Raw genomic sequence first — 61,705 nt, 5'->3', positions numbered from 1 at the left:
ACTATATTTAGTGTTTGCTGATATTTTTGTGGTTGTGTAATATAATTTGAAGTGTATGAAACCTAAAATAAACATTAAAAGACACCGAGCTAAGTCAGTCTTTCATTCACTCAGTCTTTGGCTCAGCGCCAGTCAGCGCGCTAAAACAGATTTTAAATTTTGAATTCGGCAGTTGATCACTGAGCGTTCTAATCGCACCGGTATGATCGTACGCACCAGGGACCAGCACAGAATGATCATACGGGTTTGATCGTACGTGTCAAAGGGTTAATTGTGGTCAGCAGGGCCATTTTGTATGTAACTGTAACTTCCCACCCATAAGGTGTAGAAATGGTGGCAAATCAGCCCATCAGATTCAATTTTGTAGATAAAACAAAGTAAAAAGAAACAAAGATTTACACTCTGTCTAAGAAAATAAGAAATAATAATGTTAATGATTTTAACATCTTAAGTATTTTTGAAGGAAAGATCTATGAAAATTAATTAAAATTTTGAGGTAAAGTTAAAGACAATGACCGAAAAACATGTGAGGCGAGAAAATATATAAATAGTGACATAGAGGTTTAAATGACAGATTTATGAAAAAGGTGGTTCCTGTTCCTCTAACTCTTGAAAAATTCTAATAATGTTAATTTGTCTGAATGTTGGTAAAAACACTGTTTGTAAGATAAATTGGTGTTAATATGTTAAAAACCTAGATGCTGGTGTTTTGGTTTCAAAAAGATAAGCTGGTGCAGAGCTGTAATAAAACAATTCGCTTATCTGAATCTGGCCCCCACCATTTCTGGTGCTATGGCCGAACTTGCAAGAGTAACAGAGACTTAATCTGAGAAATTTGTAGTTTCTAAATTAATTGTATGGAAAAAAGACAAATATAAACTTATGATTAATGGAAAATGTGATCTCTGTCTAAGGACAGAGTTTAAAGGAAATGTTTGATGTCTTATTTGAAAACAATTTTAATTTCTAGCCAGATCTTATGCTGAGCTAGTGTGAGTAGTTTAAAGTTTATGAAAACACAGTGAACCATCCTGAATAACTCAGAGTCTCTCTCTCATTCAAAACCAGCTCAATGCTGTTATCTGAGCCTGTGTCATAGGTAATAAGATATTTCTAGTAAAAGCACAGTGCATCAGTTGAAAATCATAGAGACAGTGATTTGTTAGAAAGAGTGAAAGAGTGCCATTAGGAGGGCAATAATAAAGGTATCAAGTGTTTTCAAATACAGAATTTTATTGAACTGAAATTTTTAAATAAATTATTCCATGACCAGTGACATCTTTGTCTAATCTTAGCCGCCACCATGCACAGGACCAATGGATCAGGTCAAAGTCAGCATGCAGGACATTAAATTGAGTGGACAGTAGTTATGGCTAAATTCACTGAGTATAATCTACGCACTATGTTGCGGTTTGGAAGATGTAATTGATATCAGTGATTAAGTAGTGTTATGATTAACCTGTCTCCATGTTTTACCTATAGTAAGCAGACTAAATGGCTCTGGTGACTCTTGAATGCACTTTCCCCAAGGCTCCAGAAAAACATCTGATCCATTTTAAGGGTCAAAGATCTCAAGCGATGACCAATGTGAATGAGGGTGATTCGCCGAAGACGGGTAAGATCCTCTTTTGGCCAGCAGGGGGACGACCTAAGACATGGGGGTCACCGGCATTGGGCACTTCCAAGAAGGGAGGTGTTTTTATGTGAGGTGTGTATGAGAGTTGAACCGATGTCTGTGAGGCCAGCAGCATCAATAAGGGGGGAACGCTGTGTTTGTAGGGGCCGAGAGTCCAGACAAGACACAGCACGGCCTGCCCTAATAATGGCTCCTCCATACCGCTCACTCAAGTACCGCATTGTTTGTGAATGCCAGGGAAGACCCTGAGTGAAAGTTATGATGGTAAAGGTCATTCAAGAGCCAGCTGAGACCATGAGGTGATTGTCATTAACTTTTGTGGAGACCAGAACAAAAATGCATTAACTGAATCAGTAAAACTGTGATATTGAACTAATATTTCCATATCATGAGTTTAATCCTGCAGGTCATTAGATATGGCAGAGGAGAATTTGGAGGCATGGTGGTGTCTAAAGATAAGGACAGCTGTTGATGTTTAAAGAGGAGGTCTGGAAAACAAAAGGTATTTAACTAAAGTAACTTGAAGAAAAGAATTCATAGCATAACTTATTTTGAGATGATTATATAGCTCTAATTGGAAAGTTAAACATTTAAATTTCTGATACAAATTTATTCTTTAAGGATAAACTTTGTGAAGGTTAAAGGTTAATGAATTTAATATAAGAGACTATCCGTGTAAGAGAGAAAGAGAGACTGCTTGAGAAGGAGGAATGGTGCTCTGTCTGTTATCGTCGTGCTAAAGCTGAAACAAAACAAAAGCAATGATATCAGAACCAAAACAACCCAGCTGACTTCTCTAAAAATGAAGGAGAACGAACAGACATGATTTGAAATTGGTTAAGAAACCATGTAAGAACTGAGATTAAATAATTTTTAGTTAAACACTAAAAACAAATTTTGAGAATGAGCAATTCATATGTGCGTACGTTTGTTGATGACTGCACTTTATGTTTTGTATGTGTTGGTTTGTGTAACTGTTCTGTCCTGATGGTGTGTATGGGGTCATTAACCTCTGGAATGAGTGTTTATCATTACAGATGGGTTAAGCCAAATACAACCTTTAAAGAAACTGCTAATTCTGAAGGAATCTGGAAAAGTTGATCCAGAACATGGGACGAGCTTTAAGTGGACTGGTATCCAGCTCTGTCCGTTACTGGTAATTATGACTAATTTTGTCATTTATGATGTTGATTTGAATTAATCTCTGGATTAGTTGAAGTGGAATTATAAAGTTAAAGAATGCCGTTTCTTAATGGGTTAAACACCCATCTCCAAATTTAACTGAGGGTTTAAATTGAAATAATGTCAATTGATTAGAAATGGTAAACATAAATGTTAGAAACTTGACAGCAGAGACAAAGTGACAAATTGGCTGAAGTCACTATCTAAATTATCCAGAGATTCCCTCATATTTTTGAAGGCAGAAGGGCAACCAAAAAGATAGCTTCAAAAAGAAAAGTTGTATTTTTATTGTTTATCCCTTAAATGGATGCAGGACATTAGATGTCTAATTAATGTTAAACGAGCAAGTGACTTTAAGTTTTTCTGTGTGACTGGGATTGAAAGATGAATAAAATAATATGTCGGTTTCTGCAGAGCAGTAGACATAAGACTGAAACAATAATGATCACATGGTGCATCAGCAGCCTGACTTTTTTTTGGTAAAGAATAATGCGACAAGTTAAAACAAGAGAGAAATAGCCCTAAAGATTAATGTTGTGAAAATAAAACTTCTGACATAATTTATGAACACTTTACATCAAATTAAGTTAATATTGAACAATGAATGATTTTTAAAATACAGATTGTTTTAAAACAGTTTTAAATAAATTGATGATGACAGTACAAATTTGAATACTTTATAAAGTAATATGGGAGATTATGGTAATTTGTAAGTTCTTGGTAAAATTATAACAACTTTGGAGTAAGTGGCAAAGGAAGGCTAGTGAGGATTTGATGAGAAGTATCACTGCCAGATGACTTAAATCAACAGGGTTAAGATTTTGGTCATTTGGAGCTTACGCCTAAAGAGTTTTAATGGACAAGACATTGAAAGAAAAATGTTACTTTAAAGGAAACCCTAATGAATGAATTTTGAATGGTTTACTAAATAACATGGGTTTGGAAATTTATTTTGAAAAATAATTTGTATTGAGTATGATTAAGCACAATGTCACGAGATAAAGATGTGAACAAGCTGAATGAATGTAATACAAATGGATGAATATGTCACTTTGATGAAGTTTTCAACATTAACAATTTTATGGTTATGTTCATTTAAGTTAAAAATGATGTGGGCTGTCATGAGTGAAAACTGGATTTGATGGAAAAAGCAAGTGTAACAAAAAGGTTTGAGTATGTGGAAATCTATGTGGAAAAGAAAATGGAGTTATGAAAATGGTTTTAACAAGAAGGTTCTTGAGTAAAATCAGGGAAAAGCGATTGAAATGAATGTTATGAACATGTTTGAGAAAGAAATGAATAGGATGTGAAATTAAGATGGTATGTATGTAGACTGTAAACTGAAGGATGTTTTATGCAGAGACTGAATGTAATTGGATTGATTATGATGCCTATTTATTTTGTTTATTTTTATTTCAGACCACTATTGTTTAGAAGATGAAAAAGTTTTGTGTTTTGAAAGAAATGTATTTAAAATCCCTATTTTTAGATGAGATGTCTTGGTATTTATAATGGGGTGGTATTTAACATGGGGTGCTAATGTAGTATGTCCACTTGAGGATGAATATGTGCTTATTGTAATCAATCAAGCCATTGATAAAACCAAATTAGATAAGATTAATAATGGTTGAAGTTAAATCCCTGAGGGGAAAAGAGATTTTCTGTTTTTCAAAGATTATAAACTAAAAAGGGGAGGGCATTGAACATTATGAAGCGGCCTAAATTGGTAGACCAACTTTAGGGGGTCATTGGGACCCTAAAATTGGCCTTTAGGAGGGAGTGAAGGGGGGATTCTGAAATCCACTGCCGCTTCAATATACCTGTATATATTTATATCCTATTTAACTTCAAAATCAAAACTTTAATCAATATTTATCCTATATTATTATAATGATTCTATCCAGTTATGATTTTGTTTTGTTTCTTGTTTTCTAAAGTGTGTATTTGGTCTCTGAGGAGTGACTGAGGGTCTGGCCTAGAGTTGTGTGATATGTCACTAAACACTGGCAACAAGGTCTATGTTTGGATTTTGGAGGTATCACACACCCCTGACATGTCAGGAGTGCAGTAACAGCGTTTGCTCACTTAGCCCGGCTTCCAGATATGAAATATGGATTTGTCTTTCATTTAATTATGTTTTATTTCTTTTATATTTCCTTTTACTGAAACACTAAAGACTCAAGATGAATATTGGCTGTACTATTGTGTGTTCCTCTCACTAAATGAAAGCACATGTTATCAGTATGTTTTGGTAAGAACTAGTTAGAACTGCAGCTTAATCAGCTCCAACCTTGGAGAGACTGTGTATCTGTGTATGTGCGCAATATTCTATGTTACAGATCAGAATGGTGTTCAATGGGCACCCTAAGAGATGGGTGGACTTGTTGTTCTGGGCAAGCTGGCGCCTGCTCCAGATCTGGAAGGTCACTACGGGCCTGATTCTGGGGTGAAAGCATCAACAAGTGACACGTCAGTGTAAACGTGCATCAGATTAACTGACTCGAGTGGAAATTTACCATGACTGTGCATTGTCTCTGAGCCAATCAGAACCATCCACATCGCAGTAATGACGTGGATAAGACCTTGAAAACGGTATAACTGTTGGGACAATTGTATGTACGATAGGGCGAGGCAACGAGACGGTGAGAGAGGGAGCGCGGCCTACGAACTCCTTGTGAGACTTGAAGCTGGCTTCTGCTTTTGAAACTGCAAACTATTCTTAAGTAAATTTTTCTTTTATTTAATTGGAATCCTGACTCTGATTCCAGAGTCAGGAATCAGACAGGACATAAGCATTTCTTCACTACTGGTCCTGGGTCATAAGCTGTTAACCCCTAACAATATATATATATATATATATATATATATATATATATATATATATATATATATATATATATATATATAATATGAAAAATAATAATAAATAAAATTGGCCAAATGTAGTTTCTGTTAAATTGCATCAATTCACAGAAATTCAATTCGGCCAACTGAAAAATTTAGATGCGATCAGTCACTAGAAAATTATATATATTATTATTATTATTTTTTTATTTATTTATTTTTTTTTACTAATTTTTCAGTGTGCCGAATAATATTTATATATGTATATCAAGCATAATGTCTTAAATAGCCTGCTCCGAAACCTGTAATTTTTCTTGTCTCGTAAGGATTTTATACCCCACGCGCACCGCGTCATTCATTCAGTCACTCATTCAGTCAGTCAGTCAGTCACAGTGGGGTTTTACGAACCCCTCCTCCAGAGACGTCACACGAGCGGAGGTAGATGAATGTCTCTTCCAGCCAGTGGATTACTGAAGCTCCTTCACCACAGTACCTGCATGAGGTGTAGACCTCTGTGTGCAGGAGTCAGGAGCGCATCATAGACCTGCATTTAGGGGTTGCGAGTCAAGCTTCAGTTGTTCAGTGCGCATTGCGAGACGCCTGATTGAGGAGCTATCCACTGCAGAATCATACTCAAAGATTGTTCTTCATATTTATATATATATCTACTGGCTATATGCGAACTCACTACTCATGGAAGATCATCTTCAGAACTCCGAGAGGAATATTAAAGTTTGCGAACTGCTGAAATGCATTTTGAAACCAAGAACCTCTCAGTGTCAGAGGATCTGAGGGACACGCGGACATGACTCTTGAAGGCTGTTCTGTTGCTCATTTAATGCCTTTCTGACGTTTTAAATGGATTGGTTTTATATGAGTGATGGTCATAGAGAAAAAGAAAGAGACACACGTGAACTAAAGAGGGCTGAGTGCAGTTCAAAGTGAAATATCAAAAGTGGTGCATAATTGGAAAACATTGTAAAAACTCTTTATTGTTATTTCTACGAAGTCATGCTGATTCGAAGCCAAGCTTTACGGTGGGCAGTTTTCTTGACATTTTGTCTTCTGTTGGTGAAGGGGTTCCCTGCTAAAAGACGCAGAGCAAATCACATCAAGAGCAAGAGTGGTACATCTACAGAGGTATGGTTTCAATGATTGAGCAGAGTTGATCCATGTTTAAATGAATTTCTTTATCTGATATCATAATAACTTAAAAATCTTACGAATTAATTTTTTAAAAATCACGTGTGTGTGTGTATATATATATATATATATATATATATATATATATATATATATATATATATATATATATATATATATATATATATATATATATATATATATATATATATATATATATATATATAGGATTTTTTTGACAAATTATATTAAAATCAGTCCATTTGCTTCTTGTTCTTGTTTGATCCCTTTACCAATTACTGTACATTTTAAAATAAGCTATTCTGAAGTTACAGAAGATCAAATTAACCTGCATGACATTAGAATCTGTTTCTTTCAACATGTTATGGTTTTAGATCTAAAACTAGATCTCCAGTCACATAAATAAACCTAGTTTCACAAATAAGGTTTAAGCCTATCCCAGACTAATATGCAGATTTGAGCTATATCTTAACTGAAAGTTACTTGCACTGACATATTTTAAAATAAGTCAGTGCCAGTTTTCTTGCAAGATACACACCAGTTCTTAAATGCATGTTTATAAAAGCTGTCCTATTTAATTAATCCATAATCCTGGCTTAATCTAAACCCTGTCTGTGAAACCAGGCCTTAAAGGAGTAGCTCACTTTAAAATGAAAATGACCCCATTTACTCACCCTCAAGCCATCATAGTTGTATATGACTTTCTTCTTTCAGGTGAAATATTATATTAATTTATTATGAGTTAATAAATCTACTGATGCTTCAAAGTTTTATCATGTTTAAATATGGATATTTTTCTTACAAAACTCGATCGATCAACTTCCGAAGGCCTTTATTAATACCCTGAACCATGTGGAGTTTATGATGAATGGATGCACTTTTTTGATTTTGAAAAAACTCAATGGACTCCCTGCCATTATAAAGCTTGGAAGCGTCAGAATATTTATCAGTTTGTGTTTGTCAGAATAAAGTTATATACCACTGCTTGAGGTGGGTGAGTAAATCATGGGGCAATTTTCATTTTAAAATGAACTAATGTTCCAGTTTCTATGGCCATCTTGGTCATGTCCTGAAAATGTATTTATGAATTGCAATATTAGTGGGCCAAAAAATTTGCTGTGACAATCTATTATGCTTCAAAACTCAGGTGTTTTTATTGCATATATCATACCCTATCCTATTCTATATATCTTAAGAAAGAACCAGAAAAAAGGTTTATTAGAGGTCATACCACACTTAAAAAATACAGTTTCCATAGTTAAAGTGTGCTTAAAGCCTGGAATGGCGGGGTGGTTAATTTTAAATGTGGTTAAATGATAAACCACAGTTCATGGGTTGTTTTGGTTATTTCATTTATTAATTTCTCCTTCAACAAAAAAAGTGAGGTCACACTGAATCCTGGGTTATGCTGTGACTTTTTTTCATGGATCAGCTTTATGGAGTGTTAACGCAGAGAGGAAATGCAAACCCACCCCAGGCTGCTTTTTAATAGCTATTTCCCCTCTGAAAAGAATTTTGAGCGCAAGTCCACAATCCTAGATGTTAAACTAAGGCCCCTCTTACATGTGCATGTGAATCGATCAATGTAGCAGATACTTGACTCACTACGCACAACCTGAGTGGGGGGTTAAAAACACATCTTTCTCAAGAGTGCGAAGATCTGACAGAAAGCAGAACAGTATGCAGCGATACTCGGGTGTTACAAGACTGTCTTTGTGCACTGTCTGAAAACACCACGTCTCCCCCACCTTTTAAGCCAACTGGGAAAGATGTTTTTATTAAAGTAGCCATGGGGTTCAGGCAGACATGGGAGGGCTATTGTTTCCCCTGCGCAACAGGAAGTCTTTGCTTTACACAAAAACGGACACTTACTAATCAAAACAGCCAGCTGGAATCCAATACGCCACGCTCTTAGAAATTGCATAGAGTCGGGTAGGAGTTCAGCGTCCTTGGTGCTATAATTGATAAGCCCAATAATCACAGGGCTGTTCCACTCCTCGACCCAAGCAGACACCAATTCCACAAATGGCGCCAAATTCTTGAGCCCTGCTCTGAAGTTCATGTTGCTGTTTCTTAGCATTGTGCTGGATGACTCGAGCGCAGAAACCTCTCAAATGTCCAGTGCTCTAATTGAGGTTAAGCTGAAACTGTAAACCATAATCTGTTTGAAAGTATATAGCGAATGCCCTGGTAGACACTGTGAAAGCTATATTCAGAATTTAATGAAGAAACACCAGATAATATTTCACAAAAGCCACAAGAACACACACACACCAGCTTGAATGTAGAAATAGATTTAATAACGTGCCTGCATGTTGCTGAGAACAACTATTTTTTAGATCTTGGCCCTACAAAACATGTTGTGCAGTACCGAGATCTGATTATAAACATCTGAAGCTCGTAAAAGAGCAGATATGTATCCAATACACTTTTCTGTTCTTTATTTTTAATTTAGAACATAGAGTTGATATTAATGTGTTCAGTACCGCTGGTACATTTGGCAGCAGCTGTTAATCGAGTGTCAACAGCAATTCTCCACGGAATGTGATTTCGGAGGAATACATGACATTAATGAACAGTTTTTGACACGAGGCATCTGAGAGAAGCCAGACATGGATCTGTGTGGGATATATCCATCTAGGCATTATATCCTTGAGTTTCACTTGCTGCACACAAAGGTGGTGTCTATGGAATCCCACTTCCATAGAAAAAACTATCCAGGTAAATTAGATAAAAAATAAAAATAATTGTGAGATTTAAAGTAATAACTACAATAAACAAAACCACAATCGTGCAAATAAATTGAAATTGTAAGACATGCAGCCTAAACTGTGAGAAATTAACTCACAAATTTGAGATATTAAGTCCCAATTATGAGAAAGTTGCAATTCTAAGAAATTCATTTGCAATTATGAACTATAAAGTCAGGGTTATGATAAGTAAATATGAAATTTTGAGAAATAAATTGGCAGTTTGAGGGGTCGTTTACACAACACCATTTTCAAATTATGTTTTATTAACAAGGTTCGGGAGGAAGCACTTTCAGATAATTGACACAAGTGGAGAGAACTCAGCTAATCAGCAATAAGAGGTATATATATATATATATATATATATATATATATATATATATATATATATATATATATATATATATATATATATATATATATATATATATAAACACACACACACACAGGTAAGTTCATTAACAGTTTGTTAGCATCCCTTCACATTTTTAGTCCTAATCACACTTACATACATGAGGGTACTCTGGGTTTGGGCCAAATTCAGAGCTCGAAGCCCTTCCCCCGGACAGCACGCCAAATACGCATTTAAATCTACTCTTCATAAATGATCTTTAAGTGTGAACTCGTGAACTAAAAAGGAAAACTTTTTTAAGAGTTTTGAGGGGGATGAAAACGCAACAACAAATGTGCGTAAACAACAAAAACGTGAATTTGTGAAATACGAGGAGTCATGCGCATGCTTATTACGTGTTCATTTTTATAGGTGTGGGTTTTCTCTTTACAAAGGCTGTTCACACTGTCAGTTTTTGGGATTGACAACCACATTTACTTACAGGTGTGAGTCTCGAAATGTCCCGTTAACTTACAGTAGTGCATACTGTCTGTATGAATGTGCAACAGGAGTCAAGCCTGTATTCTCTTTCCAGTAACCATAGCCACAGTGACCAAAGTAATATCAAAGAGTGCGACGTCCACACAACAAAAAAGTCTTATCAATTTTGACACAAGAGACCAATTGAGCCGAGAGTTTATCCGTCAAAGCTTTATTAACCAACAGAGAATATTCACTGTAAACAAGCACTGGCTGGACCCTTTAACAGTTGCACTCACGTTATGTCTTTTGTAGTGTTTTGCGCATGACGCGGCATTGAAACACAAAACTGTCAGGAGCCGCTTTGGTGGAGAGCAGTGACTGTCACTGGATCTAAACTTTTAACACACAGCTCATATCTCAGTCACTGTGAGTTACCGAAAGCAAAACCACGCACGAAACCTCTCTTGCACTGTACACTGTAAAAAAATTTTTTGCGATTTTGTTATTTCAACAAAATTTTTTCAGTAGAGATAACTAGATTGTCCAGACAACAAGGCATTTTAAGTTTTCTTGTCCTCAACTAGACTGAAAGTTAAGTGAACAAGTATAATTGTTGTTTTAACTCAAAAACATATGTTGAAATAACTAAACAAGATTTTCTGTTGAATGAACAAGTATAATTGTTGTTTTAACTTAAAAACATAAGTTGAACTGTTCTGGATTTTACTCCAATTATACTTTAGTCTATTTATTTAACTATAGTAAACTATACTTAATCTACTATGTGCAGCTGATTTATATACAACTCTCTAATTATATAGATATGAGCAAATTTATTTAACTTACCGTATTTAATACGTACCATTCCACACCATATAAACCAAGTCTTAATTCAAGGAGTCAATGAGTAGAGTTTTTGTATTAACACGGCTAGGGAAAACAGCGCCATCTGGCGGAGAGGATAATTATGTACATCCAGGAAATGCACGTGCTGTATGCGCGCGCCCCCGTATCCCCTCCCCCACCGACTGACAGACCACCAGACGCCATTTCCCTTCAATCGCAATGCTGAGCAAATGAGTAGTGTTTACACCAGCATAGTGTTTTATCTCATTAACATTATGAAGTTTATAACATTATATTGTGGTAGGATGGTATGTGTGTGTGTGTGTGTGTGTGTGTGTGTGTGTGTGTGTGTGTGTGTGTGTGTGTGTGTGTGTGTGTGTGTGTGTGTGTGTGTGTGTGTGTGTGTGTGTCCGTGCGCACCTAAACTTAGAGATATCTTCTTTGACTCGCGGTGCAGAGCGGAGGATAGAAACAGGCGACTGAGGCGAGAGAACTTTTTTACAGGGAAATATTATAAAGTAAGTGTTTTATCTCATTTACCATTTGTTTTTCATAATTTATTGATTTATACCAATATGTAACTTATATGCTGTGCGCGTTTAAACGAGCCAAAATTTTTCTCTCAGGGGATATGACTCACCGTGCAGTGCAGACATGGAGTTTACTTTTAACCAAGATAACACAAAGTAAGTTACGTGTTTAACCTCAGCTATAAAGTGTATTTATGACATTATATTGTTTTATAATTATATTTGTGTGTGTGTGTGTGTGTGTGTGTGTGTGTGTGTGTGTGTGTGTGTGTGTGTGTGTGTGTGTGTTGTGCTCCCAGAGCCGTTGAAATACAGAGTTCCTAACGTTACACGCTTTTACCTCGCGGGGTTCATGGAGCTCTCAACAACTCGCGCCGTCTATTTGTTCGAATGGTGGACAGCCGTTTCACTATATTTGCTGCAATTTCTGGTAAATATTAACTTTATGAATTTAAATAATATCAAATTGTGAAATGTGAAGTATTCAGCCCTAATTAAATCACATTGAGTCATTGTACAGTGTAAACATTGCAACATGTTGTCAATAAGCCTATAAAATGTTTTTTTTTTTTTTAAATGTTTTTATCTATTGCTCCTTGACAAGAAACTGAACTGGTTTACGGATCGGATGAAACTACATCTCGCTTCACTGCATGGTCTCTCTCAGATCGCCATCAGATACAGATAAGTTTCATGAAACTCCTTGAAAATTATTAAATGTGAGTTTGAATCGATACAGGTAAAATAAATAACTATTAAAGGGTAAGTTCACCCAAAAAGGAAAATTACCTCATGATTTACTCACCCTCAAGCCATACTAGGTGTATTCCAGACGAATACAATCGGAGTTATATTTAAAAAAAATCTAAAGCATTATAAATGGCAGTGAATGGCAGTCTAAATTTTTAAGCCCAGAAAAAAGTGCATCCATCCATTGTAAAAGTAATCCACATGGCTCCAGGGGGGTTAATAAAGACATTCTGATGTGAATCGATGGGTTTGTAATGTAAAAAGTTATAATGTAAAATATGTAGCTTCTGGCGCGACGGCCTTCCGTATTAAAGTTATGGAAAAAGTGTAACTGGCACGGCGATGTCGTCGGCTGTAGAGGGGAAGAAAAACGCAACTGGCGCAGCGACGGCATCGGACATGGTGCAAAAAAAAAACGTAATTGCCGCGACGATGACGTCGGACGTGGCGTAAACCTTTTGAACTTCGAGAGGCATTACTTATTTCGTAAATTGAGGGCGGTCCGCCAGAAGCCTTAATTAACCCCCCGGAGCCTTCTGGATTATTTTTTATAATGGATACAGGGCTTGACATTAAGCATGTTCATGTGCTTGTCCGGAAAAAAGTTTGATATTTTGTGTGTGTGTGTGTGTTTTAAATATAATTTATTCTGAAGCAATATGCTGACCAGTATTCAATCAGCTTTGACATATTTAAATCTGCATATTTGTGAATTTTTTAATTATTATTTTTTACTTTATATAAAGGGCATTTCCCCTCTAATCTTATTAAATATAGGCTATGCTTCAGGTTTCATTTTATATTGTAAAATTTGATCTATACATTAATTTAAAATAAGACACTATAAGGGCTGTTACCAATCACATTAAATAATTTACACTGAAAAATTTAATTTGCATTAAATAATGTTTTGAAATTTGTATTTTTGGATAGACCAATAATGTTTAAACATCAAACCAAACCTCCAGTAGGTGGTAGCAGGTGGCCGTTTTAATGAGTGAGTCATTGAGTCGTTCATTCAAACGATTCATTCAAACGCTGAATCGTTCAGTAACACACATGTTGCTGTGACTTGTTGCGGTTCTGCTGTGAATGATTTTCACTGCTGAAATAGAACAAAACATTAAATATTGCTTCTTAAATGTAAGTGACTTTAAGGGAATGTTAATTTAAGTGAATGTTAATTAATTGTTTTGCTATGAACTGTCATATGAAGTCAGTGTCATTTTCAGTCGTGGTGGTATTCAGGAAAACGGGTCAAGTGTTGTAATGTCTTCTCTAGAGGCTGCACGAGTGTCAACAGCGCGACCTTGTTATCGTCAGTTCATTATATATTATTATCCACTATCAATCGCCACTTACACTAAATTAATGCAATCATTCTTGCATTTTGGTGATTCGCTAGCTATTTTTTGTTTTAATCAGGTCCATCGGGCAAGTAAAATTCTCTTTCACTTGTCCCTTCGAAAAATCCACAAGCGTTAATGTCTAGCCCTGGGATAGATGCACTTTTTTTCTGGGCTTCAAAATTTGGGCAGCCATTCACTGCCATTTATAATTTTTGGATTAGCCAGAACTTTTTTTAATATAACTGATTCAGGGCTCGACATTAACGCTTGTCAGGGACAAGTGAAAGAGAATTTTACTTGCCCGATGGACAAGGGCCTGATTAAAACAAAAAATAAACTAACGTTAGCGAATCACCAAAATGCAAGAATGATTGTGCATTAATTTAGTGTAAGTGGCGATCGATAGTGGATAATAATATATGATGAAATGACGATAACAAGTTTGCGCTGTTGACACTCGTGCAGCCTCTCGAGGAGAAATTACAACACTAGAGCCATTTAAGCTGTTTCCTGAATACAATCACGACAGAAAGTGACTCTGATTTCATATGACGGTTCCATAAACATTACATTAACATTCACTTAGTCACTTACATTTTAGATGCAATATTGAGTGTGTTTGTTCTATTTCAGCAGCGAAAATCGTTCACAGCAGAACCGTAACGCGTCTCACAGCAACTGAACAGTGTTTGAATGAATCGTTTGAATGAACGAATCAATGGCTCACTCATTAAGACGGCCACCTGCTGCCACCTACTGGAGGTTTAGTTTCATGTTTAAACATACTTTCTAACATTTGTATTTGTCTATTCAAAACTACAAATCTCAAAACATTATTTAATGTAGTTGTGATTTTTCAGTGTAAATTATTTTATTTGATTGGTAACAGCCCTTATCTTGTCTTATTTTAATTTAATGTATTGATCAAATTTAACAATATAGAATGAAACCTGAAGCAGAGCCTTTATTTAATAAGATTAGGGGGAAAATTCCCTTTATAAAAGGTAAAAATATCCTACATTTCAAATGATTCAATATTTTTTTTTTAAATCACAAATATGCATATTTAAATATGTCAAAGCTGATTGAACACTGGGGAGAATATTGCTTCAGAATAAATTATATTTACAACGCACACACGCACGGAAAAACAAAAAAATATCGAACTTTTTTCCGGACAAGCACATTTTTTATTTGGCCAAGTGAATGAACGATATGAAACAAGAATGTAATACACCTAGGATGGCTTGAGGGTGAGTAAATCATGGGCTAATTCTCACTTTTGGGTGAACTAACCCTTTAATATGACAGTGGTTTTAAATGTTGTTTTTGTTGCTTTTTTGCATTTGAATATTGCACTTTACTAGTAGATACAGCATGAAATAAACATGTATGAACATCAGAGAATATGTTTAAAGATACAGTACAATGTATGAAATCTGTATTGTCTCATGTAATCGCAGTGTTTCAACTGCGCAAACGTTAATAAACGTCAATAAATAGCTTTTAAGCAATGTCATTGTCAATATTCTGTCAGCTAGGAAAAGTATATTTACTATATTGCATAGTTATCGTATTGCTGTTCTTTAGTATTAAATGTATGTTTGAATAAATATTTTATGACAGCACCACTTAAAATTTGTATCTGTGTCTCATTTTTTTCCAGCCAGATGATGATGAGAGAGACATTGTTCATGGGGTTAATGTAGGGCATCTTGACCATGAGTGAGGACATCAGACATGATAGTGCCTTCCCAGATGATGTTGTGGATGTGGATGTCATACTAGACGGAGATTGTGGTCATGGATCTAGAAGATGCCCTAAATGCCTTTGCCACACTGTTTGGGCTCGAGCTATGAGGTTATCCAACTTTTTATTTTATTTTTATTTTTAATCTAGGTTTAATGGTTGGGGAGAGCTGCAAAGCTGAAAAAAATGCAGTGAGGTAACACTGGTGCATATGTGCTGTTTATGCTCATTGATAAATGTACTGAAGCTTGAGAGCTTACACATTGTTAATTAAAATGAACTTAAATTAAGTTTAAATTAAAATGGTATTAAGCCAAATCAGAGGTGTTTAACAGTCTGTGCCGTTTCTTTTTGCAATTTTCTGAAGAAAGGACATTTCAGACCTTTTGTGTGGTTGTTTTTGGTGTTTGTTTTTGCAATAAATATAAATGTGTACTGATATGTGTTGCTGTGATTTTAATTTGCTATAGGTTTTATTCTAAATCAAATGTAATTTACAAATCAATAAAGTAATGCAATTAATACTTATTAAAGCAGCTTTGCAACCAACTAAAGTGAAGTTATGATGACTAGAACATTTAAGTTCAGAAAACTGAAGTGAAGTTATGATGACTAGAACATTTAAGTTCAGAAAACTGAAGTGAAGTTATGATGACTAGAACATTTAAGTTCAGAAAACTAAAGTGAAGTTATGATGACTAGAACATTTAAGTTCAGAAAACTGAAGTGAAGTTATGATGACTAGAACATTTAAGTTCAGAAAACTGAAGGGGAAGTTATGATGACTAGAACATTTAAGTTCAGAAAACTGAAGGGGAAGTTTTTATTACTAAATGGAATTAGTTCAGATAACTTATCCAAATAAGTAAGAGAAACTTAAAAAAACCAATGCAAAAAGATAACAAAATATATTAAGTTAAGTCAACAAATAATTTTTTACAGTGTATGTCCAGTGCAGTTCCGTTCACATAGTGAGTATGGTCTGAGTTCAGTAATAGAGTGCGGTTGTCACTCCCGTAATTGATCATACTGTATGTGAATGTAACCATATCAAGAATACTAACTGGTTGACAACCTCACTGCTGGTGTGTGATGTGGCGTGACATCGCCTTCTACTGGCCTGTTAGCTAACAGCGTCTTTAGTCGTATTTGCAGAACAGTGTGAATGGTGATCGCTTTGACAATGTTGTCATCTATTTTTTAGTACGTCATTGGGTTACACTTTATTTCGATAGTCCAATTTAAACATTCTTCTAAATATAAGTAACTTTGCAACTACATGTCAACAAATTCTCATTAGAGTATTAGTAGACTGTGAGTAGACTGGTAGGTTATGGTTAGGCGTTAGGGTTCGGGTTAGTAGAATAAGTTGAATTGTGTTGCCAAGTTACTTATAGTCAGTAGAATGTCTGTTGGGGGACCAACAAAATAAAGTTTTAGTACATATTAATCAGACAGTCTACAAATACACTAATGACAGTTAGTTGACATGTAGTTGCAAAGTTACTTACACATAGTAGAATGTCTAAAGTGGACTAACAATATAAAGTGTTACCCATAATTGTAGTATAAACCTACCCTAAGAAATAAAGAGTTAATGAGAAATAAATTAGGGCCACAGTTACCTTTTTATTTTTTCACACTGAGGTAGAAATGAGCTTCCATAGTTTTAACTGCATGACGTGTCGGCAAGGAATAAGGACTTCTGCAGTGTGATTAATCCTTGACTCAAAGAAAAGTCTTTTTTTTTTTTTTTTTGGGATGAGAGTAATCAAATCCATACATTTTATTGAATTATGAATGAAAGCCGCTCAGTTTTCCGTCACTAATGTGTCCCATTTGCTTTCTTTCTAGGCCGTCAGAGGTAATGCTTTGTGAGGGTGTTGGGGAAATCAGACTCTAAATGTTTAATGTGCTTTGGGACTCTTTTGCCGCTCCATCTTCAATGCCCTGATGCCCTGCCCTTGTTGTAGTGGCACCTCAGCTCCAGCATATTCAGCTCAAAGCAGCCTGGGACCATGTGTGTGTGGTATTTATTTTGGCAGGGGCGTATTCGTTTATTCTTTTAAGTCTCAGCGCCCGTCCAGATGGCACGTCCCATAAAACACAATAACTGTTTGTGAGAGGAGATAACACATGGTACACTGATGCTGTCAAGGCATGCCAAGAGAATCAGATTGTAACATGGTGGTATGCTGGAAGGAAAAATATAGAGAAAGAACAACATAAAGGCATGAGGACAATGATGGTCTCTGCCAGGATCTGGGCAGGATTCCATCCTTACCATGTCACTCTGCTTGTGAGTGGCTTTGCTGTCTCGCCTCCTCTGTTTCTGTTGGCCCAATTTGTGAAGAGTCAGGAATTCTGGCTTCGGGGACTTCTGTTCAAGTCAGTTGTTGCGAGCTGAGGAAAGTATTCTTTTAAGTTCCTTTGCTCGTATTAACCTGTAGCACTCATGTGAAATCATAGCCATCCTTTTCGTCTCAGTTTCACCCATGTGAAGAAAGAGACTAATACAAACGGCAACGCTGAGTGAGGAGCTTATCTTGGCGAGACTTTTTCTCAGAGGTTTGATTATAGAATGATTGAAAGGAAAGGTCTGAAAGATCTCTGGAAGGCACACAAAGTGAGGAAACACTTGAAATCCTTCATTGGACTCACTGCAGGCAGGCAGAGAAAACTTTGTGGATGGTAACATCCCATTGGTTTTCACACAACTGTAAAAAAATGGACAGTAGTTCCCAGCTGCACTCCGGCTGCGCACTTCCTAAAGGTTCATTTAGCTGACACATTTACTCTTCTGCAAATCCTAGTGAGTTGCCTTGATGTCTTTTAAATGACCTTTACATTAGACATGAATATAGTCTCACAAACTCAAGTATCTCAGTAACGGTTGTTCTGAGTTGATATCAAATTAGACATCACAGTTCAGTGAGTCAGTAAACCAGTAACAGCTCTTAACGATTCAATGATTGATTCAATCCACAGTATCCAACTATATAGCCTAAATATGCACTATGCCAAGGCCGTAACCATGTCTTGAACATTGGAGGGGGACCAATTTGTTATTTTTATTTTTATAAAGCATAATGCAACACAACAGTAAACAACATCTAGGTCTAATTCTATTTGGGAAATAATCATTTTGGGACTACATGCAAATGCTATTTGCAGTAATTTGCATCAAATGTATTGTTAACCCCGATATTCTTCAGGTTAGTGAATAACTACATAAATCTGCTAGCAATACACAGAGTCTCTAGTGGTCTGGGGGTAAAGCCAAAAGAGAACGTAAACCTCGCCTACTTTGATTTAATTGGCCATCTCAATCATTTTGACATTGACGAGCGCTGTTAGACCGCTGAGGCCGGGCAGACTAAAAATATAACTTTTAAACATTTTTGTCATCCTAACATCCAGAGTGCTGAGTAATGAAGTGCATCAGAGTCAACCATATTTGTTTACTTTAAAGTGACATTTGCAATGTTTTGACACAAGAGATTTTGCGAGATTCCCGTGTTCACAGACAGGACTCTTTTTGTGAATGGAATCTGTTTGTGGGTGTTGTGCGTTCCAGGTCACACCTTGGCACTCCACACACTAGAGGAACAAAATCTATGATTTCAGTTCATCATGTTTGTGGTCTCTCACGTTTTGAAACTTTAAAAATCTTTTCATGTGTACCCAGCATCTATGTTCTCAACCGTTTAGTGTTTAAATCTGAGAAGGTATTGTCTTCCAGCATTGGAGTCCATTATTAATGCACATCATTTCCCATATTTTACATTATTGCAGTTCCTCTCTTCCCAGTCGGTCTCCTTCCAAAATACAAAAATATGTTCTGATTGGTTAGCTGGCCAGGTGTATTTTGTGGCACCTCTGATGGAAATAACATCACAACTTTTATTTCAATCAAGAGGTGCATCATTTTTTGGTCAAGATCTTGTATTGACAGTGCAAGAGTCAAGCGCTCTGTTCTACTAAGTCTACTCCAGCTCATTCCAAAGACTTTTAATGAATTTAAGTCTGGACTCAGAGGTGCCAATTCATGTGTGAAAATGATTCTTCATGCTCCCTCCTAAACATTCTTTCCCAATTTAAGCCTGGTAAATCTTGATATCCTGAAATATAGCTGTGATGTGCATTACTACATTGAGTGCATTATACATTTCGTATTTTGGTTAGGTGCATTATCTGCAGTGGCAGAGCTAGACTTTAAAAACAGGGGTGGCAAAGGGGTGGCAAGGTGTTATTTTTGGGGGGTCAATATACAAAGTGTTCAATTACACTAAAAATAAATTATTTCCCACAAAATGTAGCGATTCCGCCAGGGTGCAAGCGCAACGGGCTTTTAAAGGGAATGGGAGATGACTCACTTATATAATGCACTTGAAACTTAAATCTGAATTTAAGACACAATTTACTAACTCTGCTCACTGCTCTGACCTGCTGGTGATACACTGGGTTCTTGTGTGTCATTATCTTTCTCTTCTTGACTTCCCTGTCCACCACCTACATATGGTTCACTACAACAGCTGACACTGGGACTGGGATCTGTTTGGCCCTGATCTGCACCTGACTTTTGCTTCTTTAGAAAGAAGTTGGTGATAGCGCTTTTTCTCTTCATTCTGCTGTCCCTATTCAAAGAAAAGCTTGGTTACACACCTCATGAAGAAACCATAATTTGGAACAATTTGCTTGTTATTATTTACCATGTGTACACCGTTACTAATAATAATACAAATATTAAAGTAATACATTACGACAAAATCTGAGTATATTGAGGTCTAGCCTATTTTGACAACACAAGGAAATTGCTTAAAGACATCTAGACATGTATGTTATGTTAAGTAAGGGATAATGTATAGCGAGGCAGTTGTTATAGCGAATACAACACCGACAGGTTGTTTAGGAGCCTGGCGTGAAGCGGAGGGATCTTAAATCAGCCTGAAAGGGGTTGTATTCGCTATAACAACCACCTCGCTATACATTATTCCGCTTATTACATGGCTACTACCTACCAAATAAATAAATAATTTGACACAACATATTGATTTAAAAGGGAGTTTATTGATTTAAAAACTATTGCTTCCGCTAAAGAAAATAATCTGTTCGGTCTCTAAGGTTAGAATCCTACGTCCATGGCAACGCTCTGTTTTTCATGACAACGGTCTGTTATCCTAAGATTAGTGCTGCATTACACGTGCCAATGTGAACTAGATTAAAAAGTTTGAAGACAAACTTTAAGTTGGCTTGGAAGAGAGTTGATCAGAAAGTTTGAAAAGGTTTGAAATAGTTTAAAGTTTGAAATAGTTTAATAAGTTTAAAGCTGTAAATAGTTTGATAAGTTTAAAGTTGTAAATAGTTTGATAAGTTTAAAGTTTTACATAGATAGATAGATAGATAGATAGATAGATAGATAGATAGATAGATAGATAGATAGATAGATAGATAGATAGATAGATAGATAGATAAATAGATAGATAGATAGATAGATAGATAGATAGATAGATAGATAGATAGATAGATAGATAGATAGATAGATAGATAGATAGATAGATAGATAGATAGATAAAATGAGTCTCATAGAATGTCAGTTTGAGTGAGTCTGAGCTTCAGTGTTTAGATTTGAATTTTGTCAGTTGGTCAGTTTGAACAGTCTTTCGCTCATTTGAACATTCCGTCAATGAAAGTCAAAGGGACTTTTCCGAGTTTTAATCAGCATTTTTAGGAAAACCCTAAGTCGGATCAGTCTGAAAAGATAAGGCAACCCGAGTCAGAACAGTTTGAAAGTCTGACCCGAGTTTGTATCTTGAACAGTCTAAGAGGAGTAGCAATTCGTTTTTTAGTCTTAAGCTTTATTAAGTTTTAAGCCACCCTAATGTTTGTGATTGTTGCTGAACATTTGAACATTAACGACATGTTTTAAGCATATTTACGCAGGCGCCACTGTATTAGTCAGTCAGTTTCACGACTAGTAATGCTCATTGAAGTATTAATGCTAAGCATTAAAGTGCAACGTCTTCCTTACTTCCCGTTAAAACAGTACTTCGTTTAATTCAATTCCAATAAAAGCCATACATACCAGCAAAATGCTCTTCATCGATCCTGTGTGCTGCTTCCAGCGTTGTTTTGGAGTCGTTTGGGGCACGTCACGAAGGAGCTGCGTGTCAGCTTAACCAATGAAAAGTGTAGCAGCAACAGCACGCTGCAGCTGCACGCTTATGCGCGCTGCCTGTATTCACGTCCGCTGGGAGATTTGGGAAATGTTAGTAAAATTCAAACAGTGTAATGTTTTCAGCGGGGTGGCAACAGGGGTGGCAAGGACTTCGTCTGGGGGGGGGCAATTGCCACCCCAACTAGCCCTCTGGCTCCGCCACTGATTATCTGATCTGGCTTTTTGAAGTGGTATTTGTTTCCTTTTTGGAACTTTCACACTACTCACGCTATTTGTAGACTACTACATCATGGCATAAAATCCAGGCAGCCAACTACCCCAGTTTCTGTTGAAGGAAGTGACTTAAACAATTCATTGACTGGCCACTAGGGACAGACTCCAGAAGGGAGCAGAATGTCATTAGTCCAATGTGAAAGTGCCCAACTTTACAGCAGAAAAACATGTTTACAGCCTGGTACAAATTGTGGTTTTAGCCTATATAGCTCATGTTGCCCTTCATGACAACTGTGAATGAGTTATAAAAAACTTCGCCTCACTCATTTACATTATATAAAACCTTAAAGTTCTGCATAATGGATAGCCATTTATCCACTGTCTGTTAGTCATCGCGTCACCTCAGCTCCGTCCACGTCCTGCCTCTTTGCCCATTTTCTGTTATCCAGGTGTGACGTGCGATGACTCGCTGCCAAGATGGCAACGGCCAGCTCAACTCTACTTTACGCTTCAGAACCGCTCTTCAGAATCCTATGGGTGACGTCACGGACACTACGTCCATATTTTTTAACAGTCTGTGATACACTACAGGCCAAAAGTTTGGACACATTACTAATTGTAATGTTTTTGAAAGAAGTTTCTTCTGCTCATCAAGCCTGCATTTATTTGATCCAAAAAAAAAATATATATATATATATATATATATATATATATATATATATATATATATATATATATATATATATTATTACAATTTAAAATATTTGGTTTTCAATTTAGTATACGTTAAATTATAATTTATTTCTGTGATGCAAAGCTGAATTTTCAGGATCATTACTACATTTTCAGTGTCACATGACATCCAGTCTATAACATGATCCTTCAGAAATCATTCTAATATTCTGATTTATTATGAGTGTTAGAAACAGTTCTGCTGTCTAATATATTTGATGAATAAAAGGTTCAAAAGAACTGCATTTATTCAAAATAAAAACATATTTTCAAATAGTATAAATCTCCTTTACTATCACTTTTTTATCAATTTAACACATCCTTGCTGAATAACTCGACTCGGACTTGACTCGCACTCTTCTTTGGTGACTCGGACTTGGACTCGGACTCGGAACACTGGAACTCGAGACTCGACTCGGACTCAATAGTTGGTGACTCGACTTCAACACTGGATTGAATGTGCAAAAGTACATAAACTGGGAGAAAGCTTTAGTTTTGTGACGTGAATTTTGGCTGACTCTTTTAAAAGAATCAGTTCGTAGGAACCATTTGTTGAGAGGCTGCTCAATGCAGAGCAAATGGGTGGAGTGTACATGTAGCTCCTCCCCACTAAAACTCCAGGGAGGAGGGGCCAATGCAATTTGTGCCTAACGGGTGGAGCTAGACTTTCCAAACACACCCTAACCCTACCCACAGCTCTATACCTCCACCCCATTGGAGCTCAAGAAAGGAGAAGCTTAATGTCATTTGACTCTGCAGTGAGTACCACTTGCTTTTATAAAATACAAACCCAATTCCAAAAAAGTTGGGACACTGTACAAATTTTGAATAAAAAAGGAAATTCAGAGAAAAATAGAAAAGTGTAATATCATCCAAAGATTCAGATAATATGGAACCATCTCTGTGCGTAAGGGTCAAGGCCGGAAAACCATACTGGATGCCTGTGATCTTCGGACCCTTAGACGGCACTGCATCACATGCAGGAATGCTATTGTAATGAAAATCACAAATCACATATCTAAACATGATCCAGAAGTGCAGGCGTTTTCTCTGGGCAAAGGCTCATTTAAAATGGACTCTGGCAAAGTGGAAAACTGTTCTGATGTTAGACGAAGTTTGGAAAACTGGGACGCCGTGTCCTCCGGACTTAAGAGCACAAGGACAACCCAAGTTGTTATCAGCGCTCATTTCAGAAGCCTGCACCTCTGATGGTATGAGGTTGCATGAGTTTGTGTGGCATGGACAACTTACACATCTGGAAAGGCACCATCAATACTGAAAGGTATATCCAAGTTCTAGAACAACATATGCTCCCATCCAGACGCCTTCTCTTTCAGGGAAGACCTTGCATTTTCCGACATGACAATGCCAGACCACATACTGCATCAATTACTACAACATAGCTATGTAAAAGGAGGATCTGGCTACTGAAATGGCCAGCCTGCAGTCCAGATCTTTCACCCATAGAAAACATTTGGCGCATCATAAAGAGGAAGATGCAACAAAGAAGACATAAGACAGTTGAGTAACTAGAAGCCTGTGTTAAACAAGAATGGGACATGGAACAATGGGACAAGAATTGGACTTATTCCTAAACTTGAGCAACTTGTCTCCTCAGTTCCCAGACGTTTGCAGACTGTTATAAAAAGAAGAGAGGATGCCTCACAATGGTAAACATGACTTTGTCCCAACTTTTAAGATGTGTTGATGCCATGAAATTGAAAATCAACTTATTTTTCCCTTAAAATTATACATTTTCTCAGTTTAAACATTTGATATGTTATCTATGTTGTATTCTGAATAAAGTATTGAAATTTGAAACTTCCACATTATTGCATTGTTTTTATTCACAATTTGTACAGTGTCCCACATTTTTTGGAATCAGGATTGTACACAATTTGGAATTAGGATATAAACGTTTGTCACTTGGATGTCAATAATTGTGTAAAAATTATTTAAAGAGCTTCCTTTCCTCCCCACCTCCTGTGATGATGATGAACTTGAGTAGAGCGCCAGGATAGAGTTTATTGCCTGAAGCAAAGGACATCTGTTTTGCGTGTGGGAGGGAGAGAGACACAGGCAGTGAAGTGAGACAAGGCAGGCCACGCATGATCAGCAGAGAGAGGCTTTGATCAGACAGACCCCGACTCCTCAGCTCTCTCCTCTGCTGCATCAGAAGGCAACATTGGGGCCATCAAACCGAGTCTGTAGATGAGGAAGAGCAGGGATAACACATGCGCCAAGGTGATCTTCTGAATCTGTGATTATGTGAGATGAAGATTTGAAAGTAAGGGTGCAGAGAAAGCTTGCAGTATGATATGGTCATGATGAGGACATATGTGTCCCTTGCGTTCTGAGTTATGTTGTGTATGTTGCTGTTCTTTTGAAGTTCCTGGTGGCTTATAGACAGGGCCTCCACAAAAAGTCTTTGAAGCGCAGCATGACCCAAAATGTAAAGTCTAAACTGAGTTTCATCTGGTGCTTATTGCATGTTGGAGAATGTTAAAGACAACATGGACATTGACCCCATTTACTTATAACACTTAAGTGATCTTACTCTGCACAATTAATCAGTGTACACAGTATTGTAAAGAAAAGAAAAATATTTGTTGGATGTGTAGGTGGGTAAAATAATATTAGCCATTTTTAAAGAGTTCTATATTCTTGTCCAACCCAACATATAAATGTAATAAATTATTTGCAAGCAACATAGAATTCATATATATACAAGTTATTATTTGATTATTGTTACATTTATTAATAAATCAATTCAATTAAGTCCATTTTGATTTCATATTTACTTTATGAATAATAATTAGGACTGATAATTATGGAAGCTTAGCCTGACAAGCCAGACCCACATCAAGATGTGGTCTCATAATTTTCACCTTATATCACAAAATTTGACTTGATATCTTACATTTCTGACTTTATATCTTAATTTGGACTTTATATATCTCGATTCTGACTTTATATCGCAATTCTGACTTGAAATCACATAATTCTGAATTTATATCTCATAATTCTGAGTTTATATCACAATTCTGAATTTATTTAAAAATTCCGACCTTATATCATACAATTCTGACCTTATCTCACAATTCTGAATTCATATCACGCAGTTCTGACTTAATATCTCGCAAATCTGAAAAAAAGTCAGAATTGCGAGATGTAAACTCAAAATTGTGAGATAAAAAGTTGCAATTTAAAATGTTTTATTCTTTGGCAGAAACAAGCTTCCATAGATAATACACCTTTATAGATATTTAAATAATTATATATTATTGTAATATTTAAATGCATAATCATTTTAATGAATACATGTTTAAGCACATTAAAATGGCATAGTATTTGAAAATCACCTGCATCATTCTTGAGGCTTAGACTTTTGACATGATTAGTAACAAGCAGCAAAGTGCTTTGGAGTACTGTCATGGTTTGAGGACAACGGGAAGCCTTTTTTTTGTACCGCCACAGACTTCATGTCTCCATATTAAAGTAAACCAGATGAAAGAGATACATATCCCTTAATGTGTAATCATTAACCTGCATGCACTGTCCCGACTCCTGAGTCTTCCTCCAGGAATTCACAGTCCCTCTCCATCCACTGAACGCAGCATTACCCGTAATGTCAAACAGCTGTCAAGAGAGTGAGCCATGACTGTCTCAGACTTAGTAAGAAAGAATGAGCAAGCGTGCAATTCCTCTTCCTTGTTGATGTCTCTCTTTTGTCTGTTTTGTTATGTTGCTAATGGCAACTCAATGAAGCATCGATTGACAGATATGCAGCATGGAAATCAAAGAACTTGAAGAGCGCTCTTGTATACGAAACCCTTAAAAGAGACTGAAGGAGTCTTCCAAAGGTCTGGGAAACAGGCTTTTCCTGGATCATTAAAGCAGAAGAAGGGTCTTAAATTATTTCCATGATTCCTACTATTCTTGTTCCAAAATCCACCTGATATGCTGTCATGTGTTAGACATTTCCCTCCAGATGGGTTTATTTGAAACGCGGACATCTTTTTCATATGGGCTATAAGGTCACAGCTGTATAGATTTGATATGGTGTTGAACCAAGACAGATCCTCTAACCATCTTTACATGCATGACGAAATTTCTCAGAAGTATTTGTCTTTGGGCCTTTCTGGGGGCTTTATACATAAGGAAATGTTGTGCTTTCATCTAAATAAAGCTTGTTTGATCGCCAGATGTTCCTTTTATGAGATACTATGTGTGCTTTTTCCAGGTCAGAGGTCACAGTGGCTCCAAAGATGTCAGACAGTCGCTGCACGACATTCAGCGGCAGAACCAACTGAGGAGCTCGCCGTCTTCGCCTCGCCGTCATAAGAGGAGATGGTCGCAGATTCGCTCAGAGGGAGTCCTTCCCAAACCCGCTCCACAGGAAGAAGACGAACCCTTTATTTTAGACCTGAAGAACTTTCCCGACCTTGCCAACGCAGACCTGGGTTCCCAAAACCCCAACATTCAAGTAAGAACAGGCCCAATCTCACCTTTTTGTCATTTTGCCTTCAGATTGCCTCAGAATCAAGTTTCTTCCTGTGTATACATGCTTTTAAAAAAATACTGTGTTTACAGGCTCTTGGACCACAAGAAAATGATGTAAATTAACTGAATCAGTCATTTCGTGTTGTGGGGGTCTTGGGTTTCTTTTGTTGTATGTCTATAATCTTGGCATTAGTTCCTTTAAAGACAGTTGTTAATATTACATGGGTTGTTTGTTATTCCAGATATGTTTAACATCTCACCGTTCCCAAAACCTTGTCATTTCTTTCCTTAGGGTGAACTAAATCATTGTATAATGAGCTGGGTAATGGATTGATTTTACTTGGCAACAGTTTGTGGTGTATGTAATTAACCTATGCACTCATTGTTTCACTGTTATTGCTGCTGTGATTGCAGTAGGGACTTCAGGTTTCTGCGCTGTTGCTGGTCATGTCACAGCTGCTCCTAAACCGGAGAGGCCTCTTAAATTACCCCAAGCGAGACCTTTATACCGGTGTAGCTCAATTCAGCTATTCCGCTCAAACTTCTGCACAGTGTACCAAAAAGAAATCCCAAGAAAATCCAAAAGGTGAAAGGCCACAGTATTATTTTAACAGCCACTTTTAATGCTCCCTCCAAGAGCAGATCCCAATCTTTAAATGTTTTTACAACACCGGTAAAGAAGGGATTTTTTATATTTTTAGTACTGCTATGAAGTTTATGTGTATAAGTGGACTTGAGAGGAAACTAAGTTAGACTTCAGGGAAAAAATACACAGGAGATCCCTGGTAAGCAAATCGACTTTTATAATAGGGAAAATTCCAGAGTCTTCCAAGTGGGACGTGTCCATCTTCTCTACTTTTTTTTAGAAAAGGCTATTTAGTTTTTACGTGTCTCTAATATGGTGGCAGCCAATGTAAATTTATGTTTTACGTAATGTGGTGAATATTTTGTTTTTAATATGCCAGTATGCAATAGTCACCAAACACTTTCTTTCATTTCTTCATTTTGAGTAATTGTCTGCCATGTTATCAAAATTCTCAATGACTCCCCAATCATAGTGGTAACAAATTTGATAAGAACTTGGCAAAGTAATGCAGTGAAGATTCCTTAAACATATTTGTTGCTATTGAACTTAAAGGTGCAGTATGCAATCTCCCAGACTTGCTGTTGAGCACTGTTGATATTTGAAATCAACTCAAACAAACCCAAACCCCTCTCTTCAATGTTCTACCTCCAAAATTCACAGACACTTAAGCCTGCACATAACCACCTTGCTCCGAGCTGGTCTCAAACCCTGATCATGCCGCCCTGCAAACCGATAGTCTAGTGTCACTAGCTGGCCTTCGCATTACACACGCATGAAAAATAAAGAAAGGAAAAGATAATGAATGAACGACAAGGAAGAAATAAAAAAATTAACATAAAGTACACAAGAGTATATACAAGCAAGAGTTGGTTGTTAGTCGCCAGCTGCACAGCAGCTCCAGACAAACAATGATACTCAAAACTGTCCTGTTACTATATCTAGCATTACAACAACAGCATTTCTTGGTTCTGTGAAACCGCAAAACCAATGTATGGAGCAGAAACAACGCAACTTGCGTCCGTTTTCAGACCTTCCTGCCAGTCTCTCCAGCACTGGAAAGCTTTTCTAATATTAAAGCGGATCCTAATGAGCTTGTCTGATCATAGCCCCTATTTTTAGTCATATTCCTCTGAGATTTTCTCTTTTGGATTGTCTTTCATCTCTCTTTTTTCAAATCTCCCTCTTGCTCACTCTCTGACCTCCACCATAATAAGACCCCTAATGCTGATTGGCTACTTGTTTGTTGTGGTGCTCGGCCCAACCAACTTTTTAACAGCCTTTTTTCAAAAATGGCTTTACTGCACCTTTAAATTAGCCATTTAATGGACCTCCAATGCTCTAAACCTTGGATCTTTTTGTCCATGAAAGCGATGTGTTGTGTTTTTGGAAGTATGAGAGTAGGATACAGTCATGATTAGTTCAAGGAGGAGGTGGAGGCCGACTGTTGTAAACAGGGCAGTTACAGTAGCGTAATCACCCGCTCTAAACTGCTCCGTGCCTTTATAAACAGCTGCTGCAGCCATCAGATTGTTACGCTGTAGGGGAAATAAACAACCAGTCCTTTGTCTCGGCCTGCTGGAACACTTGCTATCGTTTTCCTGGTCTGCCTGGCTCGGGCACTATACGAGCCCAAGCATGCACAGAACAAATCTGTCACCTCAAAAGATCCTTCGAAATAAACAAACAGGAGAAAAAGGAAAACGTTGAAAATATTCTGAACCTGCTTAACAGTACTCAAGGGGGGTGATAGAGTTACCTTCAGATGTCTGCGCCATTAAATAAAATATGTTGTCATTCTGGTTAACACATAAAACACTGTGCGTTCTAATGTTTGGGTTCTGTAAGATTGCTTTAGAAAGTGAAAGTGACATGTGAAGGCCAGTATGGTAACCTAGAGCCCTGCACGGGCCTCAAATCTAGGCCCTAGCCCGGCCCTGGCCCGAGACGCTGAGGCCCTAGCCCGGCCCGTGTCCGACAGATTATCAAAATTCTCGGCCCGAGTCCGACTGGAGCCCATTTTTTTTTTTTTTTTTTACATTGTTGCAGCCATTAAAATAGTTCTGTTTTGTTTTTAAAGTCAAAGTAGTTATATTTCGTTTAGTTTCTTTATTAAGGTAATTTAGAAAAATGTTTAGAGCATTTTTTTGTTTGTTAAATTAAAGTTTTAATTTTTTTAAGTGACGACCAAAAGCGGCCAGCGGCCGACAGTGAGTTAACCACATATTTAATCGATTTAGTCTCTCAAATCAAAGCTTGACTTGTCTTGCCTATAATAAAATCCATAAAACACTTCAAGCATCACATTAACAATTAGTTAATTTTGCCAACTATTACCACCAGTAGCCTAAAAGGCATTTTTGACGAGCTGAGGCAGGCTGATTCTGCTCGCGGCTCTCGCAAACGGAGCTAAACAAATAAAATAAAAAAAGAACATGCAGGTTGTCTTATAGCCTACCTTACACCTACGCAAATGAATATAAATCCCATCTTCAATTCCCATGGTATGCTCATTTAACGGAGTTTACAGCAATGGAAGCAAAAGATTCAAGATGCATTTTATTCAGCAGCTCATTTCAAATTCAAAGACCACATAAGAGAGCGCGACCTAAGCGCACTGGTAAGATCATTTAGTCTCATTCCTTTTTATTGAAGATGATTGGGTTTTTGACCATCTTAGACTTATTTTAAGTTTAATTTACGGCCATTTGCGTTGGCTTGCATTAGTCATTTGCGGCGATGCGTGTTGCAGCACCATCATATCTATCTGACTACAACATATATAGCCCATATTGTGACACATAATGACATTTTCATGTTTGAAAGTCTGTAGGTTAACATAAATGCAGATAGGCCTAATTGTAATAATAAAAAACAATATAATTATTGATTTTGAAATATTAAACCAGTCAATACAGAACGAAATATTCTGTAGCCTTTTGCCGTCAATATGGATACGGTATGGGCCGGCTACTGCCGACGTTGTCTTTGCTGTATCAATGGGCAATATATTTATATTTAACATGAAGTACAGGGCTTCCCTGTACATTAATAGCAGCAGACGCCCCGCGGATGACACGCAACAGAAACGCCACGCTCACACCACGCTTGCAGTGTGTCTCCGGCCTTAACTCTAGCAGCTGCGCTGAAGAAACGCGCGCTGCTGCTGCTGGCGCGGACTCTGAACCTATGCTCTGAACACTGTGCGAGCCATCTTGACAGTCGCGTTAGCTATTATGGTCTCGTGTTGTTTCCACCAGCGCAGAACTCATTGTTCCTTTTAATTGATAAAATAAATATAAAACGAAGGAGAAGCCTAAAAAAAGGCCCGAAGCCCGGCCCGCGTTTTAGGCATGATGTGAAAATTGGCCCGAAGCCCGGCCCGAGGGGCGTAAAAAAGTCGGGGCCCATCGGGCTCGGGCATAAATGCAGGGCTTTATGGTAACCCATATTCAGAATTTGTCCTAGAGCTGCATTTAGCTCAACTAAGTTATTGCACAGCACACACATTAGGAGTAGTGAGTAATGAACATACACATACACTGCAAACTGTATCACACTTGCCCTTTCTCAAATGGCACCCTAAACACTCACAGTCTTCCTACAAGTCCGCACTTTCGTGATGTAGCGTCACCAGTGTTGGGTAAGTTACTCTAAAAAAGTAATTAATTACTAGTTACTAATTACATCTTCAATAGTGTAATTAGATTACTGTACAAATTGCTCTCTCCAAAAAGTATTTAATTACTTATTACTAATTACTTTCTAAATCAACCCTTGAGTTAAGCAATTCAAGGTTAGACAACGGCTCTTAATTCATTCAAATACATAATTAAAAAAAACTACAAAAAATACTCTTATTAACTGACCAAAGTATTACAAATGTAAGAAGGATACATAAAAACATGCATTTTAAAGTTAGACTTTAATTGTTGATGTTAAGTCCACTATTGAATTATGTATAATTATATTAAGTATTTAGTTCAATTACACCAGAAGTAACTGTAATTAAATTACAGAAAAAATAAGAGTAATCCTGTACTTTACTTTTTCAAGGAAAAAGTAATTAAATTACAGTAACTAATTACTTAGTAACTAGTTACACCCAACACTGAGCGTCACTTTGACTCTCGGGAAGAAGTCTGCTGCGGAGACAAATGGGACACCTTATGGTCTCATGGACTTAAAAGGGTGATGAATTGAGAAATCAACTTTCCCTTGAGCTTTTAATATATAAAAGGTCATGGTAATATAAGATTATCCTGTAAGTTTCAGAGCTGAAAATGTCCTAGTTATTCAAAGAGAAGCTTTTATAGACAGCAGGCCCAGAAAACAATCGTGTGCGCATCTTAACGTCATCGCACAATGAAACACCCCTCTACAGAACAATAAGCACGTCTAATTCATTAGCCCCGCCCACCGACTCATGGAGGTGATTGGCTCGCGCTAGAAGATAGCAAAATATTGCGCTATTCCTGGTTGTGGAAGAACACAGTCGCTGCATAAACTTCCTTCGGATCCTAATATTAGGAATGTGTGGTTGAACTTTATTTTTAATGAAGTTCCAGCTCACATGGGGAATACATGGTGTTCGCTTCCTTTCACTGCGGAATCGTTTGTAAACAAATCTCAGGTCGATGGTGGATTTGCAGACATTTGGTATTAAAACGCAATGCTATTTCTTCTATATTGGATCCGACAGGAATGGTGCAACACACTTATGTGAGTAAAACGTGTTTATATGTAATAGTATTGCATTGTTATAGATGGTTTTGATTATGTGTATGTGTCTAACCAACACATTCTCACACCTAACTCATCACATATGGACGCTTGACCAGGACCCCTTGTCGTCACTTTTCAACGAACTGGGCGTACCTTTATCGTCAATTTTCGACGCGCTGGGTGCTCCATTCATTTCAATGAGAAACCTTTGGCGTCATACACAGACGCATTTAATTCTTTGCGTTTGTAAAAGCAGACATGGTTTTATTAATATTTAAAGGCTACTTTTATATTTTGGAGCAACTAACCCAACTCCTACCCTAAACCTACCCACATCTTAACAATATAAAACACATGCCAGGCAAATAAATGTACAGTCACAAGTATTTATTGCAAAATCTGACCAAAACAGTATAAAAGGATTAGCTCATGTTGCATTCCAAGTCTTCTGAAGTCATACGATGTCTTCATGTGAAGAACAGAGTTGATCTTGATGTTTTAATCGCTAAAATGATGATCCCGCTACCCCGTGAACGAACTCATTCATATCTCATTCAAATAATTCAAAAGACTCCTGAGCATGACGCAATCGGTCACAAGACACACGAGAGCCAATGACATTTTACAATCAATGCTGACGTAATGACGCAATTGGTCACAAGACATATGAGAGCCAATGCAATTTCACTATGAAATCTGAAGTACGAGTAGCAATATTTGAAATTTGATGTGTTTGTTCATGATCTTCGGCGGATGGAGATGCTGATCGTTTTTGGGGATTATCTTCATGCAAATCAATCGTTTGGCCTCGGAAAACTTGGATTATTTAACTTTTTTGAATAACTCGTGGATGCAGTCGTATGTTATATCCTGTGTTTTATATCAAGTTCACACAAATGGGTAGGTTTAGGGATGGGGTGGCGTTGGGTTACATGTTAAAATGTGTCTAAATAGCGTAAATAAAATAAATGTTAATGAAATCATGTTAAAATGTGTCTAAATAGCGTAAATAAAATACATGTAAATGAAATCATGTTAAAATGTGTCTATAGCGTAAATAAAATAAATGTAAATGAAATTATGCTTGCTGATTTAATTGAGAAGCACACTCCAACATGTCATAATGGCAAAATTATAAACCAATAAATAATTTCAATAAATAAATCAAAAAATAAATTTCACCACGACGATAATATTCCCATTCCCAGTGCGTCTGTGTATGACGCCAAAGGTTTCTCATTGAAATGAATGGAGCACCCAGCGCGTCGAAAATTGACGATAAAGGTACGCCCAGTTCGTTGAAAAGTGACGACAAGGGGTCCTGGTCAAGCGTCCATATGTGACGAGTTGGGTGTGAGAATGTGTTGGTCTAACAGAACATACCTTTAGCACGCTGGACTGTGAAACTAGCAAAACCTAAGCCCGTCGGCTAGCCGATGAATCTCAAAAGGTGAAATAATATTCCTTTCATGATCTGCGCTGTTCACTGTCTCTTGACTTGCACGCGGTTCACGCTTATATCGACCGATTGGGCGGGCCATGTAATACAAAAATAATAGTCCAATCAGTCACGGGGAGATGAGAAATAAATCATTATGTTTGTTTGATAAAAACTTTAATGAGCCCTGTGGTCAAGAGAATCATTCTGGTTGCCGGTTTCAAAACAATCCAATCCTTACCGTGGGCGTTTACTTCCAAGTCTCCAGTGCGGCACGCCCATCAAAACCCAGAGCCTCAAAACCAGTGTAGAAAATAGCCTATTACTTATTAGTTATGATGTTTTTGAATGTAAAAACAACACAAACGTCATAACCTCAGATAACAGAATTAAAAAAAAAAAGCCAGTTCATGACACCTTTAACGGACACGCAGCAGCCATTGTAAGTCCACAAAACTCACAGGGCATATGAAATGTGCCATTTGGGACAGGGCCACTGCAAACCATGCCCTAGCTTGTTGAAGGGCACATCATTAATTTCCTTGCAATTCCAAAAATGAGCTTGACCACATTAGCTGGGTTTTGTAGAACTGCTACTTTCTGAAATCCATTTTTTTGAAGATTATCTTATAACGTTTATCTTCCCTCTAGGTTACAATTGAAGTTGTGGACAGCCCACAGATGGAGATTGAGATGGATCTGGCCAAGGAGAGTAGGAATGACTGGTCTTTGAGCTCGGAAGAGTGGCTAGGACATAAAAAGCTATTTTGGCCACTGTTCTGGGAATACCATGACTCCAGTCAAGAAGGTCCTGGGCAAGGCAGTCTGGAGGAAAACGAGGAGGACCTCAACTACGAGGGAGAAGATTCCCTTTTGAGTGGTGTGGGTGCAGACTGGAACAGACGATGGAAGGGCTGGGACTCCATGGACAATTACGGTAAGCACAGGAGGTTTTTTCAGAGGGAGCTTGAATGTAGGTACATCCCTTTTGCTGTGCAAAAATGAATCTTAAAAATCATAATAATTGACTTGAATATAGTCTTTTCATGTATTTCCAACTGTGTAATCAGCTGAAACCATGAGTTTTCTAGTTTTTGTTTTTCTTCAGCCATGTTATCGGAAGTATCAGCGCTTATGTTTGTGCATCTTGGAACGCCGGGGCACGTATACCGACCTGATTTCCTCAGTAATGCGGGCCCCAGCCTCCTCTTTAAGTCTTGACATTATGATTTATGCTTTGAGGGTTGTACTCAAGAGCTGCTACATAAACATGCCATTCCTGTCGCCACTTCCAGAGACTTTCTCTTGATGCCTATCAGCGGTAAACAGTGAAAGGCGACCCATGTGTCCTAATACATTATCACAATATTAGTTGTGGTACGCATATTATCTGGCCACTCAACTGCTTCTTTGCCGTTTAGGCAGATCTTTACCTCACAATGTTTACATACAGGGCAAACCGTAGTGCTGAAATACCATTTTAATGTGATTTTTATCCTTAAAAAGCAGAACACAACCTATCATCGAGTGCTCTGAACCTTTTCAAAGTATACAGTGAAGAAAAGATCCCACAGTGAAAGTATTGAATAAGGGATTGCAGGAGTAAACTCAACGCTGTCTGGTTCACGTTAGTGACAGCGGGCTTGAGCATCAGCTTTGTGTGTTGTCTTTGAAGTTGACACTAGTGCTTGGAAGGCGTAGCTGTTTGAAAACTGGGTCGCTTGCTAAGAGCATGGGGCCCCCTCACTGGCTAAACAACTAATATTTGCGTTCAGTTAGACAGCAGATTGAAAGAAGGGCCAGCATGCTTGGGCTGACAAAGAAAGCGTCTGGTGTGTTTTCGTCCAACGACTGACGCGTCGCTGTGATTCACACGGCCTACAGCCGTTTGAGTTCTCCCAAGAATTTGTGGCAGTTCTCAGGCCTTGGAAAGAAAGTTTTCCGGGGGTTGGGGGGGGGGGGGGGGGGGGGGGGGGTTATATTCCCTCCAAAAGTTATACTCATTGCCTTAGTATAATAATTCAGTCAATGTGCTTTTATGTGCGAGACATTTAAATAATAACTGCTGTGAGGTATAATATTATACTGAAAGTATTTTTGTGCGTTTTTTCCTCTGTTTTTTAGGTGGCAACAATTAATGATTGCATTTTTCCCCCAAAGGTTATGTTAGTGCTTGGCTGCAAACTCGTAAGATACTTATGTTCACATGTTTGGGGTTAGTTCGATTTTTTTTTAAGAAGTTGATCAAAAGTGACAGTAAAGACATTTAAAATGCTACACAAAGATTTATATTCCAAATAAATGCTATTCTTTTAGAACCCTAATAATAATATTTGAGCAGCAAATCAGCATATTAGAATGATTTCCAACCCATTCTCACTCCCAAGGCGTCAAAAACCGAAGCATGGTCAAGTGCCTTCCGCGTCACAATAAAGACGCTAAAGGTGCCCCAAGGCGTCATGTTTCGACGCGCTGGGTGTTCCATTCATTTCAGTGAGAAACCTTTGGCGTCATACACAGACGCGCTGGGTATTAGTAATGTTATCGTCATGGTGAAATTGTATTAGTTTATAATTTTGCCATTATGACATGTTGGAGTGTGTTTTTCAATTTAATCAGCAAGCATAATTTTATTTACATTTATTTTATTTACGCTATTTAGACATGCTTAACATGTAACCCAACCCCATCCCATCCCTAAACCTACCCATTTGTCTGAACATGATATAAAACACAGGATATAGCCTGACATATACGACTGCATACACAAGTTATTCAAAAAAGTTAAATAATCCAAGTTTTCCGAGGCCAAACGATTGATTTGTATGAAGAAAATCCCCAAAAGCGATCAGCATCTCCATCCGCAGAAGATCATCAACAAACACAATCAAATTTCAAATATTGGCGCCGGTTACGTGAGATTTCATAGTGAAATTGCATTGGCTCTCGTATGTCTTGTGACCAATTGCGTCATTACGTCAACATTGATTGTAAAATGTCATTGGCTTTCGTGTGTCTTGTGACCGATCGCGTCATGCTCAGGAGTCTTTTGAATTATTTGAATGAGAAATGAATGAGTTCGTTCACGGGGCAGCGGGATCATCATTTTAGCGATTAAAACATCAAGATCGACTCTGTTCTTCACATGAAGATATCGTATGACTTCAGAAGACTTGGAATGCAACATGAGTTAATACTTTTATACTGCTTTGGTCAGTTTTTGCAATAAATACCTGTGTCTGTACATTTATTTGCCTGTTACGTGTTTTATATTGTTTAGATATGGGTAGGTTTAGGGTAGGAGTGGAGTTAGTTGCTCCAAAATATAAAAGTAGCCTTTAAATATTAATAAAATCATGTCTGCTTTTATAAACGCAAATAATTAAATGCGTCTGTGTATGACGCCAAAGGTTTATCATTGTAATGAATGGAGCACCCAGCGCGTCGCAAAATGACGCCCAGGGGCACCTTTAGCGTCTTAATTGTGACGCGGAAGGCACTTGACTATGCTTCGGATTTTGACGCCTTGGGAGTGAGAACGGGTTGTGATTTCTGAAGGATCATATGATACTGAAGACTGGAGTAAGAATGCTGAAAATGATGCTTTGTCATAAAAGGAATAAATTTCATTTTGAAAAGCATTAAGATAGAAGGTCACACTTTAGATTAGGGTCCATTTCTCATTATTAACTAGCTATTAACAATGACTTTTGCCTCAATAAACTTCTAACTACTGCTTGTTAATAGTTATTAAGGTAGTTGTTAATTTTTGGTATTGGGTGGATTAAGAGATATAAAATATGTTCATGCAGAATAAGGCATTAATATGTGCTTTATAAGTACTAATAAACAGCCAATACCCTATAATATGCATGCTAATAAGCAACTAGTTAATAGTAAGAATTGGACCATAAACTAAAGTGTTATCAAATAAAAAACTGTTATTTTAATAAACTAATTTTAATAAAATTTCACAATATTACTATATTTCAAATAAATGCAGCTTTGGTAATCATAAGATATAACATTCCAAAATGTTTTCAACCCAAACTTTTATATGGTTGTGTATTAAAATATCTCTTTTTAAGCGATAAAGTTAAGCAACAGTGTGTTTTAATGGTGTCTCTTTAAACATTGACACCAAAAACTGTTGTTTTTAAGTCTATAGTGTATACAGTATATAGGTATTTAAATATATTATCATCAGGGATAACTGAACATTGTAACAGAACATCTTCACGCTCTTTTTTGAATTGTTAAACTACAACTTATGCGGCCCCTCCATAATCTACATACATAATCATCAGCTTTATTTTACAAGAGCATTTTTCAACTCTATCTGTCATTGACTTTCAGGGTGATCCTCCACTGAGGTTGTGTTGCACCATGTTCTGTCAGCATCATTAGAGGGAAAGTGCATTGGTGGTGTGTGGTCAAATCCAACACCCAGCCAAAAAAGAAGCAATTGCAGTATGCTTGCTGCGGTCATGTCAGCAGTAGAGCCTCTGAGGATGTGGGTACGAAACCGAACCGGCTTCTCTCTGTTGCCCCTGTGGGTCTAAAATAGACCTAATGAGTGTACTTGGAGCAGGAGTGTGTTGTGTACAAACAAGATTGAATGGGAAACCGAGAAGGGCAAATGAGCCACATTATTAATGGTGTGGTCTATGCTAGAGGCGTACAGTAATGAAGCGCTATTCTGCAATTATGGTGAGCCACAGAATTACAGGAAGGCCATGTTCGGCAATGTTATAGCTTTAGGTCGTTTTTTCCTCTCCACTGCCCTTATGAAAATTATTTACCACGGTTGTACTATAGTTACTTATTGCAGTGCCTATGGTATTTTGCTTGAAGCAAAATTCTCTGATAGCTTAAGTACTGTATATCTATTCAATGTGTGCGGTCTCAAACTCTTGTGTTGCTATAATTGACCAGCTCTTATTGGAAAAGAATGATGTCTGGTCACTTTGTCCCTGCAAACTAGTGTCATTGTGGGAAACAACACAATAAATGGACTGCATTTATATAGCGCTTTTATCCAAAGCACTTTACATTTTGCCTCACATTTACCCATTCATACACCGACGGCGATGTCAGCCATGTAAGGCGCCATCCAGCTCGTCGGGAGCAGCTGGGGTTGGGTGTCTTGCTCATGGACACGTCGACACTTGGTCAGGTGGAACCGGGGATTGAACCACCAACCTTCTGGTTTGTAGACAACCTACATGAACCACTGAGCCACTGCCGCCCCAATAACAATAACAAAACATATATGATATTTAATATGCAGTTTTGTGCAGATTTTACACCGGCTGGGGCTACGAATCTCAATTTAGACTGCATCTCAACTGCTTGAATAAACTAAGTGACCAACAAAAATGGCCTAATACTCTTGTTGCAGTCATGGCTTATTAGAACAGAAACTCAGATTTACATGGAAAAGTTGGCTTTTATCGTTTGTCGTTTTATTATGCCTGGCCTGGACACAGAGTTAGGCGAGTGAGGCAATCTGCTTTTTTAGTTGTAGTCATATAACTTCTAAATATACACTACTGTTCAAAAGTTTGAGATGGTAAGATATTTTTAAAGGTTTTTGAAAGGTTTTTGGTTAAGTTTTTTGATTTTATGTCAAGTTTTGAGGCAGGTAAACCTTAAATATTTGATTGATGTGCTCAAAGAGTATCTCAAGTATATCTAGCTATAACCGTCTCAAACCAAACTCTGAACACTAAAGATACTGGAAGTTATTATTTTTTTTTTTTAACACATTTTTGAACTTGACAATGGCTTTAAAGCTTAAATTGCAGCCTGACTCTGTAAGAACAATTTACATTTAAATTTTTTTTCTAACTATTTAAACAAAAACATTAAGCAACACATTATAAGAAATGTTTTTGAGCACCAAATCAGAATATTAAAATGATTTATGAAAGTTCATGTGACACTGAAGACTGGAGTAATGATGCTGAAAATTCAGCTTTGCATTGCAGGAATAAATTACATTTAAATTAGAAAACTATTATTTTAAATAATAATGTATGGCAGTTTGTGAAAACAAATTTCCCGTTAAGGGACAATAAATGTCTATCTATCTATCTATCTATCTATCTATCTATCTATCTATCTATCTATCTATCTATCTATCTATCTATCTATCTATCTATCTATCTGTCTATCTGTCTGTCTGTCTGTCTGTCTGTCTGTCTGTCTGTTGTCTGTCTGTCTGTCTAACTAAAATTTCACAATATTACTGTTTTTACTGTATGTTTGATCACATAAATGCCTTGGTGAGCAAAAAAAAAAAAAAATTGGCAACACTTTATTTTACGGTTCAGTTATTAAAGGGATCCCCTGGTGTTGAGACTTGTATGGCTTAATATAACATAAATGATGTCTCTTACTGAATTATGTAGTAGAAAACCCATGAAAGATCTACGTTATTTTAAAAAATCGATTTTATATTTGGACCATGGGCGGCGACATTTTGTTTGCGTTCTATGTTGATGACGTAGAATGGTTGAACTCCTCAATCAGCTGGCGTTACCCGTAGCTATTTTTACCACAACGCAACTCGAAAATTGTTTCAGAGTTAAACAAAACCAATGAATTGCTTTGTAATTGTACTTAAAACACACTCAAACATACATGTGCAAACAAACTCACCTACACAAGTCACAAACAGATCGGCGGGCGGGCACACACACCTGACAGACTGCGCTGTCTCAATCGAGATTTTGGGCTGCTCAGTCTCCACGACAGGGGCTGAATCCGAAATCGACCCCCTATACCTTGAAATAGGGCATTATTTGAAGGGACGGCCATTTGTAGTGTTGTCCGACACCATAGGGACATGTTCAAGTGCAGTCATTCAGTCTCACGTTCACCGCAATAACGAGTGTACAGCCGATTTACACACAACAGCTGTCCGACTTCACGCACTCGATCGTCTTCATTAACTCCTTCAAGTTGTATTAGTGAACAAAAGTAGCAAAAGTAATTTGTGTCTTAAAAGTGAAAGTTTAAAGATTGAGGTTAATTCACTGAGCTTGTGCTAAAACTTTAATGCACAAACAATCCCATGCATCATCACCAAAACATCCTGCCTCTCTTCCTCACGTTAACTTATCCCATCATCCTACCTAGATATTTCCCTCTGCTGGATACATTAGGCATTACAGTTAATCTACTGCATATCAACAGTCTATCTATGATATCAACACAGGGAATAGTGATTGAGGGTTATGTATGCACGCACGCAGTGCGTGTGTGTTCGCGCCGATCTGTTGGGGTGTGTGTGTGTGTGTGTGTGTTCGCGCCGATCTGTTGGGGTGTGTGTAAGTCTGTGTGAGCGAGAGAGTTTGTGTGCACGTATGTTTGGGTGCGTGAAGTCGGACAGCTGTTGTAAATCGGCTGTACACTGCGGTGCAACGTGAGACTGAATGACTAAACTCGAACATGTCCACTATGACGTCGGACAACACTACAAATGGCCGTCCCTTCAAATAATGCCCTATTTCAGGGTATAGGGGGTCGATTTCGGATTCAGCCCCTGTCGTGGAGACTGAGCAGCCCAACATCTCGATTGAGACAACGCAGTCTGTCAGGTGTGTGTGCCCGGCCGCCGATCTGTTTGTGACTTGTGTAGGTGAGTTTGTGTGCACATGTATGTTTGAGTGTGTTTTAAGTACAATTACAAAGCAATTCATTGGTTTTGTTTAACTCTGAAACAATTTTCGAGTTGCGTTGTGGTAAAAATAGCTACGGTTAACACCAGCCGATTGAGGAGTTCAACCATTCTACGTCATCAACCTAGAATGCAAACAAAATGTCGCCGCCCATGGTCCAAATATAAAATCGATTTTTTAAATAACGTAGATCTTTCATGGGTTTTCTACTACATAATTCAGTAAGAGACATCATTTATGTTATATTAAGCCATACAAGTCTCAACACCAGGGGATCCCTTTAACTATCAACTAGTTGCTTATTAGCATGCATATTACTATGATATTGTCTGTTTATTAGTACTTATAAAGCACATATTAATGCCTTATTCTAGCAGTAAATTAGGAGTTTATTAAGGCAAAAGTCATAGTTAATAGTGAATATGTGTTCCCCATACTAAAGTGTTACCAAATATTTCTTGTATTATTCATAAATCTAATAGAGTTTTGTAAAGTGTATGCTTAACATTAGAACTATCAAGGCAGTATTTTTTTCTCTATATGGCTCTGGCCATAATGGTCAAATTGACCATATACGTTATACACTATGATGCTGTTATAAAATATGATGACAGACACATAAAGCTTTATTCTAAAACTTCAATAGACATCTCAAATGCAACCAGCAGCCATATCACCCTGTAGCCCAAGACTGGTTTCCCACTGAAGCTAAGCAGGGCTGAGCCTGGTCAGTACCTGGATGGGAGACCAACTGGGAAAACCAGGTAGCTGCTGGTAGAGGTGTTAGTGAGGCCAGCAGGGGGCGCTCAACCTGTGGTCTGTGTGGGTCCTAACGCCCCAGTATAGTGACGGGGACAATATACTGTCAAAGAGCATCGTCTTTCGGATGAGACGTTAAACTGAGGTCCCGACTCTCTGTGGTTGTTAAAAATCCCAGGATGTCCTTCGATAAAGAGTAGGGGTGTAACCCCGGCATTCTGGCCAAATTTGCCCATTGGCCCCTGTCCATCATGGCCTCCTAATCATCCCCCTCTCCTGATTGGCTTCATCACTCGGTCTCCTCTCCACCAATCAGCTGGTGTGTCGTGGGCGTTCTGGCGCAATATGGCTGCCGTCGCATCATCCAGGTGGATGCTGCACATTGGTGGTGGTTGAGGAGATTCCCCCTTCCATGTAAAGCGCTTTGAGTGCCTAGAAAAGCACTATATAAATGTAACAAATTATTATTATTATTATTATTAAATAAGACACAACAAAAACTGCATTCAGTGCAGTACGAACGGTCAGAATGACTGCTCTGGCCATTATAGAATTCTACTTATCTTACTCAGTTTTGTTTTTAAAACGGCAAATGATCTTCATTTGGATTAAATCTATCTTGTTTAAGGATGTTTGAATTTCTTTATGGGAAAATGTCCAATCAATTCCAGCTAAGCTGAATTATTCTAGACTAAATTAGTTTAACAGTGAAGCTTTTGTTTATTTTTAAATATTAACTCTCTTAGAAAGTTATTCGAACAATTTACATTAAACTCCACAAGTGGGTATACATCCGTTTTTTTGCTTTGTTTTGTTTTTTTTGACAGTACAAAATCATCATCAGAATGTTGACGCTCAATTAGCAACAACACCTGGTAACCAGCAACAACGCAGCCAAAATGCATTAGCGAGGAAACAGTGCACTTATTTCCCTTTCGATCTTCTCTCTCTCTCCATCACTTCTGCCATGGAGGGCTCTAAACTTTAATCTCTTTAGCATGGTGGTGGAAAGAGAGCATTGTTGGAAAGCGTCTAAGCTATTAGGCCTTGCCTTCCTGCTGAAGTGTTTGCATTGGCTCAGTTCTCACAGCTGTAAGCGGCTGACTTTGCCTCTGACATATTTATTACCAAAAAAAAAAAAGCAAGCCTGGCCTGCCAGGAAAGCTAACATTTTGTTCATTAGAGAGATTATATTTTACAGAGAAATATGCAATATTAATTTAGCGGCGCATCATTAGCTTTCTTGTGCAAACAACAGAGAGATGCACTTACCATCTTGGCTGTTTTGGGATTTTTTTCTTTGTCAATCCCAGTTTGTTGGACCTTACACAGAGTTCAACTTTAATAGTAAAGTTAAAGGTATAACCTTAGTATGAGGAGTGAGCTAAAGTATTTTTAAGATTTAATTTCCACAAGCTTGTTATGCAGGGTAAAAAAAAAAAAAATCCTTTACTGTTACTCCAACTCATTTGTGGTCTGACCTGCATTGCATAACATCCCCACATGCTGTGTGAGGAATTCCTTAGCCTCGATTTATAGAAACCTTTTATTTTTTCATCTACAGAATATGAGGAGGAAGAATGGAGCGACTGGTCACCGTGCAGTGTCACCTGTGGACACGGAAATCAGAAAAGGATTCGTTCATGTGGCTACGCCTGCACTGCCACAGAGTCACGGACATGTGACTTGAAGCGTTGTCCCGGTGAGACCTGTCACTTCTACTCAGGCCTTTTCAACCCACGCAATGCACTTCACTGCATAAATTTAGCAGTTAGCGCACTGTTTATCGTTGCTCTTCCCTAAAACGTACTTACAGCTCACTCTTGATCTTAATTCCATCCGGCTCCTAATTATGCTGATAGTGATGGAAAACTCCACTAATGCCTCTCATTCATCTCTGTCAGGCATGCAGAAGTCGAACAAACACCAGGGGCACCAGACTCGTGTTAGAAAAGGAGCAGTCTGGCCTTCTGTGTGTGTACTGTATACACTATGAAACTGCTCTTTGAGAGGAGCAGGCGTTTACTTGGCTTCAGTATGACAGCTCAATGAGGGCTTTCAGTTTAAAAGCCCTTGATACAGGGCGGTCCACAACCTGCCGTGCACAAATGCGCACACACAAAATGAGTTTGCATAAAAACTCGAATACACTTACTGTGGCTCTACAGTGCTGAATCTACATAAATGTCATAGAATTTAATTTTAACATTCAGAGCTGCCGAAAAACCACTGCTATAAGATAAGATAAAGTTAGCATTCCTGAAGAAAAAAAAAACATCTACTATGTTATTATAAAATATATTTGCAATGTATGGGTTGCTTGCAAAAAATCTTTTTGGAATACATTGCTAAGTTTTAATGGCTGTCAAAAGAAGAGAGATGATTCGCCATCTACCTGCAGGGCATAACCTTAGCACCCTTGAGTTGGACCAGTTTAAACTGGTTATTGTTGCAGGCAGACCAGCTTAAATGGTGTGGCCATAGTGGGTAACCAGCATGAAAGTCCTTAAACTCAGAATAGTTTTCAAGACTTATATAATTGAAGCCAAAATATCCCAGTAACTGTCACTGCCTATTACGTCGTTCGGAGCCTGAATCTGCACAGTAGTGAAGCTGCGGTATCAAGGTCCTCCCATACTCTAAAGCAAGCACAGCTTTCAGTCACAGCTTTACACCTTGTTTTTATAGCATAAAATAATGAATGAAACCAACTAATTGGAAAACCGAACACTTGAATTGTCTGTGTGATAAGAACTAACCCTAACTAACCCTAACCTAAAATGACAGAAACAATTGGATGTTTAATTGGATTATTTAGTTTGGCTCTTGTCCCATTTGATTACATAGAGGGCTGGGTTTATGACCTATACTGCAGACAACCACCGGGTGGGGGAGGGGGACGGGGACGGGGAGTCAAAGTGCACTTTTTAGGACTTGTGCGGCACACTAGAGCTGCATTAACTCCACTTTTAGACATACACTTGCAAACTTCCCTGACCACTTTCCCTCAGGGGAATCCCCACCGCCATTTTGAAATGTGTTCAACTTCGTCAAGTGGATGAGGGAAGTTTATATGGACAGACCCTCAACCCCTTGATTTTGACAGAGGAGCGAGTCTATTCAACATGTACACTTCAGACAGACCCATAGACCAAAATGCACCACATCACAGCAGATAGCGCTTAATGTAACCCCATCTCAACTCCATTACTCCCACACAACTCTAGTGTATGATAGTCTAGACGCACCCTAGCGGCAGCAAATCTAATTTGCAGCGAGTGTCGTTTAGCAACTCTCCATAGACTTGTGAGCTGGAAAAACCAAACTCTGGTCAGGCCAATCACATTGTGTATAGAGTCGGTGGGCGGGCTTAACATAATAACAACAGAGTTGCGTGCTACTTGTAAACAATGTTGAACGGCGGTCTTTCGAATCATCTTTGACCGCGACTCTGGAAGACCTAGAGTTAAGCTTTTCTCTGAGAAAAGAACAAAGAACGGCCCTGAAGTCATTCTTAAGTAGGGGAGATGTGTTCGGAGTTTTGCCGAACGGATATGGCGCAAGTTTTATCTGCCAACTAGCTCCGCTTCACCTTCGTTACTCTGGTTGGTTGCTCTGGCCTGGTTGGCTCTTTTCAATTGTGTGCAGAAGGAGTTTAAAAAACAACCGTTTATCCCACCCCTCGGATTGAGCCCTGTCAATGGTGGGCTCAATTTCTTGATGTGGGTCTGACTTGTCGAGCTATAATACTGGAGTTATTTTGATATTTAACCGCATTTAAAGGACCAAGCTGACTTTTTAAGACTTTAGCTTATTCACTGTATCCCCAAAAGTTAGATAAGTCCATACACACCATTCTCATCTCCGTATGTGCCATAACTCTGTCTGACGCACCCACCGCTAGCCTAGCTTAGCACAAAGACTGCAGGTAAACGGCTCCAGCTAGCCTACTGCTCAATAACTAAAACCAGCATTGATATGTTGTGATGTGGATAGTTACATCATGTACTAAGACCAACGGGAAATAAAAAAATGCGATCTTCTAGACCGATATGGCTAGGAACTACACTTTCATTCCTGCGTAATAATCAAGGAACTTTGCTGCCATACCATGATTACGCAGGAATGAAAGTTGTTAAGCTCATATGGTGTGCTTTGTTTGAAATTTCATGTTGATTTTAAATATATTATTTCTCTCTAACATCTATAGATGACATAATTCCTGTGACAGAACCAACTCCTCATGAAGTGGCAAACAGCACAGAGCTTTTTGACACAGGTTGGTACTTTTTGTTTGGGTACAGTTGTGTACAATTCAACAATTCAGTATTCTGGTTTTATGTGTACCACGGTACAGAATGATTACCATATTTATTTACTGTGGTAAATAATATTAACATATTCATTACAGTATCAGTTTTTTATATTTTTTGTTAGTGTTTAGCCATTGTTGTTTATATAACTGGTATTTTTAAGATATAGGCAACATTACACTGCACTACTGAATCTTTTAATGCCTACTTGTCTTTTAAGCTCCCAGCGTGCCCTTTTATTAGTTTAATCAATGATTATTGATTTGTCTTAGCTTTCATTTAAAGTAATGTCTAGTTCAAAACCCGTTTAATCAGCTTCATAGTAGAAACTGCTCCACTGAGACTGCAGCGGGAGGAACTCTGTGGGAGTCCTGTTAGACTGTAAAAGATCTGACGTTCACATTTTTCACAAATGCTCCACAGAGAGTGTTACTGAGACCACAAAGTAAAGAGTCCTCTTCCAAAAACCCCCACTATTTGCTTTGGAGTTTTTTTGTTGGTCTCTCATTTTTGGCATTGAACATTGAACGTAATAGCTCTTTTCATTTAACCGTAATAATAATGAAAGTAGTTTAAAAACATAACAGAATAAAGTGTTTTTTTTATCTCTTCACAATGGAACATAAATGTTAATAACAACTTTGTTTCAGCATGACCGCTGCTTGCAGCACATATTTTTATGTATCTTTAGGTTTTGGCAGCAAACAGAGACAGCCCCCATTGAGTGTTAGGCCATGAATCTCAACATAGCCATAATTTTTTTGGCATCGTATATGAGAATTGAGTATATAAGACTTAATATCTTGAATAAACGTTTGTAGTTTTAAGGAAGTTAAGATATATTTACCGCAATATATATATTAAAACCATTCTTTTACATTTTTATTATATATTTATAGTAAAAATATCTCAAAATATTTTAAATATTTATGAAACTTTTATTTTTTGAAGATTTATTATGAAAAAAATATCTGGAAATCTATCATGTCTTATGGAGGGTAAAAAAAACTGAAATTAAAAGGATTTCTGCCACCCTTATTAAATTATTCTAATTTTCCCATAGATGTTGACAGCTGTGAGAAGTGGCTGAACTGCAAGAATGACTTCCTCCAGAAATATCTACACCTGGTCCTGACCGAATTACCTAACTGCCCTTGCGTCTACCCATCTGAGGTGGTCTACAACGCTATCAACATTTTTGATAGGAAGTTGCAAAAGACCTATCGCTGGCGAGATGCCAGCGGCCCCAAAGAGAGACTGGACATCTACAAGCCCTCTGCGAGGTTCTGCGTTCGCTCGATGCTCTCTTTCGACAGCACCACTCTGGCTGCACAGCACTGCTGCTACGACGATCACATGAAGCTCATCACTCGAGGCAAAGGGGCCGGAGCCCCCAACCTTATCAGCACAGAGTTCTCCCCGGAACTTCATTACAAAGTGGACGTGCTTCCGTGGATCCTGTGTAAAGGAGACTGGAGCCGTTTTCATTCGGTCCGGCCTCCCAATAACGGTCTACAGTGTGTCGAGAACCCGCAGGAAGACGTCTACATGAATGAACTAGAAGAGGCCAGAGAGTACTGATCCAGGGATTTCAAATCAGCCAGCGTTCGCTTGATTCAATGGTACAGTATTGGCGCCCCGCCAGTCTTAAAGGCCTCCTACTTTTTAATTGGGCGACAGTTTAACAGATCTTCACTCTCATTGGTCGAGCTATTTAGCTGATATTAAATGGGCACTGTAGAGAGATTTGTCTGGAGACCTAAGCTTAGATACTGTCACAGACTATTGCGTACGGCTCCACTGCAACAACACTGGTTTAACATGTTGGACCAAAGCCCAGATTGGAAGACCATGATGCAATTTTCTGTGTTCTTTCTTCTTTGACGTTACGTACGTGCTCCAAACAAAGTTCAGCGACAGTTCTTCAATGGCATTCTCTGGAATAAGTTCACTGTATTTTCATTGGATGCATGTTTGTTTTTCTTCAGTGTCCTCAAAGACTCTGCTCCATCATTTAAGGAATTCCAGTAAAGCTGCTAGAATTGTGAGATATTCAAAAATGCAACAGAATGCCGATTTTGTTGTCTTTAGGCCTGAAGCTCACTCCTGGCCTCGCTTCAGTCCCTGCGAGATCAGTCCAAACAAATCAAACACAAACACACACTGTTCGCGAACCAACTCAACACATTTCTGAGAATAGCTCTTCTCTTTAGTGCGTGTATATTGTTACTCCAAATATGCACAGACCTTGTGTCATTGGACATATATTTAAGCAGGATCATTTGACCTTCGACCTATCTTTTCGCACAGAACTGAAATGAGGGAATCTGAGAAACGTTAGGAAACCATTTATTTGAACTTGCCGTTGAGAAGACGTCCCTCAGCAATGGGAGGCTTGTTTTTTAAAATCTGAAGTATAATTGGATCCCATTCTGTTTTCTTTTTTGCCTTTCAACACAACCCAGCTTTGTACTGAATGCAATATGAGACAGCCGCCTGACACCAGTGCAGGGGGCTGCCGGAGCTCAGTTGATGGATTGAAGTCTTCCTCTAAAGGTGAGGTGGAGGTGACACTTGTGCGTAAACGAACATCTTTTTAAATACAATGGCTCTTTCAGTGTCTCTGTTCATCCTTGAGTCCAAGTCAAAGCCTGGAGGCTTACATGGGATGTAGTTTGAAGGACCTAAGCCGCCCTTTTCAGCACAAGTGTTATCATGATCTCTTTGTGAAATGTTGGCTCGGAATGCTGGTAATTTGATTCCTAAATTCCCGCTGACAGATGACATGTAGCATGTAGCAATAAACACATCCAACTTTGATGTCTTTCTGTGTGATTTTAAGCACAGTATAGTGCTATCAAATCTACTTTATTTTTTACAAGAAAAATGAATAAGAATACAGTATTTGCATGGATTACTGTTGCAGACGCACATTGAGTGATGTTGAACCTGTTACTAAAAGGTCAATAGTTTAAATCCCAGGATAGAGACTGCAAGGTAAAGACTTCTACAGGTCATTCATTCTAAGCAAGGGATTTTATTATAAAACCATGTAATTGCTGTTTTCATTGTAGATTGGATCAGGCAAAATGTTCTTGATTTTAAAACTCAGTTATCAGTGCACTCATCCAGAAGCTTGCCCATGGTTCATACTAGGTCCATCTCGACATCTACATTCCTGTAAAGTTTAGTTATAACTCTTAACTTCTAAACTGAAAAAGATTATCTTCTGAAAAAGATAATCATGGTATTTGCATTTGCTTGAAAAATAAAGATAGGTTGCAACTAACACTAAACTTTACAGGAAATGATCTCCAAGTGGAGGACTAAGCCAAGCACACATTAGCTTCGCTTATGATCCCTGTCAGACCTGAGCAAAACCGTAAAGATATTTTCATTGAGATAGCAATAAATGGCAGACATGAAGACATCATTCATCCAGCTGTGAGAAAGTAAAGCAAATAGCGTAATAAGACCTTGCCAGAGTCATGTTCATCTGTTTAGTGCAACTCACTGAACATTTCACTTTTAAACAAAGAATTTAACTTTGAAAGAATTTCACTTTTGCAGAAATGGCGCCACAGGCACGTACAGTATTTCCACTGAGCCGGGGTTGGTTCTTTCACAAGTAACGTCTACCTGCCCGAGTATTGTCTTTGGCTTTATGTCACAATACTCTCAGTAAATAAACTGATGAATGAGGGTAATTCATTAGAAGGGAAAACGTTGTACCTTTTTCTAATTCGCAATACTGTCTATTGAAGTTTACGTACAATACACTATTTTCTAGGTACATTTGATAGTAAGAGTTCACCTTTCAGAGCTTTAAAAAGAAAGGCACTTTATTTAAATATTGATAATGGAATATATGTACTATATGTGTATATAATCGTATATTGAATTATACTTGTAAAATTGACTGATTTAAAAAAATTGTTATTGTAAAAGGAGGGAATAACATAAATGCTGCATTGTTTAAGGATATTGTATTAAATGTAAAATTGTGGCATGTCATTTTTAACTTCAAATGTATCATTGTACAGTATTTATTGCTTTTGATTTTGTTACACCTTGCTATGAAGTGGATAATCAAATAATTCTATGCACTATATGAATCTGAGTTATTTGTCTTTTAGGGGAATTCTGGTCTGTGAAAAGGAAAGTGCCATACCACACACCGTTCTACTTCAATAATGCTTCTAACCAGCTCTGTGACCAGATATAATAAATGTAACTGATAATAAAGTGTGTTATAATTACAGTGTCCTGGAAATAATTATGTGGAGTTTAGCTGAAGAGATTTAATTTGTTGAAAGTGAGCAACTATTTATTATTTTTATACATTTGAGTAAAATGGGTTTTTTTTAAATGTTTTTAAAGTAAAATGTTTGAATTGTATATACATAGTAAAATGTTTACTGCATATATATAAAGCACTTATACGTCACTCCAGAGAACACGTCTCCAGTCCTCTAGAGTCCAGTGGCAGGGTGCTTTACACTACTGCATCCGACGCTTTGCATTGTACTTGCTAATGTAAGGATGGATGCAGCTGCTCGGCCATAGAAACCCATTCCATGAGGCTCTCTACACACATGAGCTAATCTAAAGGCCATACACAGTTTGGAGGTCCGTAGCTATTGACTCCAGAAAGTTGGTGACTAGAAGAAGAAGAAGCGCCTGTATGCCTAAGTGCTTGATTTTATACACCTGTGGCCATAGAAGTGTTTAGACACCTTCATTCAATGATTCGGAGGGGTGTCCCAATACTTTTGTCAATACAGTGTATTTTCAACATTGATAATGATAATAAAAAGTTTCTTGAGCACCAAATCATCACATTCGAATGATTTGAAGAATGTAATAATGCTGAAAATTCAGCTTTTTCCATCACAGACATAAACTTCATTTTATGATATATTCAAATATAGAAAACAGTTTTTTTTTTTGTATTAATTATTATTGTAATAATGCTTCACAATATTACTTATGCATTCTGTGTTTTAAAGTTTTTATGTTAATGGGAGCTCCAGAACTATCATCTCAGTTTTGGTCCACCCACACCCTTCTTACAGCCACACGTAATACCATCAAAAATAATGTGTAAAATATCCCAGAGGAAAAACTGTTTGCTCATTGGTTGCTTTTTCTATGCTCAAGAGACATAGTTGTGATTCTCCTATGTTTCTTGATTAAGTGTCAGCTGTTTATCAGATGTTTCTCCTAAAATTCCTTAGGAGAAACAAATATAGACATAAATGAGAGATTTCTAAGAGAGTCTAAACTGAGATTGTGGTAAGAGAAGCTTGGAAAATCTCTTTATTGTCTAAATTAGGTGTCAGCTTTGTCTTCCTATGTTTCTTCTAAAATCCATTAGGAGAAATAAGAGTAGACACAACTGAGACATGAGAAATATCTGAGAAATAAGGGTGATAAGACATAATTGAGATTCTTCTTTAGCTCTTGTTGTAGTATCAGCAGTGTTTCAGATGTTTCTCCTAAAATCCATAGGAGAAAGAAGAGCAGACACAACTGACACATGAGAAATATCTGAGAAAAAAGGTGCGAGAAACATGGGCATTCTCTTAATTGTCTTATTGTGCGTGGTTTTTTTCTTTCTTTTTTATGATATTGTGGTTTTTCACCTTTAATGGTCAGGACCGTACAATAAGCAACCGGAAACAATGGGAGAGGAGAGAAGGGAACAGGAGCAGGAAAGTATACCTTTGGCTAGGCCTTGAACTCATGCTGCCTGAGGTGCTGCTCTGCCTCAATGTTGAGGTGCTGTCCACAAGGCAATGGCTCTGACAGAGCTTTCCCTAAGCTCAGGATACTAAGGGCTTATTAGCTCTTATATGTCTCATTTAGGTATCAACTTTGCCTTCTGGTGCCAACTGCATAAACTTTGTCAAAGAAGTTCCTAAGTTACAATGCAACTATGCTAAGTAGAAGTTAACCAAAGGGCAATCAATCTTACTTTTCCAATTGAAATTAAATGACCTTTTTATATAACTGACTTAAATAATTATTCCCAGGCTTGAGGGGGAAATAATTCTTGACTACCTTTTAAGACTAGTCTAAGAAGTTTTTCAATGATGTCTTAAATTTTATTTTAGGATTAACGTACATTTTAAAATTTGTACTAATATTGTAAATAAAACTATCATTCAAAAAGCATTATGTGTTTCAGAATATCAAGAGTTATTCATTTAAATTGATCTTTAGAGCCCAGAAATTAATATGCAGTGCTTATTTCAAACAATGATCAGACAAGTGTATGGTGTTTAGTCTAGATAAATTATTTTTTTATAACAAATGTAATACTATAGTGTACCAGTGCTTCATGGTTGCTGCTTAACCTTTTTGTTCTTCGTTTAACATTACAAAGTTTATCTTGTACAACCCATTTTGCATGCATGTAAACAGGTTGTTTTGTTCTTTGCATGTATTGTGCTTGATTGAAATGGCATGGATGAAATATAAGATACCCAGAGTGGGATAAAACCATTAACAATTCAAATGTTTCTGCGAAACATAAATGAGGATACATTGGAGACTTTTGCTTAAGTCTCCTGTTTCTCCCACTTGTCTCCTGAGACAAAAAAACTCTAACATTCTCATATTTGTCTCCTTTAAAGATTTAGAAGAGATCTCAACCACATCACATACTGTGCTCAGAATTTTCTCCTTAGCGAGAAACACTGGAGCTCTCACACATCTTCTCTGAAGATTCATAAGAGATCTCAACATCATCACATACTGTGCTCAGATGTTTTTCCTCTCAGTAAGACTCTGAAGCTCTCACATTTGTTTCCTCTAAAGTTTAGAAGAGATCTCAACAACACACTGGCCCTCATTTATCAAAAGTGCGTACACCAAATTTCCAGCGTACACCTTGCGTACACCCAAACCCACGGTGACTATGAGATTTATCAATATGGACGTTGGCGTACGGCACGCTCAAATCCTACGCCAGCTCAGGAGGTGGTGTACGCACGTTTGAGTTAGTGCGAAAATGCGCAGAAAAACAATTCCTAACACCACAAAACGCACTGACAAGATATGCTATATGACCCACTGTTAAAAACCACAACAACAACATTTTTTGTTTATTTTTGTGTAACATGAACGTCAATGTTTAATTTGTGTGACTTTACCAAAGTGTTTGATCTGTAGGCATATGTATTCCTCCAGTCGCGAGCCTGTGCGCTTTATCTGACGTTTCAGGCCCGTCTGGCCCAGCAGCTGCGCACGGACTGGGACTAAAATAATTCAGACTGACAAAATAATAAAAAGGGCCTTCTTCTTTTAAATAATAATAAAATCAATAAAAACGGCATTTTCTTCTAAATAACAAGCGTCATTAAGAATAATAATCATAATAAGAAGAAGAATCTTACAAATTGTCATGTAATTATTAATGTGAATGAATCTTACTCCACATCACATCATCATCACTATTGTACACCCCAATACATGTGCCGTGATACGAAATTAAATGCTAATTGTTTCAAAACGTGCTGTAAAATAATGCATTGTGATGGTAATTTATCATCCAAACAGCTATTTAAACTGCTGGAGTGCGCTTCTCAACCTCCACACTAACAGTAGCTACTCGTAATTTGGGTCCATATTTTGTTTTTGTGAGCGCCTTTAATCCCACTCTTTAAACTCCCAAATAAAACAATTTCGGGTTTTTTCCACTTCCCTGGTGATGGTCTCGATGGGCGCATCTCAATCATCTCAATAGTTCAGTAGTCAGAGCACTGATCAGGGAGTCAGCCCGTTGACTTATGTCCTAATCAGTGCCCTGACTACTGGACTAAAGAGATGATTGAGCGCGCCCGATCTCCACGTCGGAGAAGTTTCGTTTCTTTGCCGTCTTCTGTTTGTCCATGGCGTAAAATGAGGGCGTGTGGGAGGCAGAGACTTGAATATATGGGGCGTGTTATTCTAATGACGATCGTTTTCAGCCGCGGGATTTATCAAGGGCAAGTATTGCGTACACCTGAATTGCAGAGGTGCGCACAGTTTCATAAATCAGGCGGTGAGAGGAGTGTAAGCATAATCTTACGCCAACATATACACCCGTTTCTACGCAAGATTGATAAATGAGGGCCACTGTGTTCAGAGTTTTCTCCTAAACTAAAGACTCTGAACCTCTCACATTTATCTCCTCTATAGTTTTAAGAGGCCACAGTACACTCTAAAAAATGCTGGGTTAAAAACAACCCAAGTTGGGTTGAAAATGCACTAACCCAACAATTCGGTTGTTTTAACCCAATGGTTGAGTTGTTCTTACCCAGCAATTGGGTTGTCTTAAGCAACATTTAACCCAACCACTGGGTTAAAACAACTCAATTGTTGGGTTAGGGCATTTTCAAACCAACTTGGGTTGTTTTTAACCCAGCATTTTTTAGAGTGTAAATAAGGGTAATTGATGATACAATAAGAAAGCTGAACAGTTTATGTACATAGGGCACATCATTAGTTTGACAAATGTGAGAGTGCCAGAGTCTTTAACTATGGAGAATATTCTGAGCACAATGTGTGATGTTATTGATATCTTTTATGAAACTTTAGAGGTGACAAAAGTGAGAGTTCCAGAGTATCTAGCTGAGGAGAAAAGTCTGAGCACAGCATGTGATACTGTTGAGATCTATTCTGAAACTTTAAAGGAGACAAATATGAGCAATCCAGTCTCTCTAGCCAAGGAGACAAATCCGAGCACAGTATGTGATGTTGTTGAGATCTCTTCTGAAACTTTAAAGGAGACAAATATGAGCAATTCAGTCTCTCTAGCTAGGAAGAATAATCTGAGCACATTGAGTGATGTTACTGAGATCTCTTATGAAGCTTTAGAGGAGATAAACATGAGAGTGTGAGCGTCTCTGGTTAAGGAGAATAATCTGAGCACATTGAGTGATGTTACTGAGATCTCTTATGAAGCTTTAGAGGAAATAAACATGAGAGTGTGAGCATCTCTGGTTAAGGAGAATAATCTGAGCACAGTGCGAAATGTTACAGAGATCTCTTATGAAGCTTTAGAGGAGACAAACATGAAAGAATATAATTGTTTGTCTCAGGAGAAACATGTGAGAAGCAGGAGACTTAGCCTTATGTCTCAATTTGATGTTCACTTGATCTCATTTCTGTCTAGGAGAAAGATGTGAGTTGAGAAGAAGATCTCATGTTGTATTTTCCTTTCCCCTGGGATCTCATAAAGTTTTTAAATAGCTCAAAAACATGAAGTGTGGACAGCTGTCACAGCAAGCGGACACCAGCAGTCATTTTTGATTTGTGGATGATGGAGTTAACAGTAGATTTGTGTTCTCATTTTCCGCTGGAGATTAGGTTGCCTTGAACACATGTGCTGCCTCCTTTTCTCAATTACCAATTAAGAGGAAGAACATTTTGTTTTTGGATGAAAAGAAGCATTAGCTTTAAGTCTAGATAATGCAAAATGAATTGAACAACTGGCTTGGTAACATATCTTTATTAGAAATGTGCTTAATATTATGTATTGGGTAACAAAGCTGAGAAAAGATTGAAGCCCTGAAGGGTTTTTGCAGTGCTTATCATGGAATAGCAATCTTGCTATGTAACTGCCATCTGTTGCTCTAATAATCTAATTGCCTTCATATTAAGTATCGCTTGAATGTCTCAGCCAGGACACAACCTGAACCAAGTCCAAGTCAGGTGCTGCAATGGAGGTCAGTAACCTTTTCCCCTCCCCTTCTGTTTTTTGGGAGCCCATTTAGTGGATTTCCTCTGCGGCTTTGTCAGATCTGCCTCATGCATTTTACTCAGACATTGTTTCCTGCCCTTTTCCCCTTCCATCTTAAATGGGTGTCGATAACGATGTTCAGGTTGTCTGTCAAAGGCCTATGTAAAAATGTGCAACAATTGCTATTACTTTTCTAAGAAACTGAAGGTTTTTCACACGTGGATGATAAAACGAACCATATCTAATCTTATTTGGCAAAACCTTAACCATCCAGAACCACCTAGCAACTGCAAAGCAACACACTGACAGCCACCCACATGCAGGTATGAGAAGAATCAATTCTATTCTGTTATGATATTTATATGATTCTCGTTCTTTAAAGGTGCCCTAGAATTAAAAATGTAATTAACCTTGCCATAATGAAATAATAAGAGTTCAGTACATGGACATCACGTACTGTCCATTGAGTCTCAAACACCATTGCCTCCTACTTCTTATATAAATCTTGTAAATCAAAAACACCACTGGAAAAAAAGTGATTCTCTACATAAACCCAACTGTGACGCAAGCATTGGGGATCATTTATATGCACGCCACCCAACATTTGCATCTGTCCAAACATGTTCATTGTCAGGCGGAACTGACGTCACGGAGCCGAATCATCAGGACTGCAGCGAAACTCGAGGATAGCAAAAACGGTAACTCTCGTGACACATATGTCATGTTTAGGCTTTGCAGGGGATGTGAGGACTTAACAGTCATGGTTGAGGTTTATTATAATCAGATACCACAAAAAATCGTTCCTTTATTCGGCCCATTTCAAGCAAGCATGGCTCAGCGTCTTAAGGGGAAACTGTATTCCTGCAAGCAGTAAGTAGGGGTTTATCCACTTATTGACTAGCTTTTTAAACAATTTCTGATTAAATTGAAAGTTTCTTAGAGAGACAGCATTGTCTAGAATAGATGATGCAAGATGCTAGTACAGTAACAATAGGAAACTCCAAGTACCATACAAAACTAAATAGTGTGTCTAATGACAAAGGTGATTATTTTGTATTACAAAATACAATCGTAGATACGTTGCTTACATATCGTTCACTCGATCCTTCTAGCAAACGTCACCTTTTCCACCATATCATTTAAAACGATAGTCATTTGACAAGGCTTTTCATTTAGTAAAAATATAAGGATGTAATTAATCACAGAACAACTGAATGACACTTTAAGCAAAACATTGCAAATGAAGATTGATAAATTGCAGCTTACTTGTTTACTGGTGTTTTCTTAGAGTGCAGGAGAGAGAGAGAGCTCGCGTGCATATGGTTGCCAGATTGGACATGTTTAGGTAAAACACTGGATGTGTTCTTTTCACTGAAAAGCTCTGTTTGGGGGATTTAAATGACTGAAATCTGACAACCGTGCGAACACGAGCTCTTTCTGGCACACGGATGATCTGAAAACACCAATAAACAAGTAAGTTGCATTTTATCAATCTCCATTTGAGATGTTTTGCTTAAAGTGTCATTCAGTCGGTCTGTGTTCTGTCAGGATGGTCAGGACTCATGATCCGCTTCACTGAACTGCTGTGAGCTGCTGAAATAAGCTAATCAGAGCAGAGCTCCACATTAATATTCATGACTTCCAAATAAGGCAAAAACAGAGCATTACATCCTGGGGACAATTTATAGGGTTATAAATGGACCTGTAAAACTGTATCTAGACAATTTTTGCCCTTAAATAAGCCACATACCCTCTATGTAGATATCAGAGAACAATTTAACATATTGTTTCAACTCATTTTAGGGCACCTTTAACAATTTCCACCCTCCTGTACTCTTCTGTAATTTTTTGGTAAAGGTTTTGTCACTTGCTATGTTAACAAAAAAAATTAATAATAATTGACATGATTAGAAAAGGTTAAATGGTCCTTTGGGAGGGAGATTATTTTCAACTAGTGGAAACTTTTGGTACTGCGCCCAAACAAAATCTTACTGGAAGCTCATTTGTTAAGATATCAAGCTCAAAATTGGAACACAACTTGTTAGTTGTTTATCTTTCTTTTTTTTCCTTTTTTTCCAGTTTTAAAGTAAAACATGTTATTGAAAATATATATTTCATATAAAAGCTGAAAATAGTATTTTTGTGTTTTTCATAACAATAAAACTAAAATTATGTAACTTTTTTAAAGTTCACTTTTTAAAAACTTTTTCACTTCAACAATATTCTCCCATGTGTCTTCTTTGAAAAGAGATCAAACTTAAGTCTGTGCTTTAAAGCATTTAAGATTAACACAAGTTTAAATTGGAAATTTCATTTTCTTAGCGCCAAAGGGTTAAGGAAATATTTTGAAAAAGATATACAATTTCATTGTTAAATGATAAGATAATATCAATATTAAGTGAATTCAGAACCATTCTTGCAAAAGGAGCGAATACACTGACTTTCTATATAGTTTTCAGTTTTTTACAGGTGGCTTCAGAAAAAAGAATCAACTCAATAGTCATTCGGACTACATTTGTCATGCTGCATGTATTTGATTGGTGGCTTTAGGTCAGAAATGCTTTAAAACATTTACAAAAACCAATAAACCATCAGATAGACTTAGTGGAAGCAGTCAGTGTTTTATTGTACGTGTAATATTTTCAATTAAATACCAAAAAGTTGTTTAAAGTCCTTTGAAGTGAACATGGCACCCTCTGGATCTCCCACAGCTTTCGTGGTAATGTTTCTTTTCTATCAGTGGAAATAACAAGCAGAAATTACACTCACTACAAAGTTAAAACAGAATATTTATTAGAGGTCAGCCCTTCATGGCTCCCACAGTGAGCTCAAAGCTTGGCGGCTTGGAGCAGGGAGTCAGGCAAAGATAACTGTACCTGTATTTGGGGCTGTTTGCACAGAAAACACTCCCCTCCCGGAGAACCCCAGGAGGCCAGATGGACGCCTGCTCTTTGTCCCTCACAACGAGAGGAAACAAAAATAAATAGAGGAGTGAATGGTCACAGAACATTGCTCAAACATAAAGACCCGGCTCTAAAGACAGACAACTAAATTGGGTTATTTCATGTACGACGATGGCCTTTGCTCTTGCTCGTACATTATGAATAATTAGGAAGTCTATTTCCAAGCATATGCCTTCTCAATGTACTGCAAACCATTAATGCATTAGGAGGCATAATAACCATTGAACACACAATGGGGACATGGTTTAGGGGCTCATGAAACAGATCCGTTGAATGCGATTTATTTTTTACAATTAACTTTCAGTTGATTTATTTAGTCACTGAACCTCATCATACCAAAACTAGTACCATCAAAATTAGGAACATACAGACCATTTTTTAAATATTTTAATTGTGATGAAAGTAAATTAATGTAACATTTTTGGGTTTATGGTGACGTTCCTGTCCCTAAAAACTGCAGTAAATGATTTTGATGGCAGGGCAAAACTATCACTGCAAGCATTGGTGAATGAGAGCAACATTTGAGAGGGTCTTGTTTTACAACCACTCTTGGGGCTATAAATAAGGGAGAGAGAGAGAGAGATCCAAAACAGACCTGAGAAAAGTGAGTCCATATGGGTGCTGGTGGAATGGTCCGTGATGAGCCAAGATCAAAGCCTCGTGCTTTGAATGAGTACAGCTCCTAGCACAAACCCTACTGCACCAGTCTCCTTTTACTAACAACGCATCAAATAGAGAAGTCTGTGTTATGATATTGCTTGATTCTGTAATTGATTCACTTCATTATATTAACTTCATATTTCTATCACCTACGGGTGAGTTCACATTTGTAGTTTGGTTCGCTTGATTAATTTGGTCCGGACCAACAAAACAAAAACAAAAAAACATTTAGTCCTGGTCAAGTTAGCATTCAGATTGACATTTTTATTACCGAACCTAAAGGCATAGGGATGCTTTAACCTGATTGGTCACCACTTCCTGTTTTTGGTTTGTTTACATGTCTTTGGTCCGTGTTGTATCCATATTTCATTCGAACCGCACCAGAGTTCGTTTGGAAGCGGACTGAGACCCATCTTTTCAGCGGTCTTGGTCCGCTTGTTTGGTGCGCACCAGGGTTTGGATGGCAGTGTTCACACATATTCAAATGAACCACACTATCTATCTATCTATCTATCTATCTATCTATCTATCTATCTATCTATCTATCTATCTATCTATCTATCTATCTATCTATCTATCTATCTATCTATCTATCTATCTATCTGTCTATCTGTCTGTCTGTCTGTCTGTCTGTCTGTCTGTCTGTCTGTCTGTCTGTCTGTCTGTCTGTCTATCTATCTATCTATCTATCTGTCTTTCTGTACTGTTAATATTCTTACACATAACTCACAGAAAATGATGCAAAACACACATTGGTTGGGCAGAAAATTACCAACCACTATTAATCAACCAGATTTATACACTACACAGGTTTGCTGGGTGTGAAATTCCAACCATTAGCATATTGCTGTTTGTTTAAATTACAGCCTCTTCCAAGAACTGATATAATTTATTCCCCAGCCTGTTGGGAAGGTTCCAGGGCCGGCAACTACAGATAAAATGAATGACATGTGCCTGAAAGCTCTGCTCTGTTACTTCCACTGAATGTCGCTGCATGAAAAGTCCGCTTTTGTAGTGAAGCGTCAGACCACCAAATTTTTGACAGAGCATTAGAAAGACAGGAACACAAGCCACATTTAACATCTGATGGGAAGAGAGTCTGAGCAATGGTGCGTCATTGCTAATTCATCACCAATTAGCTTTGAAAAGAGTCGATCCAAATATGATTTGAGAGAACTGCCTGCTGGTGGACATCTGCATGGTGGCATAAAGCACATTACTAATTCAGAGGGAACTGGGGCTAAATGGACAAGGAAACACAGCCAAACATATGCAGACCACATTGAGGTCCTTGGAAAAGATGAGGAATCACCAGCAGATGTGTAAATCATTGAGGGAAAGTGAGTAAAGGGAAAGCAGTGCAGTTAATTGCATCAAGATTCGTTGTATGTCATAGTATATGAGGAACATCCAACGCAAGTTGGAAACTCATAAATATTTTTGTCCTAATGTTTAGATAATGCTTAGATAGGTTCGGTGTGTTATAATGCACTTTAGAATTATATTGCACAATGATAATGAAACATTTTAAACTCCTGAGTTTCCTTTCACATTTGGGCCTTCCTTAATTTGGCCTCCCACCTGCATAGGAGACATATCTTCTCTTTTTTC

At 37.7% G+C, this 61,705-nt stretch overlaps 1 protein-coding gene and 1 pseudogene across 1 annotated transcript; both read left to right on the top strand.

Moving 5' to 3' along the window:
- Positions 1-6,118: 6,118 nt before the first annotated feature.
- On the top strand, positions 6,119-51,058 carry ism2a (isthmin 2a). Its single transcript, XM_067455741.1, has 6 exons — positions 6,119-6,802; positions 26,982-27,224; positions 34,639-34,924; positions 43,996-44,133; positions 46,642-46,710; positions 47,808-51,058. The coding sequence occupies exons 1-6, from the start codon at positions 6,674-6,676 to the stop codon at positions 48,323-48,325; spliced, it is 1,383 nt and encodes a 460-aa protein (XP_067311842.1). The 5' UTR covers positions 6,119-6,673; the 3' UTR covers positions 48,326-51,058.
- Positions 42,333-42,449, top strand: LOC137091689 (5S ribosomal RNA; annotated as a pseudogene).
- Positions 51,059-61,705: the final 10,647 nt, after the last annotated feature.

The sequence above is a fragment of the Pseudorasbora parva genome, chromosome 10 (assembly GCF_024679245.1).
Source record: "Pseudorasbora parva isolate DD20220531a chromosome 10, ASM2467924v1, whole genome shotgun sequence".
Classification (NCBI taxonomy): domain Eukaryota; kingdom Metazoa; phylum Chordata; class Actinopteri; order Cypriniformes; family Gobionidae; genus Pseudorasbora; species Pseudorasbora parva.
The sequence above is the reverse complement of the archived record's forward strand: the minus strand, read 5'-3'. Positions and strand labels throughout refer to the sequence as shown.

Excerpts from the sequence above, each read along its gene's own strand:
- ism2a (XM_067455741.1), top strand. The coding sequence starts at position 6,674 with ATGCTGATTCGAAGCCAAGCTTTACGGTGGGCAGTTTTCTTGACATTT. Across the intron at positions 34,925-43,995 it reads GGACTCCATGGACAATTACG|AATATGAGGAGGAAGAATGG; the intron begins GTAAGCACAGGA and ends TTTCATCTACAG. Across the intron at positions 46,711-47,807 it reads CACAGAGCTTTTTGACACAG|ATGTTGACAGCTGTGAGAAG; the intron begins GTTGGTACTTTT and ends ATTTTCCCATAG.